General features: G+C 47.2%; 1 protein-coding gene across 4 annotated transcripts; it reads left to right on the top strand.

The window, feature by feature from the left end:
• Positions 1–2,980: 2,980 nt before the first annotated feature.
• Positions 2,981–59,128, top strand: tsc1b (TSC complex subunit 1b). 4 transcript variants are annotated; one of them, XM_070863668.1, is made up of 23 exons: positions 2,981–3,040; positions 11,612–11,784; positions 13,574–13,677; positions 15,831–15,983; positions 18,535–18,679; positions 20,063–20,217; positions 21,455–21,528; positions 23,160–23,338; positions 25,096–25,214; positions 26,401–26,530; positions 27,577–27,689; positions 29,751–29,820; positions 30,471–30,575; positions 33,961–34,558; positions 35,214–35,261; positions 39,399–39,442; positions 44,170–44,336; positions 45,686–45,868; positions 48,197–48,307; positions 49,021–49,143; positions 54,860–55,053; positions 55,894–56,052; positions 57,783–59,128. In XM_070863668.1, the coding sequence occupies exons 2-23, from the start codon at positions 11,679–11,681 to the stop codon at positions 58,252–58,254; spliced, it is 3,552 nt and encodes a 1,183-aa protein (XP_070719769.1). In that variant the 5' UTR covers positions 2,981–3,040; positions 11,612–11,678; the 3' UTR covers positions 58,255–59,128. The 4 variants fall into 4 exon arrangements, with proteins under 4 accessions (XP_070719769.1, XP_070719771.1, XP_070719772.1 ...); XM_070863669.1 differs by lacking the exon at positions 2,981–3,040 and adding an exon at positions 3,603–4,066; XM_070863670.1 differs by lacking the exon at positions 35,214–35,261.
• The last annotated feature ends 12,445 nt before the right edge of the window (positions 59,129–71,573 follow it).

The following is a 71,573-nucleotide window of genomic DNA, read 5'->3' on the forward strand; positions in this document are numbered from 1 at the left end:
CATGAAAAATTCTTGGCAAGTAAAATCAAGGAAAACCCAAAGATGTTTTATAAATATATTAAGAGTAAGAGGATAACTAAAGAAAGGGTAGGGCCTATTAGAAATCTTAAGGGTAATCTGTGTGAGGAGGCAGGAGACATCGGTAGGGATCTTAATGAATACTTTGCATCTGTTTTCACAAAGGAGAGGGGTAAAACAGACATTGCTATCAGGGAGGAGGAGTGTGAAATATTAGATGAAATAAACATAGAGCGATAGGAAGTATTAAGAAGTTTAGCAGCTTTGAAAGTGGATAAATCCCCAGGCTGTTAAGCAAAGCAAAAGAGGAAATAGCAGAGGCTCTGACCATCATTTTCCAATCCTCTCTGGCTGTGGTGCCAGAGGACTAGAGGCCTGCTAATGTTGTACCTTTGTTTAAAAAGGGAGAAAGGGATAGACCGAGTAATTACAGACCAGTCAGCCTAACCTCGGTGGGGGAAAATTATCGGAAAGAATTGTGAAGGACAGCATAAATCTTCATTTAGAAAGACACGGATTAATCAAGGACAGTCAACATGGATTTGTTAAGGAAAGGTCGTGTCTAACAAACTTAATTGAATTTTTTGAGGCAGTAACAAGGAGGATAGATGAGGGTAGTGCATTTGATGTATTATAAATGGATTTTAGCAAGGCTTTTGATAAGGTTCCACATGGCAGACTGGTCACGAGAGTAAAAGCCCATGGGATCCAGGGCAAAGTGGCAAGTTGGATCCAAAATTGACTTAGAGACAGGAAGCAGAGGGTAATGGTTGATGGGTGTTTTTGTGATTGGAAGGCTCTTTCCAGTGGGGTTCCACAGGGCTCAGTACTGGGTCCCTTGCTTTTTGTGGTATACATCAATGACCTAGACTTGAATATAGGGGCTTTGATTAAGAAGTTTGCAGATGACACTAAAATCAACTGCATGGTTGATAATGAAGAAGAAGGCTGTAAACTGCAAGAAGATATCAATAAACTGGGCGGGTGGGCAGAACAGTGGCAAATGGAATTCCATCCGGAGAAGTGTGAGGTAATGCATTTGGGGAGGGCTAACAAGAAAAGGGAAATGGTAGGACATTGAGAAAGAAAAAGGAACAAAGGGACTTTGGCGTGCAGATCCACAGATCCCTGAAGGTAGCAGGCCAGGTAGATAAGGTGGTTAAGAAGGCATAAGGGCTGCTTGCCTTTATTAGCCAAGGCATAGAATACAAAAACAGGGGGGGGGGGGTTATGCTTGAATAGGGGGGCATGCAGTACTCTAACCACAGCTAGAGTACTGCATGCAGTTCTGGTCACCACATTACAGGAAAGATGTGATTGCACTAGAGAGGGTACCGAGGAGATTTATGAGGATGTTTCCGGGAGTAGAGAATTATAGCTATGAGGAAAGATTGGATCGGCTGGGTTTGTTTTCCTTGGAACAGAGGAAGCTGAGGGGAGACCTTATTGAGGTGTATAAAATGATGAGGTGCCTAGATTGGATAGAAAGGACCTATTTTCCTTAGCAGAGGGGTCAACAACCATGAGGCATAGATTTTAAGTAATTGTTAGGAGATTTAGAGGGGATTTGAGGGGAAATCTCTTCACCCAGAGGGTGGTGGGGGTCTGGAACTCACTGCCTGAAAGGGTGGCAGAGGCAGAAACCCTCACCACATTTAAAAAGTACTTGGATGTGCACTTAAAGTGCCGTAACCTACAGGGCTATGGACTAAGAGCTGGAAAGTGGGATTAGGCTGGATAGCTCTTTGTTGGCCAGTACGGACACAATGGGCCAAAATGGCCTCCCTCCGTGCTGTAAATTTCTATGATTCTATCACTCTGCAGTATCTACCTTCTCTCTGTCTATCTATCTGTTTACCTATCTCTTTATTCGATCTCTCTCACTATCTCTATCTATCTCTCTGCCTATCTATCTCTCTTTATCTCTGTCCAAGTATCTGTCTGTCTATCTGTCTATCTATCTAATCTATCTATCTATCTGTGTATCTCTTGGTCTATCTGTCTATCTATCTATCTATCTACAACAAATACAAAAGCAAAATTCTGCGGAGGCTGGAATCTGGAATAAAAACAGAAAATGCTGGAACTCTCAGCAGGTCAGACAGCATCTCTGAAGAGAAAGCAGAGTTAACATTTTGGGTCCATAACCCTTTGCCAGAACTGGAGAGTGTTCGGAAAGAATACTGTCTTATCTGTCTATCTATCTGTCTATCTATCTGTCTATCTATCTATCTCTCTGTCCATCTGTCTGTCTGTCTATCTGTCTGTCTATCTATCTCTCTGTCCATCTGTCTGTCTGTCTATCTATCTATCTATCTATCTATCTATCTATCTATCTATCTGTCTGTCTATCTGTCTGTCTGTCTATCTATCTATCTATCTGTCTCTATCTCTGTCTATATATCTATATCTGTCTATCAATCTGTCCCTCTATCTATCTATCTATCTGTCTATCTATCTGTCTGTCTATCTATCTCTCTGTCCATCTGTATGTCTATCTGTCTAATCTATCCATCTATCTATCCATCAATCTATCTGTCTCTCTATCTGTCTATCCATTCCCAGCCTCCTGTGATTGACAGCCCGCGGGGACACGCCCCCTTGCCCTGCAGTAACCTGTTTACCAGAATGCGGTGACGTCATGCCGAGCCGGGGTCCTTGGCTCCCGGCGCAGGCGTGCGGCGGACACCTGCAGTCACGCGCAGCCGCGTCGCCCCGCGTGATACCCCTCCGCGCACTGGGAAAAGGAGGGACAGAACTACTTTCACACAATATCTTCATTGATCAAAAAAACAATAAAAATAATCAGAGAGAGAGAGGGAGACGCGGGGAATTACATGGTGACGGGGAATTAAAAGTTTGGTGATTTTGTTTTTGCGATGAGGGCTTTGTGAGGGGGGGGGTATATAAGGAAATAGTGCGGGGTTTATTTGTTTTGCTGAGAGGTGGAAGGGCTGAGGGAAGGGGCGGGGGTGAGGCGGTTAAGATGGCGGCGCCCTGCGGAATGTCGGCTCGCTGAGAGGTAAAGGCCCGGGGAAGGGGAGCCCGGCCCGTGGCGGGGGCAGCGGGGAGGGAGAGCCAGGGGCCCGCAGCCCCCCGGCCTGTGAGGGGCGGCGAGCGGCGGACAATCTCCCCCCCCCCCCCCCCTCCCTCACACCTCAGTCCCGGGGGGGGCGAACAGGCCGGAGGGTCGGGTGGAATCCCCTCAGTCCCGGGGTGGCTTCTCCCTGGGGTCCAGCCCGTCCCCCTCCTCCTTCCCCCTCCTTCCCCTTCCCCGCACCGGAGCGGGAACCCGGGCACCGTGAGGGGGGCTCAATGAATGAGCGAGTGGGCTATGTTTGAAGCTCTCCCCTTGTCTCTTTCTTCCCTTTCCCCCCCCCCCCCCCCCTTAAATATGGGGCTTGTTTCCTGCCCCCTCCCCCGGCCCTGCTGCTCCTACACAGCCCGAGGCCCGAGTCACCGCCTCCTCTGCCGGCTCTGGGAGCTGATTTCTGACCAGTTTTTAAAAAGATTGTGAAGTAATCGCTTGCTTGTACAAACAAAAGTTGTTGCCAAATCTGATCTTTTATTGCATTCCCGTCCTTCCCCCCCCCCCCCACAAAGAATGTGTTGCAGGGTTTGTAAGGGATCTGAGACTCTTGCCCTGGAGATTCTTCCAACTGCTCCACTGTGTTAAATGGTTCTGAATTGTGGGGCTCCCTTCAGACTCTTTCTGGGCTCCTGCATTGCCTTCAAATAACTGAGGAATGGAAACCAATGGTAGTGAATGAACTTGTCCTGGATGATGATTAATCATCAGGCATGCTTTTAAGGGATGTGGCAGCAAGCGAGTAGATGGAATTCAGATGCACATCAGCCATGATCGAACTGACTTGAGGGGCTGAAGGGCCTCCTGTTCCTGTGAGCCCTGATGACTGGCTTTGTTCTGCACTGACTCAGTCATGTGCCTTCAGAAATGTCAGCTAGCCATTCAACTTGGTGGTAGTCTCTAATAGGCTACCGTATCTTAAAATATTTGCAAAGTTACGCTGTTCAATGTGCTGGTCAGGTAACGTGACACTTTTATGCTGTCCGCTTGAACTGAATAAATACCTCCTGATACTATGAGTTTTGTGTGCTCACGTTGTTGTTAGAGAGCATCAAGGGTGAACTACTTTTACAGGTCTGTTGCACTAATATTTCCCTGCTTTCTTCACTCTCACCCTGTGAAGCTGCTGCCTCCTATTGAGGTGCAATTTAACAGTCACTGGTTCTTCAACCAAGTGGCCATTCTGTAGTGAGTTCAGTCAGTCTGAGGGCCTGGTCCTGTCCTAGCTGCCTCTCCACATGCTTATGTTCCACCAGGCCTCATGGGGTGAGCAGGAGCCATGGCTGTTTTCCCCATCCTACCATAGGGGGAGCGGAGGCTATTACAGTTACTTTCTTCCTCTACTATTTGGGGCAAGTGTTGTGATGCAGGCAGTAAATACATCAAGTCTATTGTACATTACTGTATTGGTTTAAATGCAATTTTGCTAATTTCATGTTGGTATTGAGACTGAGCCGAGTGACAACACTGCATAGCTCGATTAAATACTAATTCCATGCTTTCTGCTATCTCATTGCAGCATAACAACTTTTATTTATATAGCGCCTTTAACTTGGTGAAATGTCCCAAGGTACATCACAGGAGCATTATGCAATAAAAATTTGCCACCGAGCTGCACAAGTAGAAATTAGGACAGGTGACCAAAAGCTTGGTCAAAGAGGTATGTTTTAAGGAGCGTCTTGAAAGAGGTGTTTAGGCAGGGGGTTCGAGCTTGGGGCATAGGCAACAGGAGGCATAGCCACCAATGGTGGAGCGATTTTATAATCAGAGATGCTCAAGAGGGCAGAATTAGAGGAGTGCAGACATATTGGCTGGGGTTGGAGGAAGTTAGAGATATGGAGAGATTTGAAAATAAGGATGATAATTTTGAAATTATGGCGTTGCTTAACCGGAAGCCAATATAGGTCAGCGAGCACAGGGGTGATGGGTGAGCGGGACTTGGTACGAGTTAGGACACGGGCAGCTGAGTTTTGGATCACCTCAAGCTTACGTAGGGTTGAATGTGGGAGTGTGTTGGAGTAGTCCAGTCTAGAGGTAACACAGGCATGTATGAAGGTTCCAACAGCAGAAGAGCTGGGGCAGAGACGGGCGATGTTACGGAGGTGGAAATAGGCGGTCTTAGTTATACTGTGGCTATGTGGTCAAAAGCTCATTTCAGGGTCAAATATGACATCAAGATTGTGAACAGTCTGGAATTGGGGAGAGGGATGGAGTCAGTGTCTCGGGAATGGAGTTTGTGGCAGGGACTGAAAACAATGCTTTGGTCTTCCCAATATTCAATTGGAGAAAATTTCTGCTCATCCAGAACTGGATGTTGGATGAGCAGTCTGACAATTTCGAGACTGTGTGGAGGGATTGAGAAGTGGTAGAGGTAGAGCTGGGTGTCATCAGCGTACATGTGGAAACTGACGGTGTTTCAGGATGATGTCTCCAAGGGGCAACATGTAGATGAGAAATAGAGGGGGCCACCAGAGGTAACAATGTGGGAGTGGGAAGCGAAGCTGTTGATGATTGTCTGGCTACAATTAGATAAATAAGAATGGTTCCATGCAATAAGATTCTGAGTGGGATTCATGGGGTAGATGCTGAGATTGTTTTTTCCTGGCTGAAGAGTCTAGAACTAGGGTCACAGTCTCAGGATAAGGGGTCGACTATTTAGGACTGAGAAATTTCTTTACTCGAGGCTGGTGAATCTTTGGAATTCTCTGCCCGAGGGATATGGATACTCAGTCATTGAGTATATTCAAGGCCGAGATCGATAGATTTTTGGAGAGTAAGGGAGTCGAGGGATATGGCGATCGGACAGAAAAGTGGAGTTGAGGTTGAAGATCAGCCATGATCATAATTGAATGGCGGAGCAGACTCGAGAGGCCAAATAACCTACTCAATTCTTTTATGTTCTTGAGGAAAGTACTGAATTTGGTAAATATATCAAAGTGGAGCAAAGATGAATTGGGCCAAATGGCCTGTTTCTGTGCTGTACTTTCTATCTAGTAATGGGCTAGTTTGTGTACAGGGACATTCCCTAACTGGAACTTATTTCTCAGTCACATTTGGTTTCTGAGCAGCTGATTGTTTGTTTGAGCTGAGTGTGTGAAAGCACTGGCTTATTGTTACAGGGTGTGTATCCTGAATTGAGATTTGTGCAGTTGTTAAATCAAAACCGTGGTTAGAAGTTTAAATCTCAACCTTGTTTAACTGTCCTTTCCCTGGTGTACTGATGGTTTGAGGGCAGGTAGGCTATGGTTCACTTTGTGCTGTAGAACCCAGTTTGCATCGTGTTACACTCCGAGAAGGTTTCACTCCACTGCCAATTGGGTACGCATGGTATAAACTCCAGGAGTCACTTATGTGCCCTTGGCATTGCTGCTTGCTGAGCCTGGGTTAGAGCAGTCCATCCCCTTTAACTGGGGCATGGGCAGTGCTTGAGGGAGCATTTTATAGGGACATGGAGAAGAGACACGTGGTAGTGTTTCACCTAGTTGAAGGAACAACACCCTGCAATACATAGAACCAGTCCATTCAGCTCAACTGATCTATGTCAGTGATTATACTCCACACAAGCCTACTCTTCCCCTTAATATTACATAGTGCCAGTAAAATCCAAAATACAATGTTAAAATGAGGCCTCAAGTGGATCTAAGTCATTTTTGAAGAGCGAGGAAGTTCTCCCTGGTGTCATACAAACCATTCAGCCCCTTGAGCCTGTTCTGCCATTCAATGAGGTCATCGCTGATCTGCGACCTAACTCCATGGCCATTGCCCCATATTAATACATTTGGTTGACAGATATATCAATCTCTGATTTTAAAATTAACAATTGATCTCGTGTCAACTGCCATTTGCAGAAGGGAGTTCCAAACTTCTACCACCCTTTGTGTAGCAGTGTTTCTTAACTTCACTCCTGGAGGGCCTGGCTCTAATTTTTAGACTATGCATCCTGGTCCTCGACTCCCCAACCAGCGGAAATAGTTTCTCTCTACCCTATCTGTTCCCCCTTAATATCTGAAAGCTTCGATCAAATTACCCCTTAATCTTCTAAATTTGTGAATGTTTATCCCTTAACCAAAATCTCACATTATGGGCTCACTTATCTCATTGCTGTTTGTGGGAGCTTGCTGTGCACAAATTGGCTGCTGTTTCCTATATTACAACAGTGACTTCAAAAAGTATTTTATTGGCTGTGAAGCATTTTGGGACATACCAAGATTGTGGAAGGAGCTGTATAAATGTTTTTTTAGCATGTAACTGAAATAACAATCTCGGTGCTGAAACTACGTGGTTTTTAATGCATCGTGGTTTCTGAGGGCAGGTTATAGTGGAAACAAGTGGCAAGTGCTGAGACTGAGGCCCCTCCCTCGGTAGTTTTCCAAGGAGTCTCTGGATGCAGTTTGCGGTTTGCGAACAATTTGATTTTGAGTCACCAGGAGATATTAGGACATGACTAAAAGCTTGGTCAGAGATGGGTTTTAATTAACATCTTAAAGGCGGAGAGACAGAGGCTTGAAGGGAATTCCAGAGCTTGGGGGGCCCAGCAGCTGAAGGCACGGCCGCCAATGGTGGAGCGATTTAAAATCTGATGCGCAAGAGGCCAGAATTAGGAGTGCATAGACTTCGGAGGGTTGAAGGGCTGGAGGTTGAAGACTTTTTCCCCAAGTTCTCCAGCAAGAAGTTTGACGTGATGACTGTAATCGTGGGAGCAACTGGACAGCACACTAGAAATGGTTAGCTAGTGTCACCATAGCAACAGCAGCCTAAGCAGTCGCCTGCTTTCTCGCAGCTTGGATTGCTCAGTGACTGACCGGTCGGTCTGTACTCTGCTGTTCTGTTTATAGAAGCAGTGCCGGGTGTTAAATTTGTGTGCTTATTGGTGCCTTTTATCCTGTGTCGATCTTTTGAGGATGTCTGTAGTGATGACATAGTGAGTGGAGTGGTGGCAATTGTGGAGATAATGGATAGAAGCAAACCAGCTGGGCTGGTGGTGTGTGGGGCAGTGAGTGTGTTGCGGTGCTGTCACACACTTCCTGTTCATTCCAAGTGTTTCTGGTGAGTGTATATTGCTTGTAAGCGCATTTGTGTCTGGAGTGGCTCGGTGGGCAGCACCCTTGACTGAGTCAGCAGGTTCGTTGCCTACCCCAGAGACTTGAGCACAAAAATCTAGGCTGGCGCTCCCAGTGTAGTGCTGAGGGAGTGGCGCACTGTCGGAGGTGCCGTCTTTTCAGATGAGACGTTAAACTGAGGCCTGTCTGCATTCTCAAGTGGAGGTAAAAGATGCCATGGCACTATATATTGAAGAGCAGGGGAGTTAACCCCAGTCCTGGGGCCAATATTTATCTCAACTGACATCACTAAAACAGATGATCTGGTCATTATCACATTGCTGTTTGTGGGAGCTTGCTGTGTGCAAATTGGCTGCAGTGTTTCCTACATTACAATAGTGATTACACTCCAAAAATACTTCATTGTAAAGCACTTGACTTGAGTGGGGGAAGTAAAGGGGGTGGGGGTTCTCCGCTCTTATACTCTGCACCTGTCTTTGTAGTCTTCCGTAAAGCATATGCTGTGGTGACCTGAAACCTGTATGTCCTTCAAATTCTCAACCACTCCTTTTTAAATTCTTCCATGGTATTGCCCTCCTCCCTATCTCTAACCTCCTCCAGCCCCACAACCCTCTGAGATCTCTCTGCTCCTCCAGTTCTGGTATCTTGTGCACCCCCCCCCCCCCCCCCCCCCCAACTTGTCACCTCACCGTTGGCAGCCGTGCCTTCTGCTGTCTCAGCCTGAAGTTCTGGAATTCTCTCCCTAAACCCCTCTCTCTGTCTCAAGCTTTTGGTCACCTCCTAATGTCTCCTTGCGTGACTTGGTGTCAAATTCTGTTTCATAATCGTTCCTGTGAAATCACCCTTTGGGTGTTTTACTGTGTTAGACGCTTTGTGAAGGCAAGTTGTTGGGAGATGCTGCTTTTGTCTGAGCTCCTGAGCTGTGGGAAAAGTGAAAGCTTTTCTGCAACCAAGTGTGCAAGGTGGGAAGGGAGTGGTTCATGTGTTGTCTTTGTACAACTGCCTAATGTTGGGTTTTGAGATGGTGGAACCTCTGCAAGAAGCCATTCCGCAATCCTGCCTCAGGGGCCCTGGTTTATGTAAACAATCCTGTTTGTTTTGCAGGGTGGGTACAGTCAGATACCGAATGACAAGAACCCAGGGGGTGTGGCTTTGATTCTTGAAGCTGTCCCTTCCCTGGCTGCCAGTCTGTAGAAACGGGCTGAACCATCCAGCCAGCTGGAGACCAGAAAACATTGTCACACCTGGCATTTGGGTCTCTGGGTCTTGTCTCTCTCAGCATTATCGTGATGTCGCTGAAGCCAGTATGAGTGTGGTCAGTGCTTCATCGGCTTCGCTGGGCAGGCGACATAGTTCGAATGCCAGATACGAGACTCCCTAAGCAAATGCTTTATGCGGAGCTCCTTCATGGTAAACGAGCCAAAGGTGGGCAGCGGAAGTGTTACAAGGACACCCTCAAAGCCTCCCTGGTGAAGTGCGACATCGCCACTGACACCTGGGAGACCCTGGCCAAAGACCGCCTGAGGTGGAGAGTGTGCATCCGGGAGGACGTTGAGTTCTTCGAGTCTCAACGCAAAGAGCGTGAAGAGGTCAAGCGCAGACAGCGGAAGGAGAGCGCAGCCAACCAGCCCCTTCCACTTCTTCCCTCGACGAATGTCTGTCCAATCTGTGACGGGGTCTGTGGCTCTCGTGGCTGTTCAGCAACCAGAGAACTCGGAGTGGAAGCAAGCCTTCCTCGATTCTGAGGGACTGCCGATGATGATTGGGGGCAATGGACATTTGCTTCCTCTTCCTTTGTTTCACCATGCAGCTTCGCTGTTGACACCTGTTGGTGCGTCTCGCCAGTGCTGCTGTGACACAGGTGGACAAAGCTCTCCCGAACTTCCACACCACCCAGGGCAACACTCTCCGAGCTGGAAAAAAAGAGCAGTGGAATTAGCGCAGTCTTCCTTGGACAAAGCAAGCACTTGCGTTACTATGGCGCCTTTCAGGATGTCCCAAAGCGCTTTACACCAATGAAATACTTTTTTGGAGTGTAGTCACTGTTGTAATGTGGGAAACGTGGCAGCCAATGTGCACACAGCAAGCTCCCACAAACAGCAATGTGATAAATTGTCACAAGCAGTCTGTGATTTGAGGGACAAATATTGGTCAGGACACCACTCTCTTCCTCCATACCCCCGTAGAATTAGAGACTAATTCTAACACAGCAGCCTCACCGGAGATTAGTTAGCACAGTGTAAATCAGGCATCAAACACAGCACCTTCCTGTGCAGTGTTACTCAGCTACTCAACAACAACTTTCCTTTTAATATTCCAATGTGCTTCACAGGAGTGTTACGTAAAGTGATATTGGTGCAGGTGACCAAAAGCTTGGTCAAAGAGGTAGGTGTTGTCATGAAAGAGGCAGCAAGGTTTAGGGAGGGAGCCAAGTTCCTAGGCAGCTGAAAGTATGGCTGCCACTGGTGGGATGGAGAAAATCCAGAGGCCATAATTGGAGTGCCGAGATGGGAGGTTTGTAGGGCTGGAGATGATCGATTGGAGGGGAGAAGCCATGGAGGGATTTGAACATTGGGATGATTATTTTAAATTCGAGGTATTGCCGTCAGTGAGCAAAGAAAGACTTGCATTTATATAGTGTCTTTCACAACCACTGGCTGTCTCAAAGCACTTTACAGCCAATGAAGTACTTTTGGAGTATAGTCACTGTTGTAATGTGGGAAACGCGGCAGCCAATTTGTGCACAGCAAGCTCCCACAAACAGCAATGTGACAATGACCAGATGATCTGTTTTTTTGTTATGTTTGAGTGATAAATATTGGCCAGGGCACCAGGGATAACTCCTCTGTTCTTCGAAATAGTTCCGTGGGGTATTTTACGTACACTTGAGAGCAGACGGGGCCTTGGTTTAATGTCTCATCTGAAAGGCGGCACCTCTGACAGTGCAGCACTCCCTCCGCACTGCACTGGAGTGTCTGCCTAGATTTATGTGTTCAAGTCTCTGGAGTAGGCAATGAACCCACAACCTGCTGACTCGGGTGAGGGTGCTGCCCACTGAGCCATGCCCGACGGGAGTGATGGGTGAGCCGGGACTTGGTGTGAGTTAGGATATAGGCAGCAGAGATTTGGATGAGCTCAAGTTTACGGAGGGAGGAAAATGGGAGGTTGGCCAGGAGGACTTTGGAATCGTCTAGTCTGAAGGTAACAAAAGCATAGATGAGCATTTCAACAGAAGAGGCAGGTGCAGAGACAACTATTTGCATTTATATAGTGCCCTTTAACATAGTAAACTGGCTATTATGGAATAAATTCACTGAACCATGAAAGGGAGCAATTTCTTCAATCGGTGAATGATCTATTGCAGTGTTAATTTTATACTTTAATTGTGTGTATGGAGATGGTAACGAGTAACAATGACCTCTGGGATCTTGCTTTGTGTTTTCAGTGCTGCCCTGCTGGTTGAGCTGAGGAGGTTTGAGCTGAGGAGACTGTCCACGTGAAGGGAGCACAGCATGACGCAGCCGGTAAACATTAGTGACCTGGTTCCTCTACTGGAATCCACAGACCTGCAGGTCCTCGACGAAGTGAAAGCGATTGTTGTGGACCACCTCCGCTCAGGTGCGATTGTCCAGGAACTTGCTTGTCCTTTTGGTCCTGGGGCCGGATTGCCATTTTGTGTCTTTTTAAAAGCAGCCCTGATAACCTGAAAAAAAAAATCCTACCAGCTTGCCTGGTGGTCCCGGAGGTTGAGACTTGCGGTCCTGGGCCTCGCCACGAAGGCCTGCATAGAGGCCCACGTATCCTAGGGGCGCAAGCGCTTCGAGGATCACATGGGCCAACCTAATCAAAGTTGGGGTATTCCCATTCACACTTGTGGTGAGTTCCATTTGTACGGAATCACCATAAGTACGAATGGGGATGCCCCTAAAAATACACCAACACCTAAAATACATTTTTAAAATTATATTTAAAAAGTAATCATCAAAATGGAATTTAATTAATTATCTAAAACGCATGTAATTAAAAAAAAATTAAATGGTCTAAATAAAATTGCCTTATTTTGCAGATTTTTAAATGTTTAGAAATGTATTTTTCTTATCCTTTTTAAAAGTCTTGCACTGTTGAAAGCAGGCTGTGTGCTTGCTTTTATCAGGTGTAGTAATGTGATGGGCATTGGCTGGGCAAATAGCCCAAATCTCTGCCCGCGGAGGCCCTTTACTTCAGATACGCACGATTTGCCGAGAGGATTCTTGACGCATCAAGTTCCGGGTTTCGGCGCATGCGCAGTGCGTGTCTAAACCCGGTACTTGCGGGGCCCCAATGGACGTGTGCGCACCTCATAAGCGCCCATAGGAGCCGCAGATTCTGCCCCAATATCATTGTTTTGACCATTCTCTAAAGCACCAGTGATTTAATCTGGGTGTCTTCAGGAGTTTTGTTAATGTTCCTCTTCTAGGCTTGTTCATCCAATGTTAAAACTGACTGACTAGTTTCTGTCTTGCAGTTTAAATATTCCTAGTTACTCCATCCCAGGAAATGGGCATCTTAAACTCTATTTTCTTTTAACATCTCCTCACTTTCTAAGCGTTCGAGGGCTCGCTCTCTTAAATTGGTTCCCAAGAGGCACACAAGTGCCCCCAGATTGATTGATCCTGGCCTCTGCTCAGTGGTGAGTCTCCGATCACAGCATCTTGTAGTGCAGGAGGCCATTCGGCCCATCGTGCCTGTGCTGGTCCTTTGGAACAGCGATCCAATTAGTCCTGCTCTTTCTCCACAACCCTGCAAATTTTTCCCTTTCAAGTATTTATCCAATTCCCTTTTGAAAGTTACTATTGAATCTGCTTCCACCGCCCTTTCAGGCAGCGCATTCCAGGTCATCATAATTCTCATTTTTAAAAAATAAATACATAAATAAATTTCCCTCATCTCTCCTGGTTCTTTTACCAATTGTCTTAAATCTGTCCCCTGGTTACCGAGCCTCCTGTCAGTGGAAACAGTTTCTCCTTATTTACTCTAGCAAAAGCACTCCAATTTTGAGCACCTATTAAATCTCCCTTTAACCTTCCCTGCTCTAAGGAGAACAATCCCAGCTTCTCCAGTCTCCATAACTGAAGTCCCTCATTCCTGGAACCATTCTCAAAAATCTCCTGCACATGCTCTCAAGGCCTTGATGTCCTTCCTGAAGTGTGCTGCCCAGAATTGGGACAATGTTCCAGCTAGGGCCCAAACAGTGAATGACAAAAGTTTAGCATAACCTTTTTGATGTGGGGAATCATGGGCAGGATCCCCTTATCCAACCCACCAGTGTCGTGTTTTGAAGCACCGTTGTACAGAGGTTATTGGCACACTTGCTCTCCCAGTAAAAGCTGCTAGTGTGTGTCTACTAACCATTATTGTCTGTCTGCAGACCGTGGCCCCTTGTTGCTGAACTCACTGGTGGATCATTACTTGGAAAACAATTCTCTGCTGGCTGTGCAAATTCTTGCGGCTGTACAGGAGCCCCATGACAAGGTAAGCGGGATTGGCAGCACGGTCTTTCGTACGGTAGTAGCAAATCAAACGTGGATATCCAGGCCAAAGCTTCCGGTGCAACAACGTGGACATCTTGTAGGCTGCCTGCAACTGAGGGCAGTGCTCAATGTGCTCCAGGGTCTGATTTAGGAGCTCCAGTCACATGGTAAGGAAGCTTTAATCTTCCACCTATAGAGAAGGTGTCCAAAATGGCCTTCTAGATTTGAGACGGGTTGGTAGGTTGTTCAAGTCCGCCTAGATTGGAATGTCTTTGCTGGTGTAGCAGTTGTATTCTCTGGAGACTGCATATTCGTGGCATAGATGTGGTGGTGCGATGTTTGCGAGCACATTGTCGATAAAAGCATACTGATAATTCTCAGCACGGTAAACTTCAAGATGTGGTATTTCCTTTTAATACGCAGCCTTTTCCAGGAGACAGCAATCAGATAAATACAGTTCTGACTCACTTAACTCCAGAAAGATCAGCCAGAATGTTGGCTCGTCCACTTCGTATCGCTAAGGATACCAAACATGAGGGTGATTGATCGAACTCAACTGGCTGCTTTTTTTTTAAAAAACAGAAAATGCTGAAAGTATCAGCAGGTCAGGCAGTATCTGTGGCGAGTTAGTTAGTTTCAGGTCTGTGACCCCTCGCCAGAACTGGAAAGGTTCGAGATGTAACAGATTGGCGGTGCAGGGGCAGTGACTGGGAGGGGAGGAAAGAACAAAAGGGAAGATCTGTGATAGGGTGGAAGGCAGAAGAGATTTAAGAGGCAAAAGGATGATGGGCAAAAAGTGAGATAGTAATGGCACAAGTTAGGAAACAAAAGATGAGTCTAGATAGGGTGTGAATGGCAGCATCATCACCGGCTGCCATGGGAAAGGGAGGAAGGAAATATGGGCAGAGGTTATGGTCTGAAATTGTTGAACTCTATGTTGAGTCCAGAAGACTGTAAAGTGCCTAAACGAAAGATGAGGTGCTGTTCCTCGAGCTTGTGTTGAGCTTCATTGGAACAGTGCAGGGAGCCGAGAGTTCAGTGGAGTGGAGAATTAAAATGACCGACGACCGAAAGCTCGGGCTCAAGCTTACGGACAGAATGGAGGTGTTCTGCAAAGTGGCCAACCAATCTGTTTGGTCTCCAGTGTAGAGGAGACCACATTGTGAGCAGCGAATACAGTATATTAAATTGAAAAAATTGCAATAACTTATCTCCGAACCACTTTCCCAGCACGAGAATTCCTGACGTAATATCTTCCAACATCTTTGACCAATTGCTATCTGTATCGAATGGACGCCTACTTCCCATGTTTATTACCTTAAAACTAAACAGTCACCATTCATGGGTGATGTCATCACTAACGCTTATTCCCTTACACAAGCACTTTACATTTCAGAAAACAAGCAATGCCTTCTCCTCCACTGTTTATATCAAAGCCTGACAGTGCATTCCTTTTACGACACTTCCAGAGAAAACCTGTTGCTTTAAGATGGAGAAGTTTCACTGTTTGACTGTTAAGCTTTTAACTCCCCAACATGCATCTCCAGGATGTCGAACAAGGGTCATGTTGCCCCAGCCCTCTGATGGGAAAGACCTGTTGGGCTGGCAGTAACTGACAGCTGCTGACAGGGAACATTGCTCCTGGCTTCTGACTTTAGCACTGGGATCGGCATTTCTGAAACACATTCTGGCTTTGGGCATCACTGAGCAAGGCTGACACTAGTTGAGAAGGTTGTGATACAACTGATTGTTGGGCCACTTCACATGGCATTTGTGTGGGACTGGAGTCATAGATGTTAAGGATGGCAAGTTTCCTTCCCTAAAGGACATTAGTGAATGACAATCTGACAGCTTCGCTGTCACTTTTCCCGATGCCAGCTTTTATCTCCAGATTTGTTTTCTCTAAAACTTAAATACAAATTCTCAAACTGCCATGGGATTTGAACTTGCGTTCTCTGGATTACTGGTCCAGTAAAGTAACCACTTGCTACCATGCACCTATGGCATGGGATGTACCAGTGTCCAGGGCTGGATAAGGTGGGCTTGTGGGTGACACATTGTCCCTGAGTGGGTGATTTCTAGCCTGGAGTTAGGGGGGAGGGACACTCCAAGAATTTATGATTTTTTTTGAAAGTTTGTGTTTGTATTTTTCAGCATCTTTTGGACCGACTAAACGAGTGCATGGGAAAAGCAGTCACCCGACTATCTGCCTTGACCTTACTGGGTCACGTCATCCGACGAGAGCCAACCTGGATTCACAAGCTCTTTCGCTCACCTGTGCTGGTTTCACTACTCAAGTGTCTTAAGGTTTAATACAAAAGACTTCAAATGTTTTATTGCACTTCCCCCCCCCCCCCCCCCGCCCCCTCCAATTGTCTCTGAAACATGCTTTGGGGTGTGGGAATGGATTACTGTGTGAAGTTCAAATTGTCATTGGGTTAGAATAATAGAATGGTTACAACACCGAAGGAGGCCATTTGGCCTGTTGAGCCCATGCTGGCTCTCTGCAAGAGCACTTCAGCTAGTCCCACACCTCCACCCTTTCTGCAAATGTTTTTCCTTCAGGTACTTATCTAATTCCTTTCTGGAAAACCTCAATTGAACCTGTCTCCACCACTTTTTCAGGCAGTGCATTCCAGATCCTGCTGTGTTTATATTTTTTTAAAAGTTTTTCCTTGTGTTGCCTTTGGTTTTTCTGCCAATCGCCTTAAATCTGTCTTCTAGTTCACGACCCTTCTGCCAATAGGAACAGTCTCTCTCTATCTACTCTGCCTGGACCCTCATGATTTTGAACACCTCTATCCAATTGCCTCTTGACCATCTCTGCTCCAAGGAGAACAACTCCAGCTTCTCCAGTCTATCCATGTAACTGAAGTCTCTCATCCCTGGAACCATTCTTGTAAATCTTTTCTGCATCCTCCAAGGCCTTCACATCCTTCCAGAATTGGACACAATACTCGATGCCCCTATTTATGAAGCCCAGGATCCCATATGCTTTTTTAACTGCTTTCTCAACCTGCCCTGCCACCTTCAACGATTTATGCACACATGCCCCCAAGTCTCTGTTCATGCACCCACTTTAGAATTGTACTCTTTAGTTTATATTGTGCCTCTTGTTCTTCCTACAAAAATGTGTATCTTCCACATATCTGCCCATTTCACCAGCCTGACTGACTGTCTTGAAGTCTATCACTAGCCTCCTCACTGTTCACTATACTTCTCAGTTTTGTCATCTGCAATTTTTGAAATTATGCCTTATGTACCCACCTCCCAATCATCTATATATCAAGAAAGGCAGTGGTCCTAGAACCGACCCCTGGGGAACACTGCTGTATATCTTCCTCCAGTCTGAAAAACAACCGTTCACCACTACTGTCACTTAGCTAATTTCATATCCATGCTGCCACTGTCCCTTTTATTCCATGGGCTTCAACTTTGCTGCAAAGCCTATTATGTGCCACTTTGTCACATGCCTTTTCAAAATCCCATATACACCATCAACTGCATTGCCCCCTAACTCTCTGTTACCTCATCAACAAACTCTATCAAGTTGGTTAAACATGATTTGCCTTTAACAAATCAGTGCTGGCTTTCCTTAATTAATCCGCACCTATCCAAGTGACTGTTAATTTTGTCCCTGATTATTGTTATTGGTGGACTTGATGATTGGCTTAAAATTAATTCTGTGCAGTTCCTCTGATTTTTGTTTCTTTAGTCAGGATATAAATATGTTTTAGATTTCTCTTTCTCCCCTCTGCCCTTCCTACCCTCTTAACCCAAACACCCTTTGGACCTCAAATTGTGCTATTTCAAGCAGTAGCCAGATTTAAAAACTTTGCTCCAATGTCTCTAAAAGGTATATGTGTGCAGTCTTGCTAACTTTTCAGCTCTTCTGTCTCCCACCCCTAAAGGTTTAGGCTGGGTTTGAAAGAACAACTTGGAATTATATAGCGCCTTTCATGGCACCTGGATGTTCCAAAGCACTTTACAATGAGAAACTTTAGAAGCGTAGTTGCTGTTATAATATAGGAAATATGGCTGTGTTTGTGCACAGCAAGCTGCCACAGACAGCAGTGAGGTAATTACCAAATTTGTTTGATGTTGGTTGAAGGATAAATATTGGCCAGGGCACCGGGAGTACTCCGTGCTCTTCGAAATAGTGACCGTGGGATCTTTTACACCCACCCGAGAGCAGACCTGGGCCTCAGTTTAACGTCTCATTCGAAAGATGGCACCTCTGACAGTGCAACATTCCCTCAGTACTGCACTGGAGTGTCTGCCTAGATTTGTGTTCAAGTCTCTAGTGGGACTTGAACCCACAACCTTCTGACTCCAGAGAGTGTGAGACCCACTGAGCCACGGCTGATGCAGAGCAGCATTCCTGAATGCTAGGATTGCAGAAAGAAGCCATTCCCTGCTTCAGAAGACCACTCTTTTTTTTTTTCATTTAAAGGTGGGACTCCCCTCTTCAGTTATATTCCCCTCTCCACTGGCACCTTTTTGTAGCTCACTATTGCCATGCAAAGGGTAGTGAAAATCTGGAACTCTTTTCCCAAAAAGCTGTTGAGGATGGGTGGGGGATCAATTACATTTCAAAACTGAGTTTGATTTTTTTTGATAAGGGTATTGGGGGATATGGAGTTGAGATGCAGATCAGCCATGATCTAATTGAATGACAGAACAGGCTTGGGGCTGAATGGCCTCTTCCTGTTCTTATAATGCCTTTAGTGTTGGAATGTACACATGAGGATTTCCCTTCCCTGTGGGCTCCTGCTCACTGCCTGGCTGGGATCGAGAGAAATGGCCATGTTTCAAGGTACGTTCCCTTAAATTGCAACTGTCTATCTTCTCTCTGCAGACGGAGACTGAGGTGGTTGTCCTCACTACTGGAGTTCTCGTCTTAATCATCCTCCTGCCAATGATCCCGCAAGCTGGGAAGCAGTATCTCCTCGATTTCTTCGATATCTTCGGCCGCCTGGCTGCTTGGAACCTCCGCAACCCAGGTATGCCGACGGAGCAGTAAGGGTGATGAGCTAATGCCTGATTTTGCCTGTGGAGGCTGGGTGTATGGGTTGTCAGGTGCTCCCCATCTTTTTTTTTTTGGAGAACTTTGCTATGAATCCTAGGCTCCTGGGAGGAGAATCCCATTCTGCTGTCCAAATGTATTAAATGAAATTGAGTTTTTGTCACTTTCAACTCTGTTCCTAATTGGTGAGTTTCCACCGTGCGAAGCTGGCAATCTCACTCGAGTGTCTAAGGCCAGTTGAGATGTAGTAAGTGCCATGGGCTGTTTGGGGATATGAGGATGGTGTTTTGGGCACAGTTAAAGCTTTATCCTTCATGTGATCATGTTCCTCTAAGCTGTGTAGCTGTCAAAAGTCCCAGTGAGACAACTTTTAAATAGAAAAGTCGCATGTGTTTAATTTTGAATGGCCTGTTGGGACCGAAGAAAATTAGGGACCCTTTGCTATATCTGACAGAATTTGCAACGATGTGCTACCTTTCATAATCTCTGGATGTTCCAAAGTGCTTTAGCCAATGAAGTACTTTTGGAGTGTAGTCACTGTTGTAATGTGGGAAACGCGGCGGCCAATTTGCACACAGCAAGCTCCCACAAACAGAAATGTGATCGTGACCAGATAATCTGTTTTTTTAATGTTGATTGAGGAATAAATATTGGAAAGGACACCGGGGAGAACTCCGCTGCTCTTCAAAATAGTGCCATGCGATCTTTTACATCCACCTGACAGCAGACGGGGCCTCGGTTTAACGTCTCATCCGAAAGACTGCCCCTCCGACAGTGCGGCGCTCCCTCAGTACTGCATGGTTTAGCCTAGATTTTTGTGTTCCAGTCCCTGGAGTGGGATATGAACCCACAACCTTCTGATCCCAAGGCGAGAGTGCTACCCACTGAGCCATGGCTGAGAAACAGCAGACCCCAGCCTGTGTGACTAACCACACTAGCCCACATACTCGAGTGGCTGTTAAGCAAATTGGGCGCAAGTGGATTAGGAAAAGGTGCCTGAAGTGATTTTTATTAACTGAATTATTGGGCAAAATTGACAGTTCAGTCCTGTTTTAATTTGGTGATTTTAAAAATGGATTTTTATACTGTATTTTAAATGTAATGGAGAATATTCACCATCTCTGTTGAATGACATTAAGGACTGTCCTGACCAATGTTCTTGTTGAACTGTGTGGCCGCAGAGGTCTAGAGGCCCTGTGCAGGCTGCAACAGCTTTACAATGGAGATAACCGAGTGTGCGTGATAGATTGTATTTTCCACGCAGCATGTTTAAAGGTGCTGCACAACCAAAAGAAAGTTAGTAGTAACATTGGTCCTCGCCCTTTGGTATCTAATGTTTCCTGTTCTCTATCGCTGACAGGCCATGTGCCGGAAGTGTATCTGATCCACCTACACGCCAGTGTTTATGCATTGTTTCACCGTCTGTACGGGATGTACCCGTGTAACTTTGTATCCTACCTCCGCTCCCACTACAGTATGAAAGAAAACGTGGAGACCTTTGAGGAGGTGGTAAAGGTAAGACCCGTGACGGATTTGTATTTTGGGAAGGGCGGGATATTGTCGCACTGGTTAAATGAAGAGTATGTTTGTCTCGGTCATGGTGAGACTATCCGGGAGTTTTTCCCCAACATGGAAAGGAAAATAAGAACTCCTGTGTGGTTCGGGGGTCAGTTACGCTGCAGGAAAATGAAAGACTTGCATTTCTCTAGCGCCTTTCACCACCTCGGGATGTCCCAAAGCGCTTCACAGCCAATGAAATGCTTTTGTAATGTAGGAAACGGCACTGCCAACCTGTGCACAGCAAGATCCCACAAACGGCAATGAAATAAATAGCAGCCACATCTTGTTGGGTGGTTGAGGAATAAGTGTTGGCCAGGACACCAGGGAGATCTTCCCTGCTCTTCCTTCGAATGGGGCCAGGGGATTTCTTGCGTCCACCTGTGAGCAGGTTTCAAACTCTTCCTCCTTGGTAGGAAAATGGTGGGTTTTTTCTTATTTCCTGTCCCTAGCTGCCCTGAGAAGTTGGTGCTGGGCCATCTACTTGAATGGCTGCAGGCGATGTTCCCTGAAGGTGCACGGGCTGCGCTTCGATCGGGAGGTCCTGCTCACCTGCTGGATTAGATGCCGGCATGCCCTGCCATGCAGCAAATTTAAAGGGACTGCGTGTGCGCAAAAAAGTTTGAGGGCACTTTGGTTGTAGGGCTGGAGGAGTTTAGAGATGAGGGTTGGGACAAGGCTTGGCTGTGGTGTCCTCCCTGGATGAAGGCATCCCTCTAGGCTGTCACATGAGTGACCAGTTGAGGGAGGCATGAGGGCAGCCTGCTCACTCTGGATCTGTGCCCCAGCACTTTCGGGAGAGGACGGAAGGGATTTGAAGCGGGGTGGGGGAAGCTATTTCTGTTGTGTGGACAATGGTTAAGTGCAAATGGCAGAAAATGAAAACTGGAATGGATGTACATGCTAATTAAAAAAAAAAAAGTGACTGTTCCAACTATTGAATGTGTTTGATTTGCCTATTCTTTCCAGCGATGAAAATTGATGTAAATTTGATCAAACCTGGTGGGTGATCAGTAGAGTTGTATATTTTGCACAGGTTTTGCGATTGCCTTGTTGCATGCTAGTCTAGGCTTGGGCCTGGGGGGTGTGTCAGTGACTACTCCGGCTTTGCCTCAGCCCTCTGACCCGCAGGCAGTGGCAGGTTCTCGGTTGCACTGATTCTAAACTCGCTGCGTTGCTAATCACTCTGTTGCAGCCGATGCTGGAACACGTGCGAATCCACCCCGAGCTGGTGACTGGAACCAAGGACCACGAACTGGATCCCATCAAGTAAGTGACGCTTTGGCTGAACGTTTCGTATCCTTGTGTAAGCATCTTTCTCCCAAATGCAAGTCTGGACAAGAGCATTTAATCTAATCTGGGATTGTACAATAGCTTTAAATGTGTTGCAATTTAACCTGGCGTTGCGTATCCTTTTCCTGCTGTTTGATATATTTTGTGTGATGTCAGCCAGGTTTTGACTGTCTTTGCAGAGATTGAATGCTATGTACAAGTCTCCCAGTTATAATCAATCCTAGCATTGCTCTGTTATCGAGGGCCTGCAGTGTGTAGAGCTCAAACAGCTTTTTTCCCTCTTTTCTACCTACATGTGTTTAAAAGAAAACTTGCATTTCTATAGCGCCTTTCATAACCTCTGGTGTCCCGAAGTGCTTTATAGCCAATTAAGTACTTTTTGCAAGGTAGTCACTGTTGTAATGTTGGAAACATGTCAGCCAGTTTGCACATAACAACTCCCACAAACAGCAATGTGGTAATGACCCAGATAATCTGTTTCAATGATGTTGGTCGAGGGTTAACTCCCCTACTCTTTCAATATTGTCGTAGGATTTTTTTACATCCAACTGAGGGGACAGAAGGGGCCTCGGTTTAATGTCTAATCTGAAAGATGGCACCTCCGACAGTGCAGCGCTCCCTCAGTACTCATCATAGGCAGTCGCTCAATCAAGGAAGACTTTCTTCCACTCAGTGAGTTCTTGGGTGACTGGACAGTCCAATATAGGAATTTATCTGAAAGATGGCACCTCCGACAGTGCAGTGCTCCCTCAGTACGGCACTGGTGGCGTCAGCCTAAATTGTGCTCAAGTCTCTGGCATGATGGGATTCAGCTGAGATCTCATCTCTGATGAAGGGAAAGTGTCTTGTCCAGAAAATATAAAAGGGGGCGTAAATGTAAGGTAACCACTAACTGATCAAAAATAATTTAGCAGGAATTTCTTTGCAAAGTGGCAAGAATGTGGACCTTGCTGGTTGGTTGAAGCTGATGGCATTGATGCATTTAAAGGGAATCTTGATGCATGCATGAGGGAGAAAAGAATAGGAGGTGGGAAGAGGCTTGTATTGAGTATAAACACTGGCATTGACCAGTTAGGCCGAATGACCTGTTCCTGTGCTGTAGTTTCTACATAATATAAATATCTGGCTAGTTGTTTGTGATACAAATCTGAAATCTGCCATTAAGGGAATTATCCCTGGTGTCCTGGCCAATATTGATCCCTAAATCAACAAACAAAAACATGATCTGGTCATTATCACATTGCTGTTTGTGGGAGCTTGCTGTGTGCAAGTTGGCTGTCGCATTTCCCACATTACAACAGTGACTACACTTCAAAGGTACTTAATTGGCTGTAAAGTGCTTTTGAGATGTCTGGTGGTTGTGAACGGCGCTATATTAATGCACATATCTTTTATAATCCAATGATTACTTTTCTAAGATTTGCAGCTGAGCAGATGTGTGTTTTGCCTTGGGCATTGGCGATAATAGTTTAAGCTTGGTTCCTACAATGGCTGCCTGGGTTAGACCTACCCTTGGCAATATTCCCTGACCCCCCCTCCCAGTGTTACTGAATCAAATGAGGTGATTGCCGATGGCTAATGGTTCTGTTTCCTGTTCTGGTGCTCAGATGGAAGCGATTTGAAACTCATGACATTGTCATAGAATGTGCCAAAGTTTCCCTGGACCTGAAGGAGGCCTCATGTGAAGAGGGCTACACGGTCATGCCTAAACACTTCTCTACACATACCCAGCCCAAGCACACTGACCACAGCTCCAGCCCCTTCTCTGATTCTCAGAGCAGCTTTGGTAAGAAAGGAAACCCAATCTTCAATTACATCAATTGTACAGAAGTTACAAACTGGCAGTTCAACCCATCCACTCCTTGTTGGTGTTTATCCTTCACATGAGCAGTATCGTAATCGCATGGGCTGGATTTTAGGCGCTTATGTTTTTGGGGTGATAATGGCAGCATTGTGGGAAAGTTAGCAGCCGGGAATAGTTTGCGATTTAGTTAAGTTTGGCATCTGAGCCCTGCATCATGGGGCACAGCGCTAAGGGAGGTGTTGTACACCTCTCTTGGCGCAAGGATGGGAAACTCCTGAGCTAAAGAGCTGGGCTGGGGGTGCTCCAAGTGGCCTGGTGGGGGTTGCCTACGCCACCACAACACAAATCATTGAAAAAAAAAACCAATCACGCTTGCCTTAGGTGTCCGTTACTCACCTCCTCGCCGACTGGTTGGACCACACGGATTTTCCAGGCGGTCAGTGCAAGGCGCACTGGGGCAGATGGGTCAGGCAGGAGTTCATACTCACGCCGGTGTCTTAACCAGGGACGTTGCACACCGGCGCGGTGCTCCTCCGCGCCGCGGCAATACAGGACCCGAGGATCGCTGCAGGGCGCAAATGACCTCGATGCTCCAGGGCAAGAAACGGAACGCAGAAGACCTTACAATCCTGCCCCATATCCCTTTATTCCCCTTCATCTAGTTACCTAACCTGTAAAGGCTGATGCTGTTTCTGGTTCAGTCACGAACTCTGATAACAACAACAGCTTGTATTTATATAGCATAGTGAAACGTCCCAAGGTGCTTCACAGGCGCATTGAGATTAAAAATTTGACACCGAGCCGCATAAGTAGAAATTAGCGCTGGTGACCCAAAGCTTGGACAAAGTTGTCGGTTTTAAGGAGTGTCCTGAAGGAGGAAAGAGGCGACGAGATTTCGGCAGAGTTTGTGTTTGGGGCCTTGGCAACAGAAGGCACGGCCACCAATGGCTGAGCGATTTTATAATTGGGGATGCTTGAGGGCAGAATTAGTTGCGGGGATTGTACGGCTGGAGGAGATTAGAGATGGGGAGGGGCGAGGCCCTGAAGGGATTTGTAAATGAGGATGAGAATTTTGAAATCAAGGCATTGCTTAACTGGGAGCAAATGTAGGTGGGTGAGCGGGACTTGGTGCGAGTTAGGACATGGGCTGCCAAATTTAGGATCACCTCTACTTTGCGTAGGGTAGAACGTGGGAGGCCAGCCAGGAGTGTTGGAATAGTCAAGTCTAGAGATAAAAAAAGGCATAGATGAGGGCTTCAGCAGCAGATGAGCTGAGGCAGAGGTGGAAATAGGCACGAAATGTTGCCTCATTTTTTTGGCTGCATGCTTCATTTCTCTCGTGTTTTTTCAGTTTGTAAAGCTGATGAGCAGCCTGTGGGACCTGCAGGCTGTGCAGCTTAACAGGAGCTTTGCTCACAACCCTCTGTGTATAATAACGTTTTTCCTCAGTCTTGAATCGCTTCCCTTCAATCATGTGACCTCCTCATTCAGGACCCCTCAATCACTGGGAACAAACTGTCCGTCATAATTTTAAACCCCCCCCCTCAATGGTGTGGATCAAGAAAAATGTCACTGTTTTGTTGACCTTAATTTCTAAAGTTTTAGTCTCTATTGGATGGGCTGGTGGAAGAGGGCTGGAATCTGTTTTTGTTCGTGGACATTTTACTGCTGCTTTGAACTGATTGTATTTCTGTATGCAAAGCTTTTCAGTGAGTTTAACTCTCTCTCTTCACTCGCAGGTAGTGCATCATCATCTTCAACTTACACCCCCAGAGCCACATTCAGCAGTCTCTCAGCATCCCAGTCTCTGTATAAGACGCCGCCAGTCTCTCAACACCTCCCTGCAGATGGGCTCCAGGTAAAGCCAAGTCCACACTAAGCAGGAAAGATGCAAAACAGAAAGACTTGCATTTCTACAGTGCTTTTTCACAACCTCATGACTTCCTAAACCCCTCTCCAGCCAATGTAGTACTATTTTTTTTTAAAAGTGCATCACTGTTTTAATGTAGGAAACCAATTGTGCACAGCAAGCTCCCACAAACAGCAATGTGATAATGACCAGATTTTGAGTGATCCTCGATCCCTCTGTCCTTCCAACCTCCCTATGCTTCAAGTCCTTGAACGTGTTGTCACCTCCCAAATCCAATTCCATCTTCCTGCTCATCCATGCCTTTTGTTATATCTCGACTTGACTATCCAACGCACTCCTGGCTGGCCTCGCTCATTCTACCCTATGTAAACTAGAGGTGATCCAAAACTCGGCAGCCCGTGTCCTAACTCGCACCAAGTCCCTCTCACCAGTCACCCCCTGTGCTCGCTTACCTACATTGGCTCCCAGTTAAGCAATGCGTCTTTCAAAATTCTCATCCTTTTCAAATCCTTCCATAGCCTTGCCCCCTCCCTATCTCTGTAATCTCCTCCAACCCCCCCCCCCCCCCACCCCCCTGAGATGTCTGCGATTCTCTAATTCTGCTCTCTTGAGCATCCCTGATTATAATCACTCAACCATTGGTGGCCGTGCCTTCTGTTGCCTAGGCCCCAAGCTCTGGAACTCCCTGCCTAAACCTCTCTCTACCCCTCCTCCTTCAGGACTCTCCTTAAAACCTACCTCTTTGACCAAGCTTTTGGTCACCTGTACTAATTTCTCCTTATGTGACTGTCAAATTTTTCTCCTAATACTCCTGTAAAGTGCCTTGGGACATTTCACTATGCTTAAAGACGCTATATAAATACATTGATTGATGGATAAATATTGGCCAGGGCATTGGAGATAACTCCCCAACTCTTTGATATAGTGGCCATGGGACCTTTTGCATCCTCCCAACAGCAGACAGGGCTTCAGTTTAACATTGTATCCAAAAGGCGGCATCTCCAACAGTGCAGCACTCCCTCAGTACTGCACTGGGAGTGTCGGCGTGGATTTTGTGCTCCAGTCCCTGGAGTGGGATTTGAACGCACAACCTTTTGCATCGGGTGAGAGTGCTCCCCACTGAGCCGTGGCTGACAGCAGTTCAAATGATTTTGCATTTGTGTATCCTCTTTAGAGCCTGCTCTGGAGCCCATCTTCAGCCTGTGGGCTGTCTACGCCTCCTTCTTCCAGAGGACTTTCTCCAACGAGCCTGTTTGAAACTTCCCAGAATGCCTCTTCCCTACATAGGGTTTACAGTACACCCGGTATGTACACCACGACCGGCTTCATGGGGCATCTGTAAGGATGGTTGCTCAGCTACCTGGGCTATGCCTGTGTAATATACAGTGCAAAATCCTCTGGTGAACTGTTCCATATAACTTGGCATAAATCAGTGTTGTCGCTAACTTTCAGTGAAGTGTAATGGTGTGTTTGATATTTTCAAACTGTCTGCATTGATCTGTGGAAGAATACCCGGTACAGCAATTACAGGTTAATCATCCCCACCATTGGGGTTGTATTGAACTAGTGTGCGGCAATGTTCCCGCTAAGGTGCCTGCCCGCAGCTGCACAGTAATCTGATCGATCCCTCGCAGGCCGCTCACCGGATTTTACATTTTAAACACTGCGCATGCGCAGAAATGTAAAGGGACTGCACATTAAAAGAAACCAGCCATGCAGAACAAAACACAGCTTACAAGGAGCATTGGTGTGCAGTAGTGTTGGTGAGTGTCACTAGAGGTTGCGATGGGAGCAATTTGAGATGATGTATTAAGACCACCCCATTCGAATGCATTGGCTTCACGTGACCAATACAATGAGTCTGGTGACCACACTGCAACAGTGTAACTCTGCTATCTAAATATAAACAGATAAAAATGATCTGGATGTGTGTTGATGCCTCAATCGTGGCTTGGCAATTGTTTACATTGGGACCCTGGGTGTATGCTGTATGCCCCTCCCACTCAGCTGCAAGCAGCCAATGGTTGTGGTCATTGGGGAGGCCAATCCTTGCCACCCCAGGGCATCGCTGCAGGAGTTGCTCGGGGCAGTGTCTTTGGCCCAACTGTAAAGAAATTGCAAATACTGTGAAATAAAATGGGACAATGCTGCAAATGCACAACAAGTATGTCTGTGAAGGGAAAACCGGTTGTGATGTTTTTGATGTGAGCACATTGAGCCTCTGGCCTGCAGTTGTTCACTTCCAGAAGTTGGGGAGAGTTCAGAACCGATTCTGCATTTTGTTGGTGGGGAGCCTCGGTGTGTTGGAAGAGCTATTCGTTAATTCTGTCTCTTGTATATATTTAAACAGTAGGTGGGAAAGGATCATCTACAGAAGCGCCTGCACTCTCCCCTCCCCTGCCGTGTCCCGCAGAGGAGTTTATGCACAGTTCAACCTCGACAGCAGCAGCACTGTCAAGGAAGGTAAAACGGGCTCGATGGGTACTCGTGTAAATTTATAGATCGTGCAATAATGGTCATTACTACTGGTGTGGATGTTATGTATAAGTGACACATTGCGTCAGAGAAGTGGGTCAGAGCTGTTCTCGAGGAAAGCCCATAGAATGTTGAGGTGTTTTCATTGCAAGTCTGTTTGCCTGCATCTTTTTTTTCTTTCCCCCCCCCCCCCCACCCTCCCTGGCTGTGCCATTTCTCTCCACTCCCTTCTTTATAGCCACATCTACTAGCCTGGGTTACTGTTTTATATGGGAAGGCTAGTTTGGCCAACTGTTCGATGTCCTGTTGAAATGCCGAGTGGAGAAATGAGCTGCCTTCTGCCACAGATCTGTGGGCAGCTAATGTGACGCGTTCCATGGCCACAGTCGCACTTCGAGTCGCCCCTCACTGTCCGCGTGTGGAGCAGATGGTCAGCGCCCGTGCGGATTGGGTCAAGCGCTGCCCACTGTCTCCGAGGGAGGCCGAAGCCGGGGACCTCTTGTTGGGGCAGCAATGAGGTGTTGGCTCTTGACGTTGCATGCATCCCACGATTCCATCCATCTGGATAGTGGGCCAATACTAGATGCATGAATATTGGTTGCTGTGGCCCAGAATGGGCTACTGAGAATCTGCAGGGACACTCTGGATTGGGTGAGTGGGTTCGCAGGAAACCCTTCCAATCTTATTTCAGTTGCTTTGAGGTGCTGGGTTTACTGACTCGGACACAGCGAGCACGAGCACGGACTCGTGCTGCGTTGAGGGGCTTTCCAAGAGTCCCGGTGCCAGAATCAGTAGGCTACCCCACTCTGCTCTTGGACTAGCGACTTATCGCAGGTTCAACTCCCACCAGGGGCACGGTCTGAGACTGAATTCAATAAATCTGCCAATGTGTGTGTACTGGCAAGAGGCCACAAAAGCTGCTGGATTGTTGTAAAAATCCAGCTGGGTCACTAATGTTCTCTTTTGGAGGGGCCTCCCACTCTTACCTAGTCTAGTCTACATGTGACTACTACAACAACTTGTATTTTTATATATAAGTTGAACCTCCCTTATCCAGAACCCTCAGGACCTGGCCTGTTCTGGATTAAGGATTTTTACGGACAAGGGGTGGTCACGCTAAATTGGATGGTACAGGTACTGAACAAGGGGATATCGGGGCTGGAAGTGCAGCAGAGAGATCATGTGGGTGGGGGGGGGGCAGAAAGAGGAGAGAGGAGAGAGGTCGATTGCGGGAGTCAGCAGCGAGGAAGGACTTTAATTTGTGCATATCGGAGTTCTGCGCCTGCGCCACCCGGTGGCTGGGAATGGTTCTGGATGAGGGAGGCTTCTGGATACAGGGGGGTTCAACTTGTAATGCCTTTAATGTAGTGAAACATCCCAAGGTGCTTCACTGGAGTATTGAGATTTTTAAAAATTGGCATGAGCCACATAAGTAGAAATTAGCGCAGGTGACCAAAAGGGGTAGGATTTAAGGAGGATAGAGATGCGGAGAGGTTTAGGCAGGGAGTTCCAGAGCTTTGGGGCCTAGGCAACAGAAAACACGGCCACCAATAGTTGAGTGATTTATGATCAGGAATGCTCAGGAGGGCAGAATTAGAGGAGCGTAGACATCTCTGGGTGGGTGGGGGCCCGTTGTGGGCTGAAGAAGATTAGATGGGGAGGGGTGAGGCCATGGAGGGTTATGAAAATTTTGAAATCTAGGCCCCACATTATGTAGTTGCCTCATCAGGGCAACTAAATATGGACAATAAAGGCTGCCTTGTCATTGTTCACTTTCCAAGTGAACACCAGTCATGGGCTATGCTTGTTATCTCGTGTCCTCTTGATTTGTGTTGCTTTTCCTCTGTAATCTTCAACGTCATGCCTTTTAACTGAAGGGTTCAATTGCTTTGCAGTTCTTGCTCTCCAGTCATGTTGCATGCATTAAATCCTAACTGTCGCAGACTCCGGTGTTCTTAATTGACCCCTGACACTTCTAAGATCTATTGGTATAAAGTTCTTCAAAGCCACAACTCTAATACTAATGCTGTCTTTTTATTGCTGTTCCAGGATGGGAAGCTGGAGAATGAGAAGCCACTAATCAGACAGCACCATGTCAGCAGTGTTGATCAGGGCGCAGGTGAGTGGAATGCCTGCGTTATCTATCTTCTATCGAAGTGCTCGGCCCCGCTAGATGTACATTCCAAAATGTCGATGCATCTATTCACTAGGTAGACGGGGGGAAAAATTTGCTTGCGGAACTCTTTCATAGAATTTACAGCACTGAAGCAGGCCGGTGTTTATGCTCCCCACCTGTCTCCAGCTCACCCCATCAACATATCCTTCCATTCCTTTCTCCCACTTGTGTTTATCCAGCTTCCCCTTAAATGCATCGATACTATTTGTCTTTTGGGTAAAGAAGTTTCTCCTAAATTCCTCATTGGATTTATTAGTGACTATCTTGTATTTATGGCCCCCTAGTTCCGGTCTCTCCCACAAGTGGAAACATCCTGTCTCTGTCTACCCCATCAAACCCTGCGACCTGTCGGGTCACACCTCGACCTTTTCTTTTCTAGAGCCCCAGCCTGTTCAAACTTTCCTTGTAGCTACTCCACCGTCGCCCCTCCATGGGCTGGAATTGCTGGCCTTTTTGATTGTACAAATCCTAATATTTAATTAACCAACAGTGTTAGAATTGGTACTTTGGCTTCTGCCCAATCAGACTTGGTATTTTTTTTCCATGTGGCATGATGAATATTTCTTTACTTTTTCTACATCCTGTGTATTCAGGGTTGGAGATTGAGAATGTCAAATCAGTATCTTTGAGAGAGCTGCCAGAGGTTATAAAGGGGTTCAATCTACAAGAGGATGGAACAGAAAAGGAGAATGAAGAAGGTATGACCTGTACACCAACTGTAGTAAACGGTATATAAAAACAGGACATGCTGGAAATCTCAGCAGGTCAGGCAGCATCGAGTGAGTACGTTTCAGGTCGCATACCTTTTGTCAGAATGGTAAGCAAGGGCATTGAAATCTGTCAATGCAGATCATGAAGGAGCAAGATCTCCTTTTTGCCCCATCAGCTGTGGGAAGGTTGTGGGTTTGAGTCTCACTCCAGACACTGAGCACACAAATCTAGGCTGGCACTTGCAGTGCAGTACTGGGGGAGCACTGCACTGTTGGAGGTGTAATCTTTCAGATGAGGTGTTAAACCCAGGCCCTGTCTGCTGTCTCGGATGGACATAAGATCCCACAGCCACTAAGAGGATAAGGGGAAATTCGCCCTGGTGTCCTAGCTAATATTTATCACTTAAAAATAAAATAAATGATCTGGTCATCACATTGCTGTTTGCGGGAGCTTGCTGTGTGAAAATTGGCTGCCGTGTTTCCTACGTTACAATAGTGACCACACTTAAATTACTTCATTGGCTGTAAAGTGCTTTGGGATGACTGGTCATAAAAGGTGCTATATAAATGCAAGTCTATCGTTTCATTCCGTTCCCTTAATTATTCCCACCCTGGCCTCTGTCCCTTCCGGAGGATATATTATCTCCATGCAGGATGTTGTAGTGTCTTTTTTTTTTTAGATGTTCACTCCGTAGGTTATTGTGTAATGGCAGACAAATGTCTTGTCAAGATTCTAGATGGTTAATGCTGATGGGTCCTTCATCAGGACCCATCCTATCGATGGACTTCAGTCTCATTCTTCTTACCGCAACTTTTAGTTTTTTGAGAACTTGGGACCAATATCTGCAGTGCAGAATGCCAACAAAATTGTAAAAAGGATCAAATACTCAATCAAGGTGAAGTGATTACAGGATGGGAGAGAGTAGGTAATGGAGTGATTCTCAATTGAACATGGTGAGGATACAGAGTAGACATGTGATGGATCTGTTCAGGAGCAGGAGCAATGTCCTTCAGAGATGAACAGGGTGGCAATACTAGAAGTTTATGTTTGGCTCCGTTGCACTCCAGCCCCTGAGTCAGTAGGTCATGGGTTCAGGCCCCACTCCAGACGCGAGCTGTAACGCAGGCTGCATTGTCGGCAAAATGACTCTTGAATTCATGGTTTATTTGTCAAAAAGAAAATGCATTGATTTTAAGACCATAAGAGCAGTTGTAGGCCGTTCAGCCCCTTAAGCCTGCACCGCCATTCAATATCATGACTGATCAACCTCAACTCCACTTTTCCCCACCTAATCACCATATTCCTTGATTCCCTTAGACTCCAAAAATATTACCTATCTTGAATATACTCTGATTCAGTATCCACAGCCCTCCAGGGCAGAGAATTCCAAAGATTCTCAACCCTCGAGTGAAGAAATTCCTCCTCCTCTGCTGACCCCTTATCCTGAGACTATGCCTCCTGGTTCTAGCCAGGGGAAACAACCTCTCAGCATCTTCCCTGTCAATCCTTCAGAATCTTGTTTCTCTTTTTGATTTCTGTTGAATATCCTGAGGGATCATTCACAAACTTCCAAAAAAAAAAATTTGTATTCCATTGCTTAATTAAAATTTCACAATGTTGCAGTTCATCTGGGCTAACATGTAATGTGCAGTCGTCGTCATAGGCAGTCCCTCAATCGAGGAAGACTTGCTTCCATTCTGAGTTCAGGTGGCTGTACAGTCCAATACAGGAATTACTGTCCCTGTCACAGGTGGGACAGACTAGTTGAGGGGAAGGGTGGGTGGGACTAGTTTGTCGCACGCTCCTTCCGCTGCCTGCGCTTGTTTTCTGCATGCTGTTGGCGACGAGACTCGAGGTGCTCAGTGCCCTCCTGGATGCTCTTCCTCCACTTAGGGCGGTCTTTGGCCAGGGACTCCCAGGTGTCGGTGAGGATATTGTATTTTATCAAGGAAGCTTTGAACGTAGTAAGATAAAGGTGTTTTTTCTCATTTGGGGGAGACATGCCCTCCATGGGAGAGTCTCTGCTAATCTATCCCCACCTCCTTTTTGAAGGTATGGGGTTCAGTAAACTTCTATATTGTCTTCTATCCCTGATTTTCATTATCACCATTTTCATTCGTCCCACCATTGGTGGTCGTGTGACTTGAGCTGTCTTTGCATCTCCATGCCTCTGAGCCATACAGGAGGGCAGGTATTACTGCAGCCCTGTGGACCATGTGCTTGGTGGTAGATTTGAGGGCCTGGTCTTCGAACACTCTTTTCCTCAGGCGGCCGAAGGCTGCACTGGCGCACTGGAGGCAGTGTTGAATCTCCGCATCAATGTCTGCTCTTAAGAGGCTCTCGAGGTATGGGAAATGGTCCACGTTGTCGAGGGCCGCGCCGTGGATCTTGATGACTGGGGGGCAGTGCTGTGCGGCGAGGACAGACTGGTGGAGGACCTTTGTCTTACGGATGTTTAAGGCCCCAGAAGACATCAAGTCGCTGGAGATCTATCACCAACGATGTCTCCCAAGATCCTGCAAAACCCCTGGGAGGACAGGCGCACCAACATCTGTGTCCTCATCCAGGCTAACATCCCCCAGTATTGAAGCACTGACCACACTCTATCAGCTTCGCTGGGCAGGTCACACAGTTCGCATGCCAGACATGAGACTCCCTAAGCAAGTGCTCTGTGTGTAGCTCTTTCATGGCAAACAAGCCAAAGGTGGGCAGTGGAAATGTTACAAGGACCCCCTCAAAGCCTCCCTGAAAGTGTGACATCACCACTGACACCTGGGAGTTCCTGGCCAAAGACCGCCCTAAGTGGGGAAAGTGCATCCGGGAGGGCATTGAGCACTTCGAGTCCCAACGCCGAGAGCGTGAAGTGGTCAAGCACAGGCAGCGAAAGGAGCATGTGGCAAACCAGTCCCACCCGCCCCTCCCTCAGCGACTGTCACAAGTGGGGCAGACAGTCTGTGGCTCTGATGGCTGAACAGTCCAATACAAGAACTCACTTCAGGAGTGGAAGCAAGTCTTCCTTGATTCTGAGGGACTGCCTATAATGATGGGTGGTCGTTCCTTCAGCTGCCTGGGCCCTAATCTCTCGAATTCTCTCCCTAAATCGCTCCATGCCCCTCTCCTCCAAGACCCTCCTTCAAACCTACCTCTTTGACCAAGGATTTGGCCAACTTTTGTCCACTGCCATTGAAGTGCTTTGGGACACTTTAGTACATTAATGGCACTGTATACATGCAAGTTATCACTTGACTCAATGATGTGGGGACCTAGTGTAGACGTGTTCATCTATGTAGGGAGGGAAAGGGATGGTATAATTACCAGTGCCGTGGGTTTACTGTGTGTAAATATATAAAGGATGTATTTTTGCCTTGACAGCTGCTATTGCTGATGAACTTTCTGAGATTACACCCATTGATCTGCGGTCCCTAGTTACCCGAGGAGGATTCGACTCTCCTTTTCAACACACGACTGAAACACTCACCGGCCCTCAGATGAAACGTGAGCAGGAATTGTACTCTGCTGCCACTGAGCAAGGACTGTGCCCCGAGCCCCAGCAAGCCCCATCTACAACTGGTAGAGCCCCAGACCCTCGCAGGCACGAGCAGTGTGCCGTCAAACAGGGGTTCATGCCCATCGAGAAGCCAAGTGAGAACTGTTCTAGAAGCCCGATTAAGCAGCAGGCGGTCAAAACAGGGTCGACGTCTTTGGAACTTTTTACACCCAGCCCTCCGTTGAAGGTCCAAGCACTGAGGCACCCTCCGCTCAGTAGCGGGCACCCCCTCCCGTACGAACACCTCTTTGAATTGGCCTTGCCCAAGACAGCGAGTCTCTTCATCAAACAGAAGACCTCCGAGCTTCAGAAAGCCACATGTGAGCAATCTGAGGGTCTGTCGTGTTCGTTGGTCTCACCGCTCGATGTGCTGGACAAGCTGATTCAGCAAGGAGGAGATGCACATGTGAAGGAGCTCAGCAGGTAAGCTGGAAGGGTGGGAATCCCAATGCAGTGCTGAGGGAGTGCTGCACTGTCGCAGGTGCCGTCTTTCCAATGAGATGTTGAACCCAGACCATAAGGTCCCACAACACTATTTTGAAGAGTAGGGGGTTCTCCCTGATGTCCTGAGCCAATATTTATCACTCCACCAACACCACGAAAGCTCTGTCATCCTGAGATAATGAAAGGCACTCCAGAAATGCAAGCTTTTAAAGAAGGTTCAGGACATTCTGATTTTGAAAGCAAAATTTTCTGTATTGCAAATGAAGCCAAAAGTATTTCTCAATTGTCCTTTGTCTTCATCCAATCAAATTCCAATTGGCATCGATCATGAGTGTTAAGTGCAGTGTTTTTGGTGCATTGTATAGCAGGAGGTTTGTTTCTGTTTATGCACCTCTGCCAAATGTGTGTTTTAATGCACAGATTGCTGCTATTGACCCAGCCCCTACTCACTGCCAACTTTCCCAACTCTGGTGTTGGTCAGCCCTCACTCCAGCCCACGATCATCTGTGGCAGGGCACAGTTTGTGCCAAGGGACGACTGGTACATTTTGTACCAGAAGCTGTTTTGGTTGTCTTATATTTAAAAAAAAAAACAAGGATGGGAAAGGTAACTGCATCCGCCATGTTTGTTTTAGACATTGCCCTGTGCAGCCCGAGCCCCAGAGTCAAAGAAAAATGGTCAGGTAAGTGTGGAATTTGCCGTCGTGCTGTTATAATCACCAATTAAACTTCGATAATTAATTGAGTCCATGAAATGTTTCTAACACTCACGGTGCTTGCTTGGGTTAATTTATCTGATTAATGGGGAGCCTCTATTTCCTGAGTGATTTCTTGGATTTCTCTTTTTTAATAGAATCTTGCAGCATTAAAACAAGATTGTTCTCCATTTTCTTTAGTTAGTTGAAATATTGGAGATGGGGATGGAGGAAATGGGTTGTTGGACTGGTTGAGATGGTTGGAGGTTGTGATGAAACCTCAAAGAATTGGCAACTCTTCCCAAGTGTGAACTTTTGGTGCTAGCAGGTCTGTTTGACTGGATGGGGATGCACATCACATCCAAATGTTCTGTGATTGCTCACTTAATGGAGAAGGCAGCTGATTTTTTTTCTCCTTCCCTAGCAATGTGACTGTGCTCCTACCTGCAATCCTTGCCTCTCTGCAATTAATGTTGGAGCATCTCTGGGTTTCTGCTGCAAGGGCAGTGGGTCTCAAATTTTGTGTGGGGACCCCCTTCCAATGCTGACTCACTGGGGACCATCCTCTCCTAGTCCTTGCTTCCAAAATTTGGTGAGACCACACCAAGTGCTGCGTACAGTTTTGGTCTCATTTTAAGGAAGATATACTTTCATTGGAGGCAGTTCAGAGAAGGTTCACGCGGTTGATTCCTGAGATGAAGAGATTGTCTTAAGAAAAGTTGGGCCTATACTCATTGGTGTTTAGAAGAATGAGGTGATCTTATTGAAATGTATAAGATTGAGGGGTCTTGACAGGGTAGATGCAGAGAGGATATTTTCCCCTTGTGGAGGAATCTAAAACTAAGAGGCATAGTTTCAGAATAAGGGGTCGCTCATTTTAAAACTGAGATGAGGAGAATTCCTTCTGAGGGTTGTGAATCTTTGGAATTCTCTATCCCCAGAGAGCTGTGGAGGCTGGGTCATTGAATATATTTAAGGTGGAGATAGACACGATTTTTGAATGATAAGGGAGTGAAGGGTTATGGGAAGTGGTTCAGCCATGATCTTATTGAATGGTGGAGCAGGCTTGAGGGGCCAAATGGCTGACGACTCCTATTTCGATTTTATATACATCAGAAACAGACCATTAGTCCCAACCAGTCTGTGCCAGTGTTTATGCTCCACACCAGCCTCCTCTCATCCTTCCTCAGCTAACCATCAGCATATCTTTCTATTCCTTTCTCCAGTGTTTATCTAGCTTCCCTTTAAATGCATCTATTTTATTTGCCTCAAACTACTCCATGTGGTAATGAGCTCCACATTCTCACCACTCTCCTGGGTAAAGAAATTTCTCCTGAATTCCTGATTGGATTTTGTGATTATCTTGTAATGCTGGCCTCTATGCTCTTCCCCATAAGTGTAAACACTTGATGTCTACTCCATCTAAACCTTCCATAATTTTAAAGACACCTTAACCGGACAAAGTAGTGTTGCCTGGTGCAGCAAGTGCTTTATTTTTTTAATTGGTGAATGAACATCAACAAAAATGGCACACCAGCAAGTTAATAATGATAGGAATCTGGTGACCTTGGCCATCCTCTGATGGACCCATTGGGTTTGGGACCAGCTGCCATTCCAGGCTAGTCCTGGTTCTATATGCTGCTGTGCACCTTTCTTGGCATGAATTATGGGATGGAAACTTGTGCTTTTTGTAATATGTATTCTCTCCCCTGCCCCCTAACCCAGAGTGTTCATGCTGGTTGCGAGTGTCCCTACTGGGGACACGAGGGAAATTTGCTTGTTCTGCAACGTACGACAGATCTGGTATTGCAGCATTCAAATACGTGGGTGGGGGAGGGAGGGAGGAGAGGAGGAATTTGTAAAGTCCAGTCCAGCTGCGGGCTGACCTGTTGTAACTTTCCACTTTCCTGACCAGTTTCTGAATGTTGACTGTTGATTAAACACCATATTGGTGTGTGGGCGAATCCAACCTTTCCATTAAGTCTTGTACACGACAGAAGAAAGGAACACTAATTAATGAATTTCCAATTCGTGTGCACAATGTGATCATGCCCCAGTGATTACGTAGAATGTATGGCACAGAAATGGGCCATTCAGCCCAACTGGTCTTGCGTTTATGCTCCACGAGCCCATCCCTCTTCTAACACGTTACTTGCTGTGTGATTGCAGCGGTACTTTAATAGTTAATCCTATGTCAAGCCAATGATTGGTTTAAACAGCCCCCCCCCCCCCTCCAAAATGGATGCTCAAAATAGAAGCTGTATCGATGCAGTCTGATTTTTGTATCATTTCATTTGCAATTTCTGATCTGATTGAAGAATCACTTAGGGGAGGGCTTAATCTTTAAATTTTCTGACTGTTTAAGCTCTCTTTCCTAACTGTGCAACTGGTGTTTTCTGTAAATGGAAATGCCACTCTGATGCAGTAGGGAGGACCTCTTATGTTTGGGGAGGTGCATCAATGCATAATCCTCAGATAGAAGGGAATTTTACCCTGCATCTTGGCTGTGCCACACCAGACCTGAGGGAAGACTGCTGCTTCCATTTTGGGCATCCTGTGTTCTCCCAGCACGTGCATCCCTTGTGTCGAGCACAGACTTTAACCAAAATCTAAACTCTTGTATCTCACCTGGATCTCTAGATTGTGGTGTTTAATTTTATCTCGCCCGTAACCTCCCCCCTCCAGCTACCTACTGGTGTACAAGTCACTGCTTCTCATTCAGCTTTGAAAGGCTGAACCAACTTGAAATGTGGAGCACCTAAATACTGTGCTATATCTACTTAATTGTTGAAGTATCGTCTGTTATAGGCACACTTGGCAGCTAATTTGTGCACAAGAACCCACAACAAATGAGATGAATAGAAGTGGGAATCGGCCATTCGAGCATGCTCCACCATTAATACGATCACTTGATTCCCCCATCTCCCTTGGTTCTCCTAGAGTCCAATCTGTTTGTGTTTGAGGATAATGGCAAACATTCTGCTCTTTGTGGAATTTTGTGCCTCTTTTTTTTAAATCTGAAAAACTGCACCTCTGACACAGCAGCCCACCCTCGATACTGTGCTGAAGTGGAGGCCTACAGTATGTGCCCCAGCCCTAGAGGGGGAGTTTGATTCACAACCACCTTACTCCGAGGGAGAGTGCTACCTGCTGGCCAAGCTGGCACTTGCTTCCACCGTGTCCTGTAAATCCATGTGACATATTTTCTGGGGTTTTTTTTCCCCCAGTTCTCTTTTTTTTTTCCCGCCCCGAACTACTGACTCTGGCTGTGATTTGTTTCTACTGCTGTAGTATCCCTCTTTGTGTCAGCCGTGGCTCAGTGGGTAGCACACTCGCCTGAGTCAAAATTCAGTGGGTTCAAGTCCCACTCCAGGGACTTGAGCGCACAAATCTGAAGCTGACACTCCAGTGCAGTGCTGAGGGAGCGCTGCACTGTCTGATGAGACGTCTACACCCTGGGTGGATGTAAAAGAACCCACAGCACTATTTCAAAGAAGAGCAGAGGAGTTCTCCCTGGTATCCTGGCCAATATTTATCCTTCAATCAACATAAAACAGATTATCTGGTCATTATCACATTGTTGTTTGTGGGAGCTTGCTGTGCGCAAGTTGGCTGCTATGTTTCCCACATTACACCAGTGACTACACTCAGTGCTTCATTGGCTGTAAAGCGCTTTTAAGACGTCTGGTGGTAGTGAGGCACTCTAAATGTGTCTTTTAATACTTCACCGAAGTAACCATTTTTCACATTGAGCCTTGACGTAGTGTCGACAGGCTCTTCAACCATAAGGGGGCTTATCCTGCTTGCGCCCAGTCCTATTTTCACACCTGATGCCCAGCAATGCATTTTCTGGTGCGAGCTGTAGGAAGGAACCTTGGGGAAGGGAGGGTGGTGAGGTTCTTGCCACAATTATTAATCAAAGCTGCAACATTGCCTTGTTGACTTGTGCACCAGAGGTTACAGCTCAGATGGACACGTGTGGTCTCTGATCGGTTGCACTTCACTAACTATCGTACTAATGGTGAACTTGCATAAATGGAAAGCAATCCTTGTTGGTAAAATGATTAATTATTCATGACTTGCATCAGTTTCTCTCTCTTTTCTGTTTTCATGTGCTAATTTTAGATTACCTTTGCCCAGCAAATCTGCAGACTGGACCCACTTTGGAGGTATGTTGTGCATCTTCTTGTGATTGCTCTCTGGGTCACAGTACTTTACCAGTGAATGAACCTGGCACTGACCCACAAATGATGCAGCTACTGATCTATGAGCAATGGTTTGAGGAAAGCGGTTCTATTGAAAAGACTCATCATAAATGGGCCAGAACCTTCAACATTGTGTCGAGCAATTCTTGCTGCCCTGTGCTTTTTTAATGCTCTAAACGAAGAGGGAATCTGGACCATTTTGTGCAGATTGCCTGCTCCTATGAAGTGCCAACTCCCCACAGCTCTCACTGTAAATGAGGCAGTGGATTCTGAGCTGTTTCCATAGAAACATAGACATTTACAGCACAGAAGGAGGCCATTTGGCCATGTCCATGCCGGCTGACAGAGCTATCCAGTTCTTGGTCCGTAACCCTGTAGGTTACAGCACTTTAAGTACTTTGTAATTGTGATGAGGGTTTCTGCCTCTACTGCCCTTTCAGGCAGTGAGTTCCAGACCCCCACCCCACACTAGTGAAAACATTTCCCCTCAACCCCTTTAAACCTCCTACCAATTACTTTAAATCTATACCCCCTGGTTGTTGACTCCTCTGCTAAGGGAAATGGGCCTTCCTATCCACTCTATCTTGGCCCCCTAAATTTTATACACCCTAATTAAATCTCCCCTCAGCCTCCTCTGTTCCATGTGTGATGTTGCTGGGTTGGAACCTTGGAACATCATGGGCAGGCTGATCCTCTCGACAGTCTAAAGCATTAGAGGGGATTGAGGCATTGCTGAGTGAGCAGGTATCTCCCTTCACAGCACTCCAGCTTACTGAGCAAATCGTAGACATTTATAGCACAGAAGGAGGCCATTCAGCCCATTGTCTGCCAGCTGATCAAGAGCTATCCAGCCTAATCCCACTTTCCAGATCCATGAAGCAAGTGTTGAGAGCTGCCTTTTCCAAACCTGCAGGGCAAACCAGCGAGCAGGAAATCCAAGCATAAATAGAACCGAGTTGCCTGAACTTCAAAGGGCCAGATATGTGTGTTTGGAGGGGGCAGGGTCAGGGGTCACAGGTTAGAGGGCTCTGACCATACACACCTGACTATTGCTTCTGAGGTCCTTTCCCTCACTAGTGGCAATATAAATGAAGTGTACATGTATGTATGTTTGCATGAAATGGTTCCTTTGCACATTTATAAGACCAATATGGGAATCAGATTCTGAAACTCTTGGAGTCTTGTGAAACTGAATCAGCAGTGTAAAATACTTAGTATGGGAGCAAGCTGCCAGAAGGAGCATGTTATATGTAATAGCAATTAATACCCGAGGGCTGTGGCTGCTCTCATTTCAAGACTGATCTACCAGATTTTTTAAATATCCAGGGTTGGTGGAGTTGAGTCAGAAGATCAGCCATGATATTGCATGGTGGAGCAGGCTTGAGGGGCCAAATGGCCTACTTTTTGCTCCTATTTCTTGCACTCAATTAATTGTATCGGTCCAGACCTTTTTTAAGGCAAATGAGATTCTGCATTGATTGCAGAGCTACAGACCAAGTGGTCTTGTCACCATGTAAGGAGTTGTGTGGAGCAGTGTGTTGGGCCAGTTATCAAACCACAGCTAGTAATGTCAAGTAACAATTTTAAGTGCAGCACTCCAATTTTTTTTGAACTGCAAAATATCGCACATCAGAGTACAAATGTGTGGTTCGGGAGCAGGAAATTGCCCCAGTGCCTCCGCCCATCTGCTGCTGAAACCCTTTTGCGAGGTTTCAGAAACTAGCAGTGAAGATTAGTGCAGGTATTCGAAAGTTAGCTTCAGAGTAAAGGTTGGAGAAGTTGTTTTGTTTTACAGGGATTAACAAATGATCAGTGTGAAGATAGCAAATACCAGGTTATACAAGCTTAAAAATGCAGAAATAGGACATCTTATTTCAACACTACCTTATTTCACCTGCTCTGCCTCTTTTTTTCTTTTCAAAAGTGCTTTTTAAAATCCCCCCCCCCCTTGATTCTTGTTCCACGTGCATACGCATGCACACTTCTCGTCCCCATTTAGTGCCCTAAAAAGTCACCACCATGCGGCTCTGTACGAATGGTTGAGGTTTAGATTACAATTTCAGGGGAGGTTGGTAGCGGGCACTGAGTTTGAGGCAGCTAGGTGTGTTTCTGGGAAGTGGGAGAGAATGAATTGAGGGGGACCAAGTGTCATTTTTGCTCCATTCCTGGATTCCAATCTATTTTTGAGGTAGCTTCTGTAGAATAAGGTCAGATCCAATGTTCCCTCTAATTTTTTATTTTGTGTGCAGTCCCTTTAAATTTGCTGCACGGTATATTTTCTCGAGGCAGTTGTTGGTGTATGACCTGTGCAGGACCTCCCAATCGATGCATGGCTGAGAGCTTGTATGGGGTGGGAATGTTGGTCTGGTCACTCTGGGGCAGTGTTACGAGCTATTTAAGAGCTACTCTCTGGAAGGTTGCACCACAGTGACATACAGGGTGATTTCTCCATACACTGAGCTCCTGATTGCTATCCTACCACTGTTGGCAATTCCCAAGCACAAATGGTTCACTTTCTGTGCTTCTACTAAATTTGATATTGGGTCTGTTTTTATCTGTTAGAAACATAGAAACATAGAAAATAGGTGCAGGAGCAGGCCATTCAGCCCTTCTAGCCTGCACCGCCATTCAACGAGTTCATGGCTGAACATGAAACTTCAGTACCCACTTCCTGCTTTCACGCCATACCCCTTGATCCCCCGAGTACTAAGGACTTCATCTAACTCCCTTTTGAATATATTTAGTGAATTGGCCTCAACTACTTCCTGTGGTAGAGAATTCCACAGGTTCACCACTCTCTGGGTGAAGAAGTTTCTCCTTATCTCGGTCCTAAATGGCTTACCCCTTATCCTTAGACTGTGACCCCTGCTTCTGGACTTCCCCAACATTGGGAACATTCTTCCTGCATCCAACCTGTCCAAACCCGTCAGAATTTTAAACGTTTCTATGAGGTCCCCTCTCACTCTTCTGAACTCCAGTGAATACAAGCCCAGTTGATTCAGTCTTTCTTGATAGGTCAGTCCCACCATCCCGGGAATCAGTCTGGTGAATCTTCGCTGCACTCCCTCAACAGCAAGTATGTCCTTCCTCAAGTTAGGAGACCAAAACTGTACACAATACTCCAGGTGTGGCCTCACCAAAGCCCTGTACAACTGTAGCAACACCTCCCTGCCCCTGTACTCAAATCCCCTCGCTATGAAGGCCAACATGCCATTTGCTTTCTTAACCGCCTGCTGTACCTGCATGCCAACCTTCAATGACTGATGTACCATGACACCCAGGTCTCGTTGCACCTTCCCTTTTCCTAATCTGTCACCATTCAGATAATAGTCTGTCTCTCTGTTTTTACCACCAAAGTGGATAACCTCACATTTATCCACATTATACTTCATCTGCCACGCATTTGCCCACTCACCTAACCTATCCAAGTCACTCTGTAGCCTCATAGCATCCTCCTCGCAGCTCACACTGCCACCCAACTTAGTGTCATCCGCAAATTTGGAGATACTACATTTAATCCCTTCGTCTAAATCATTAATGTATAATGTAAACAGCTGGGGCCCCAGCACAGAACCCTGCGGTACCCCACTAGTCACTGCCTGCCATTCCGAAAAGTACCCATTTACTCCTACTCTTTGCTTCCTGTCTGACAACCAGTTCTCAATCCACGTCAGCACACTACCCCCAATCCCATGTGCTTTAACTTTGTACATTAATCTCCTGTGTGGGACCTTGTCGAAAGCCTTCTGAAAGTCCAAATACACCACATCAACTGGTACTCCTTTGTCCACTTTATTGGAAACATCCTCAAAAAATTCCAGAAGATTTGTTGCACCTGTCCTAGCCCTGCTGCTATTGTGCAGCAGCGACCCTCTTGGTCACTGGCCTTCAACCAGAAATGTCAAGTAACAATTTTAAGTGAAGCACTCCAATTTTTTTTCAACTGCAAAACATCGCACATCCGAGTACAAATGTGTGGTTCAGGAGCAGGAAATTGTCCCAGTGCCTCAGCCCATCTGCTGCTGAAACCCTCAACCATGAATTTTTCTCCAGACTCGCCTATTCCAGTGCTCACTTGGCCAGCCTCCCACCTTTCACCCTCTAAAGTTCATCCAAAACTCTGCTGCCTGTATCCGAACTTGCACCAAGTCCATTCGCCCAACACTCGCTGCTCGCTGACCTACATTGACTCCTGATCTGGCAACATGTCATATTTTTTTCAGATCTCATCCTTGTGTTCAAATTCCTCGTCCCTCCTCCAGCTCTGCACGCCTCCAATATTAACCTCTTGCACATCCCTGATTTTCATTGCCGTAATATTGGCAGTCGTGTCTTCAGCTGACTAGGCCTTGAACTGTAGAATTCCCTTCCTTTATCTCTTTGCTTCTCTCTCTTTCACACCACCCCCTCCCCCTCTGCCAGACTCTCCTTAAAACCTACCTCTTGACTGACCTGTTCTTTATAATCCCCTTAAGTGGCTCATTCAAATTTTGTCTGATGCTTGTGAACAGCCTTGGTGTTTCACTGCATGAAAGGTGCTGTATAAATGACTAGCCAGTGTACAGCCAACATCTGGGTCTTTGGATTTAGGGGTTGCTTGAAATTAGGACCAGTTGCTGCTCTCGCTGTCTGTCTTTTGAAGCTAATTCCAGCTTTTCCGTTGTGGTCTAACGCTGTTCTGTTGATCCCAGGTTCTGCCCCCATGGATGAACTACACACACTTCGGAATCAACTAGTTTTACTGCACAACCAGCTGCTGTATGAACGCTACAAGCGAGAGCAGCATGCCGTACGGAACAGGCGTCTGCTGCGCAAAATTCTCAAGGCAACTGCACTGGAGGAACAAAATTTAGCTATGGTGAGGCTTTAATAAGACATTGCCTTGGACACCCAGGTTTCTCCTGAAATGGTGCCAGAACATAACATTAGAAATAGGAGCAGGAGTAGGCCATTTGGCCCCTTGAGCCTTCTCTGCCATTTTAAAAAGATCATGGCTGATCTGATATCTCAACTCCACTTCCCTGCCTGCTCCCCATAACCCTTGACTCTCTTTATTATTCAAAAATATCTCTCTCCACCTCTCTGGGGCAGAGAATTTCAAAGATTCATGACCCTCTGAGATAAGAAATTCTTCCTCATCTTTGTTTTAAATGGGTGACCCCTAATTCTGAAACTATGCTTCACTCTTGTGTGACCAGATGTTTACAAGAAGGTCCTGTTGTGACTTGGGCTCTGTCTTTTTTTGCTTCCCCTTCACAGGTTGATTGGAAGGGTTTTCTGTCTCAAGTGGCTCGGTGGGTAGCACCCTTGCCTCGGAGTCGAAAGGTTGTGGGTACAAGTCCCCACTCCAGGGACTTGAGCACAAAAAAAAACTTATGTTCAAGTGTGACTTGAACCCACAACCTTCTGATTCTGAGGCAAGTGTTATCCACTGAGCCTGGGCTGACACTTCAGTAACTTCTATTGAAGACATTAAGATATAATGTTGCCCTCCCTTCCCCTGAGGTACTCGGGTAGGCTGCCAATGTTCCTTGTCAGAAATTTTTTCCAATTAAATATCGGCCGACCTAAGCCATTGTCTTTGGTCCTTGCCACAAATTGAGTTCCCTAGCATGTGTCTGAGGCTCAACCAGACAGTTTGCAACCTCGATGTCATATCTGATCATGAAATGAGCTTTCGGCCACATCTGCGGCATAACTAAAACTGCCTATTTCCACCCCCGTAACATCGCCTGACTCCGCCCCTGTCTCAGCTCATCTGCTACTGAAACCCTCATCTGTGTCTTTGTGACAGCTAGACTTGATGAACTCCTGGCTGGCCCCTCTCATTCAAAACTTTGCTGTCTGTGTCCTAACTCTAAGTCTCTCGCCCATCACCCTTGTGCTTGCTGAACTATATTTGCTCCTGGTTAAGCAACGCCTCGATTTTAAAATTTCTCATCCTTGTTTACAACTCCCTCCATGGCATTCAGCCTCACAACCCCCTGAGATGTCTGCTCTCCTCGAATTCTGCCCACTTGAGCATCCCTGATTATAACTGCTCAACCATTGGTGACCATGCCTTCAGCTGCCTGGGCCCTAAGCTATGTGGGGGGCGGGGGGGGGAAGGGAGAAACCGTCACTTCGGTTTCCTTGTTTGTGGGTGACATGAGCTTTGTTTCCTCACCATGAGCTGCTGTCCCTCTTGTTGCTAACCCCTCTGTGCAGAAGGACCAGCTGAAGCTCCAGGAATTGGACATCGGATCTCTCAAGCACAGTTTATTCATCGAGCAGAGCCAGTATCGGCAGCTGCGCGAAGAGAAGGAATCCATTGTCCAGCATCTCAACAAGCAGATCGCCGAGCTCCAGAAAGAGCGAGGTGACTACCGTGCCAGCTGCCAGGAGCTTCAGGTAAAGTATGCCTGATGGAACCCCTCTTCCCCCATTGGGTCAATTTGCAGACTTTGGAGCGGAAGGAGTCGGAGATGGATAAAGGTGTATAGTATGTGCCTGTTTATTTTCTATGACCACAGATCTCTGAAGATAGCAGGCCAGGTAGATAAGGTGGTTAAGAAGGCATACGGAATACTTGCCTTTTATTAGACGAGGCATTGAATACAAGATCGGGGGTTGTGCTTGAACTGTATAAAACATTAGTTAGGCCACAGCTAGAATACTGTGTGCAGTTCTGGTCACCACATTACAGGAAAGATGTGATTGCACGAGAGAGGGTACAGAGGAGATTTACAAAAATGTTGCCTGGACTGGAAAATTTTGACTGGGGAAAGATTGAATAGTCTGGGGTTGTTTTCTTTGGAACAGAGGAGGCTGAGGGAAGACCTTTTTGAGGTGTATAAAATTATGACTGGCCTAGATAGTGTATTTCCCTTAGCAGAGGGATCAACAACCGGAGGCATAGATTTAAAGTAACTGGTAGGAGGTTTGCAGAGGATTTGAGGGAGACTTTTTGCACTGAGGGTGGTGGGGGTCTGGAACTCACTGCCTGAAAGGGTGGTACAGGCAGAAACCCTCACCACATTTTTTTAAAAGTACTTGTTGGCTATGGACCAAGAGCTGGAAAGTGGGATTAGGCTGGAACTGTACCCCAGAAACTGAGGAGAGGTGTGGCGAGTTTATTGAAGGCTTGGGGAGAGGGGGGGGCAAAGTCACTCTGGTTTCCTTGTTGGTTGTGGCTGAAATGGCCTCCTTCCGTGCTGTAAATTTCTATGATTCTTGCATGTGTGGGAGCACTAGCTTCAGTATTGATACATAGTTCACCCATTGCTTTTTGTATGTCATCCACCTAATTTAGTAAATCAGTCTGAGTATTGACTGACTCAAAATTCCACCGACTCCTGTATTTACAGAGCAGATGTATTCCAGTGAGATTTTACTCCATGGTTTCATGTAAGAATTTTGTTAATTCTTTGGATGAGAGTGTCGCTGGCAAGGCTGGCATTTATTGGCCATCCCTAGTTGCCCTCGAAGGCGGTGGTGAGCTGCCTTGAACTGCTGCAGTCTGACGTGAAGGTGCTCCCACTGCTGTTGGGTAGGAAGCAACATTTCCTGTAAGTTGCACAGCTGTGCGGTGTTCCAGGGAACCCACGCAGCAGGGTTTTTAATATAAAAACAGCGTGTGTGCGGTATTTTAAAAGGCCCACACAGTGCCAAAAAAAAGGGATAATTGATCGGGAGTTCCAGGATTTTGACCTAGCGACTATAAAGGAACGATTGATATGCCTAAGTCAGGATGGTGTGTGAACCTATTTATAGTGGCCCTGTAAGTAGGTTTTGTTGTATGTAAACCTGTAAATACCATGTTTAACCACCAGAGGGCTCATCCCCTGGAGTCCCAAGGGATCCCACAATCCTTTGGGAGCACCTGTACATAAGGAGGCCTCACAGGCTGGAGAGGCACTCTGAGACCTGTAATGAAGGACTACGGTCGCACCTTACTTTGAGCTTGCAGTATCTGGTCTGACTCTTATACATTTAAAAACTATATGCAGTGAATGTTTGCTTCTTGACAACTTACGTGGTATTTCTTATGAGGTGCTTAACTCTTTGCTCAAAGACTCCCCTCGCAAGGTAGAGGATGTGTGGAGTAGGCTCCCAGCAAAAGCATTTGAGGCTGAATCGTGTCACTTATTTAAAACCAAACGAGATGAATATTTGAGCATAGGGTTGATGGTTGTATTTCAAAATTATGGAGGGTTTTTATAAAGTAAACAGTTTCCACTGACAGGAGGGTCAGTAACCAGAGGACACAGATAATTGGCAAAAGATGATAAAGAAAAATTACACAACGTTGTGATCTGGAACGCGCTGCCTGAAAGGGCGGTGAAAGCAGATTCAATAGTAACTTTCAATGGTGAATCGGATAAATACTGGAAGAGGAAAAATGTGCAGTGGGACTAATTGGATAGCTTTCATGGAGCAGGGATAATGGTTTGAATGGCCTCCTGTTCTGTAATATTCTACGCTTGTGATAGATTTAGACTAAGATTGTCAAATGCTCTCTGGGACATGTGATTCCTCCTGTGCCAGGGGAGGAGGCTGGTTCGGGAAGATGTCTATGTAGCCTTGCTGGTAACGCCTGGACATCGGGAAGATTAATAGGTGGTAGTGGCCACGATTTGGGTACATTGCACAAGTCTATGCAAGGAGCAGGCTTGATGGGCGCCATGGACCTTTTCCGATATCCTCCGAGCTCACTGGGTATTGTCCTTTTCCTTTTAGAATAAACTGCAGGATTGTCAGAAGATGATTGGGGAATTGAAGCTGGAACTACAGAAGGCCAATAACAAAGCGTGTAACACAGCGTACCTGCTGAACCAGATGACGGAGAAGGTGAGGAATGTAGCAATCTGCTAAACAAAACTTAACTGGTTCGAATAAAATAGCAATTGGCATGGACCTCCTTTTAGAATGTTGTGCAGGAGAGTTTCGCTTGTTCTCTTACTCTGCCCCATGAGACTTGTGCTAATTGTTGCACACCCAGCACTTTGTGCCTTTCTACACAGTTAGCCCACACCAATAACCGTAAAGTGTCTTATTGCCAGGGCTGTAAGGTTTCCCATCAAGCAATCCCAGGGCAGGTACAGCACTGGGTTAGCTACAGAGTAAAGCTCCCTCTACACTGTCCCCATCATGGGCAGTCCCTCAATCAAGACTTGCTTCCACTCAGTGAGTTCTCTGGTGACTACAGTCCAATGCAGGAATTAGTCTCTGTCACAGGTGGGACAGAATTGTTGGAGGAAAGAATGGGTGGGGGGGGAGACTGGCTTGCCACACGCTCCTTTCGCTGCCTGCGTTTGTTTTCTGCATGCTCGGCGGCGAGACTTGAGGTGCTCAGCGCCCTCCTGGATGCTCTTCCACTTAGGGGCTTAGATACAGAGTAAAGCTCCCTCTACACTGTCCCATCAAGCACTCCCAGGGCAGGTACAGCGCGGGGTTAGATACAGAATAAAGCTGTAGGGAGCCCAGGGGAAACTAAAAGCTGACCTTTCAACCTCTCTGCTCCTTCTTCCTGGGGGGGCACTATTGACTCTTGTTGTTTCTAGTTCACCAGCACCCAGTCAGTGCAACAGCAGATGGAATGGCTTAACAAGCAGCTGCTGCTCCTGAGCGAAGTGAATGAGTTGTACATGGAGAAACTACAACACTCACAGATGGGCTCTGTCAAGGTAAGCTTTATTGGCAGAGCATTGCTCGTGTGTGTGTGTGTTAGAGCATTGCAAATACTGGAGTTCTGTTTGAAAATCACTGGGAAATGAGTCACATCTGCAAGAATAGTACTTGGTTTCCAGATCATTGTAACTTTTTTTAGATTTTGCAATGCGATCCCTTGTAGCATTGTACCTGGGGAATCCAGACCAGGTGAAGCATGGTTAAGGGGTGGAGATGCCTTTTTTAAAAAAAAAAAACAATTCTCATCCTCCAAGTCACTCCATGGCCTCGCCCCTCAGCCGTGGCTCAGTGGGTAGCGCACACTCCTGAGTTAGAAGGTTGTGGGTTCAAGTCCCACTCTCAGAACTTGAGCACATCAATCCAGGCTGACACTCCAGTGCAGTGCTGCACTGTCAGAGGTGCTGTCTTTTGGATGAGACATTAAACCGAGACCCTGTCCGGTGTCTCAAGTGGATGTAAAAGATCCCACGGCATTATTTCGAAGAGCAGGGAAGTTATCCCCGGTGTCCTGGGGGCCAATATTTATCCTTCAATCAACATAACAGATTATCTGGTCATTATCACAATGCTATTTGTGGGAGTTTGCTGTGTGCAAATTGGCTGCTGTTACCCACATTGCAACAGTGACTACATTCCAAGTACTTAATTGGCTGTAAAGTGCTTTGGAGATGTCTGGTGGTTGTGTAAGGCACTATATAAATGCAGCTACAGCGGGAGAGAAAGCAAAATAGAAGTAGAAAGTAATCAAAAAGTGACGTCACAGCCAATGTGGTAAGTGATTGGCTGGTGATTGGTGAGTAGCTTTTCTTTTCTTTTTATTATTACCAATTTAAGGGTATCTAAGGTTAAGACATGGCAGGAGAGCTCGGCCATGTGATATGCTCTTCCTGTACTATGTGGGAACTCGGGGACACTTCCGGTGTCCCTGGGCGCTACGTGTGTGGGAAGTGTATCCGCCTCGAGCTCTTGACGGTCCGCGTTGCGGAATTGGAGCTGAGGGTGGATTCATTCTGGAGCATCCACGATGCTGAGAATGACGTGAGTATCACGTGTAGTGAGTTGGTCTTACCGCAGGAGAAGGGTCCACAGCCAGATAGGGAATGGAAGACCAGCAGGAAGAGCAGTGCAAGAAAGATAGTGCAGGGGTCCCCTGTGGTCATCCCCCTGCAAAACAGATACACTGCTTTGAGTACTGTTGGGGAGGATGACTCATCAGGGGAGGGCAGCAGCAGCCAAGTTCATGGCACCGTAGGTGGCTTTGCTGCAAAGGAGGGCAGGAAAAAGAGTGGGAGCGCGATAGTGATAGGGGATTCGATGGTGAGGGGAATAGATAGGCGTTTCTGCGGATGCAACCGAGACTCCAGGATGGTATGTTGCCTCCCTGGTGCAAGGGTCAAGGATGTCTCGGAGCGGGTGCAGGACATTCTGAAATGGGAGGGAGAACAGCCAGTTGTCGTGGTGCACATTGGTACCAACGACATAGGTAAAAAAAGGGATGAGGTCCTACGAAAAGAATTTTAGGAGCTAAATTAAAAAGTAGGACCTCAAAAGTAGTAATCTCGGGATTGCTACCAGTGCCACGTGCTAGTCAGAGTAGGAATCGCAGGATAGCGCAGATGAATACATGGCTTGAGCAGTGGTGCAGCAGGGAGGGATTCAAATTCTTGGGGCATTGGAACCGGTTCTGGGGGAGGTGGGACCAGTACAAACCGGACGGTCTGCACCTGGGCAGGTCCGGAACCAATGTCCTAGGGGGAGTGTTTGCTAGTGCTGTTGGGGAGGAGTTAAACTAATATTGCAGGGGGATGGGAACCTATACAGGGAGACAGAGGGAGACAAAAATGAGGCAAAAGCAAAAGACAAAGGAGATGAGGAAAAGTGGAGGGCAGAGAAACCCAAGGCAAAGAACAAAAAGGGCCACTGTACAGCAAAATTCTAGAAGGACAAAGGGTGTTAAAAAAGCAAGCCTGAAGGCTTTGTGTCTTAATGCAAGGAGTATCCGCAATAAGGTGGATGAATTAACTGTGCAAATAGATGTTAACAAATATGATGTGATTGGGATTACGGAGACGTGGCTCCAGGATGATCAGGGCTGGGAACTCAACATCCAGGGGTATTCAACATTCAGGAAGGATAGAATAAAAGGAAAAGGAGGTGGGGTAGCATTGCTGGTTAAAGAGGAGATTAATGCAATAGTTAGGAAAGACATTAGCTTGGATGATGTGGAATCTATATGGGTAGAGCTGCAGAACACTAAAGGGCAAAAATCATTAGTGGGAGTTGTGTACAGACCTCCAAACAGTAGTAGTGATGTTGGGGAGGGCATCAAACTGGAAATTAGGAGTGCATGCAATAAAGGTGCAGCAGTTATAATGGGTGACTTTAATATGCACATAGATTGGGCTAGCCAAACTGGAAGCAATATGGTGGAGGAGGATTTCCTGGAATGCATAAGGGATGGTTTTCTAGACCAATATGTCGAGGAACCAACTAGGGGGGAGGCCATCTTAGACTGTGTGTTGTGTAATGAGAGAGGATTAATTAGCAATCTCATTGTGGGAGGCCCCTTGGGGAAGAGTGACCATAATATGGTGGAATTCTGCATTAGGATGGAGAATGAAACAGTTAATTCAGAGACCATGGTCCAGAACTTAAAGAAGGGTAACTTTGAAGGTATGAGGCATGAATTGGCTAAGATAGATTGGCTAATGATACTTAAGGGGTTGACTGTGGATGGGCAATGGCAGACATTTAGAGACCGCATGGATGAATTACAACAATTGTACATTCCTGTCTGGCGTAAAAATAAAAAAGGGAAGGTGGCTCAACCGTGGCTATCAAGGGAAATCAGGGATAGTATTAAAGCCAAGGAAATGGCATACAAATTGGCCAGAAATAGCAGCGAACCTGGGGACTGGGAGAAATTTAGAACTCAGCAGAGGAGGACAAAGGGTTTGATTAGGGCAGGGAAAATGGAGTACGAGAAGAAGCTTGCAGGGAACATTAAGGCGGATTGCAAAAGTTTCTATAGGTATGTAAAGAGAAAAAGGTTAGTAAAGACAAACTTAGGTCCCCTGCAGTCAGAATCAGGGGAAGTCATAACGGGGAACAAAGAAATGGCAGACCAATTGAACAAGTACTTTGGTTCAGTATTCACTAAGGAGGACACAAACAACCTTCCGGATATAAGTGGTCAGAGGGTCTATTAAGGAGGAGGAACTGAGGGAAATCTTTATTAGTCGGGAAATTGTGTTGGGGAAATTGATGGGATTGAAGGCCGATAAATCCCCAGGGCCTGATGGACTGCATCCCAGAGTACTTAAGGAGGTGGCCTTGGAAATAGCAGATGCATTGACAGTCATTTTCCAACATTCCATTGACTCTGGATCAGTTCCTATCGAGTGGAGGGTAGCCAATGTAACCCCACTTTTTAAAAAAGGAGGGAGAGAGAAAGCAGGGAATTATAGACCGGTCAGCCTGACCTCAGTAGTGGGTAAAATGATGGAATCAATTATTAAGGATGTCATAGCAGCGCATTTGGAAAGAGGTGACATGATAGGTCCAAGTCAGCATGGATTTGTGAAAGGGAGATCATGCTTGACAAATCTTCTGGAATTTTTTGAGGATGTTTCCAATAAAGTGGACAAAGGAGTACCAGTTGATGTGGTATATTTGGACTTTCAGAAGGCTTTCGACAAGGTCCCACACAGGAGATTAATGTGCAAAGTTAAAGCACATGGGATTGGGGATAGTGTGCTGACGTGGATTGAGAACTGGTTGTCAGACAGGAAGCAAAGAGTAGGAGTAAATGGGTACTTTTCGGAATGGCAGGCAGTGACTAGTTGGGTACCGCAGGGTTCTGTGCTGGGGCCCCAGCTGTTTACATTGTACATTAATGATTTAGACGAGGGGATTAAATGTAGTATCTCCAAATTTGCGGATGACACTAAGTTGGGTGGCAGTGTGAGCTGCGAGGAGGATGCTATGAGGCTACAGAGTGACTTGGATAGGTTAGGTGAGTGGGCAAATGCGTGGCAGATGAAGTATAATGTGGATAAATGTGAGGTTATCCACTTTGGTGGTAAAAACAGAGAGACAGACTATTATCTGAATGGTGACATTAGGAAAAGGGAAGGTGCAACGAGACCTGGGTGTCATGGTACATCAGTCATTGAAGGTTGGCATGAAGTACAGCAGGCGGTTAAGAAAGCAAATGGCATGTTGGCCTTCATAGCGAGGGGATTTGAGTACAGGGGCAGGGAGGTGTTGCTACAGTTGTACAGGGCCTTGGTGAGGCCACACCTGGAGTATTGTGTACAGTTTTGGTCTCCTAACTTGAGGAAGGACATTCTTACTATTGAGGGAGTGCAGCGAAGATTCACCAGACTGATTCCCGGGATGGTGGGACTGACCCATCAAGAAAGACTGGATCAACTGGGCTTGTATTCACGAGTTCAGAAGAGTGAGAGGGGACCTCAGAAACGTTTAAAATTCTGACGGGTTTGGACAGGTTGGATGCAGGAAGAATGTTCCCAATGTTGGGGAAGTCCAGAACCAGGGGTCACAGTCTAAGGATAAGGGGTAAGCCATTTAGGACTGAGATGAGGAGAAACTTCTTCACCCAGAGAGTGGTGAACCTGTGGAATTCTCTACCACAGGAAGTAGTTGAGGCCAATTCACTAAATATATTCAAAAGGGAGTTAGATGAAGTCCTTACTACTCGGGGGATCAAGGGGTATGGCGTGAAAGCAGGAAGTGGGTACTGAAGTTTCATGTTCAGCCATGAACTCATTGAATGGCGGTGCAGGCTAGAAGGGCTGAATGGCCTGCTCCTGCACCTATTTTCTATGTTTCTAAGTCTTTTTCCCTATCTCCATAGCCTCCGCCAGCCCTACAACCCTCAGATCTCTGTGCTCCTCCAATTAAGGCCTCTTGCACATCCCCAATTTCCTTTGCCCCTCTATTGGTGGCTGTCCTTCAGCTGCCCCTCTCTAGCTCTGGAATTGCTTCCCTAAACCTGTCTTACTACTTTCCTCCTTTTAGATGCTCCTTAACCTACCTCGTCCCCTGTCCTAATATCTCCTTGTGTGGTGCTCAGATTTTCTGATTATGCTCCTGTGAAGCACCTTGGGATATTTGTTATGTTAAAGCCACTGTATAAATGCAAGTTAATAATTGGACCAGGGCGCACAAACTTACTTCGATTCCTATTTTGAAGTCATATTACATTCTGTCCTTGCGTAGTGTTTACAGTACAGAAACGGGCCATTTGGCCCAACTTGTCTCTGCCAGTGTTTATGCTCCACATGAGCCTTCCCATAGCCAACTTCATCTAACCTATCGACGTGCCCATTTGTATTCCTGTTGGATTTCCATTGCATGGATACAGGAATTTCTATGTGAACTTGTCACTTTGTAATTACAGCCTCCTGCACTGCCTTCACTGACAGGAGGGTGTAAGTAGTGTGACATCTTTACAGACAGATTCCAGTCTGAACATAGACAATTGTTGGGGGGGAGGGGCGGGTGGACGTACCATCCATCAGATGAGATGTTAAACTGTTCAGGTGGGTGTAAAGTCCGATGCTAATTTGTATTTAGTGTTTGTATTAATGCCTTTCTCTTTTTTTTTTTCTTTCCAGTATAAACATAAATTGGTCACCTGCCATGTGTTGTATTCAATTTCCCCCTTCCCATCCCCCTTGTGTTCAGGCGGCGGAGACGGAGATGTTGCAGGTTTCTTTAGTTCGAGAGCGGGAGAAGATGCGACACCGCATCCAGCAACAGGTGCAGAGGATGGAGGCCTCTCAACACCGCATCATGGAACTGGAAAGCCAGCTAACCAAGAAAGAGCACCTTTTCCTGGAGCAAAAGAAATATCTGGAGAATGTCAAAAACATGGCTAGGTGGGTGGGGCCCTTGGGGCGGTGGTGTGTGGGGCCCTTGGGGCGGTGGTGGGTGGGGCCCTTGGGGCGGTGGTGGGTGGGGCCCTTGGGGCGGTGGTGGGTGGGGCCCTTGGGGCGGTGGTGGGTGGGGCCCTTGGGGCGGTGGTGGGTGGGGCCCTTGGGGCGGTGGTGGGTGGGTGGGGCCCTTGGGGCGGTGGTGGGTGGGTGGGGCCCTTGGGGCGGTGGTGGGTGGGTGGGGCCCTTGGGGCGGTGGTGGGTGGGTGGGGCCCTTGGGGCGGTGGTGGTGCTGGGTGGGGCCCTTGGGGCGGTGGTGGTGCTGGGTGGGGCCCTTGGGGCGGTGGTGGTGCTGGGTGGGGCCCTTGGGGCGGTGGTGGTGCTGGGTGGGGCCCTTGGGGCGGTGGTGGTGCTGGGTGGGGCCCTTGGGGCGGTGGTGGTGGTGGGTGGGGCCCTGGGGCGGTGGTGGGGGTGGGGATCTTGGGGCGGTGGTGGGGGTGGGGATCTTGGGGCAACGGTGGGTGGAGCCTTTGGGGTGGCGGCAATGCATTTATACTTGAGCCATAAGGCGAACTTGACTTTTCTCTGTATTGGAGCCAATGTTCCGTCTAATTCCATCCCTTTAAAGTTGCTGCATGTGCACAATGTCTTCTGGCAGCAATGGCTTGAGCGGCCTGCGCAGGACCTCCCATTGGTGCGTGCCCACACACCTTGTGGGGCAAACTCGATCGGCGCCCTGGAGGATCTGAAATGTTTGGCAGGGCAACGTTGCTGATGGATCGGGAGATGGACCCTGAACACCCCCCTCTCGCTGTCGCTGTCTTACTGAATCTATGTTTCTTTCAGTGGCGAGTTGCAGGCAGCAGAAAGCCGCTACGAAGCCCAGAAACGGATAACGCAAACCCTACAGTCTGAAATCCTGGAACTCTACAGCAAGTTGGAGCGGGCGGGCCTTCCAGAAAAACCAGCTGAAGCGGAGAGAGCGGTGCGGCCTGCAGAGGACAGGTAAGGAGAGGGAGGCGTTTGTTCTGTGTTGGCTTCTGCGTGTGCCTTAGCGGGAACATGTGTTGTCATGGTGTCCTTTCACCCCTGTGACCTGGATTGTTGACACGGCTCAGACTGGCAGGGAGGGAGGGTGTCATCTCGCTGCCAGCTGTAAGGATTATAATCGAAATGAGTTTGAGCAACCTGCCTTTGGTGGGTGCAGATCTCTTTGGTACCTCACCACAAGACGTGGTTCTTCGAGTGAGCAGGTGATTCACAACCAACCTTGTGCGCCCCCCCCGCAAACCATTGTCCAAACATAGTTAAAGCGAGAGTCTCTGAATACATGATTGTGTACCTTCTACTTGTCTAATTTGGCACTGATGGCCGTTCTAGTGCTCCGAACGCTACAGACATGTGACTGACCATGAGACCCACCTAGTCTCGAGTACAAAGTTGGGCATAATTTTAAGAACGCTAGGACATAAGAATTAAGATCAGGAGTTGATCATTCGGCCCCTCGATCCTGCTCCGCCATTTAATAAGATCATGGCTGATCTGATCATGGACTCAGCTCTACTTCCCTGCCCGCTCCCCATAACCCTTCACTCCCTTATTCAAAAATCTGTCTATCTCCGCCTTAAATATATTCAATGACCCAGCCTCCACTGCTCTCTGGGGCAGAGAATTCCACAGATTCACAACCCTCAGAAGAAATTCTTCCTCATTTCCATTCAAAATAGTCAACCCCTTATTCTGAGACTGCCCCCTAGTTCTAATTCCCCCCACGAGAGGAAGCATCCTCTCTGCATCTATCCTGTCAAGCCCCCTCATAATCTATCTTGTTTTAATAAGATCACCTCTCATTCTTCTAAATTCCAATAAGTATTGGCTCCACCTGCTCAATCTTATGACAACCCCGTCATCTCAGGAATCAACCTCGTGAACCTTCTCTGAACTGCCTCCAATGTAAGTATATCCCTCCCTTAAATGAGATCAATGCTGTACACAGTGTGCCAGGTGTGGTCTTATCAACACCCTGTACAGTTGTAGCAGGACTTCTCTGCTTTTATACACTCCCCTGTTGCAATAAAGGCCATCATTCTATTTGCCTTACTAATTGCTTGCTGTACCTGCATGCTAACTGTGTTTCATGCACAAGGACTCCGATCCCCCTCTACCTTGTCTCCTTATGTGACTGTGTTAAATTTTGTTCCATGAAGCACCATGGGACATTTTACTATGTTAAAGGCGTATAACTTCTAGTTGCTGTTGTACTTGAGGCAAATAAGGGATCCATTGAAGGGGAAGTAGGAGAAACATGAGGGACTGATGAGGAATTTATTTTGAGGGTTGTAAATCTGTGGAATTCACTGCCTCAGAGCTGTGGAAACTGGGTCATTGAATAAATTTAAGACTCAGATAGACAGTTTCTTAACCGAGAAGCGAATAGGGATTATGGGGTATGGGCAGGGAAGTGGACCTGAGCCAATGATGGGATCAGCCATGATCGTATTAAATGGCGGAGCAGGCTTGAGGGGTCGTATGCCCTACTCCTGTTCCTATTATCTTGCGTTATGACACAGGAGTAGCAGAATGTGCTGATGGGGTGAACGGATGAAGACTAGTGTGGAGTATAAACCAGTTGTGCTGAATGGCACTGTACTCTACAAAATCTGAGCTGGAGTAAAATCTATATCCATTAATCTATTTTTGCTGCTATATTCTCAGTATGTAATTTTTTCCAATAGGTCTGAGAACATTTCTGACTCGCCCGATAAGACCCCAGATGATGCGGAGAGCAAAATCCGACAAGCCAAGCCCCCTGTGGCCCCCAGCACCTCGACCGAGCGGTCTCCCAGCAGGAAGCTGCAGCTGACACCCCCTCCCGCCGAGCCGGCAGTCCGGAGCCCGGGGATCCCGAGCCCAAGCCTGCTGGAGCAGCCGCCCGCCCCAGTCACCGTCGGCTCCTACCCCAGCTCCAAGAGTTTTCTCGGGATGCGGGCCCGCGAGCTGTTCAGGAACAAGAGCGAGAGCCAGTGCGACAGCGAGCGGCCCAAAATGGACGGCCTCTCGGACTCCCTGAAAACCGAGTGTGACGTGGAGCTGGGCGGCTCCCTGGGGCCCTTGAAACTGCAAGTGCCCGAGCGGGCCCCCAGTCCCGACGGCGTCCGGCAGCTCAGCATCATGGACTACGACGGAATGCATCACAACCAGAATTAATCGAGGGTGGGGGGAGGAGGCTGGGAGTGGGGACGGAAGGAAAGAAACGAGTCAGTATTCTAAGCAGTTAATGCCTGCTTTGCTTTGTAAGCATGTCGTAAGTTTAAAACAAGGTACAATCCAGTTTAAGGGCCGTGGGCTCCCTTCAGTGGAATGTTTATATATTTAAGAGAAAAAAAAACAAAAAAAAACTTGATATCAAATCCCTGTGTAACTGTGAACAAATAAGTCTGTCTTTCATGTTTTGCACTACATTATGTTGTACGTATGGTATGTCTGAGACAAAGGCCACCCAGGTATGACGGAACATCTGATTGGAACCTTTTTATACTCCCTCCCTCTTCGATTGCTTGCTGCTGACCCAATCGGACTGCTCCTCCTTCAGTTGGGATGGAAGCATGACCTTGAAGACGTTCGTCGTACAAGCGGACAAGCTATCTTGCGGTGTTCAAAAGAAGAAACGGCTGGACCAACTCCCCGCAGGACCTTTGTATCAGACTGTGTACTTTAAATAATGAAACACTGCTGTGATTTAACCCCCCCCCCTTACTTTTACCCCAACACTGCAGTCGCTGTTTTCCCCCAAGCTGCGATGATTCTGAATCTTTGAACTTCCTCGCCAATTGAAATCTAGCTGGAGACCAGGGGCAGAACTACTCGTGAATCTGAGCAAGTGCCCCAACTCGCCATTTGAAAGTGCGGTGGTCTTGTCCAGCAATATTTTGCCAAGATTTGTCTTTTGCGGGGGGGGGGAGAGAAAGGCGGCAGCTGGGGAGAGGGTTTGTCTGACTGCTCAGATACAGTATTTTTTGGGGGTTCAAAATTGATTTGAGGATGAATATTGCACAGTGATTTAATAAAGGGCTACCCTCCACACTTGCAATTCTCTTTCGTTTGAGTTTATTTGCGTCTCCTGGTCGTTCTCATCGCATTTCAGGTTTGTTCCAGGCACTTTTACCGTGTGTTTCTACAGGTGAGCCCACACACCTGTGATCGAAGATTGTGGGTTGCAGGGTGGACATTTGTATCAGGCGAGGTATATATGGATATAGAATAATTGCTTATTGTCTTTCATCCTGGGGGTCTCCAACTGATGCACTAAAGACTGTGTATATCTGGCTAAAATTATTGAAGTAAAGTTAAACAAGCTAGAGCAAACAGCAGATTTCACAATGACAGTAAATTCTGAAGTTTCAAAATGAATGTTTGAGATGTTGCACTGCCTACTATCTGACTGGTAAAATACATGGCAGTAGAAATGCACTAATCAAGACTATCTATAAGAAATAGGAACAGGAGTAGGCCATTTGGTCCTCGAGCCTGCTCCGTCATTCAATATTGTCTGTTTTTAAATGGGCGACCTTTTATTTTAAAACTATGCCCCCTAGTTTATAGATTTTCCCCACGACAGGAAACATCCTCTCCATCAACCCTGTCCAACCCCCTCAGAATATTCTATATTTCAATAAGATTACACCTCATTCATCTAAACTCCCTGTAGGCCCACCATGCTCAATCTTTCTTCAGACAACCCATTCACCTCGAGTCAACCTCGTGAACCTTCTCTGAACAGCCTCCAATGCAAGTATATCCTTCCTTTTTAAATGAGACCAAAACTATACGCAGTACTCCAGGTGTGGTCTCTCCAATGCCCTGTACAGTTGTAGCAGGACTTCCCTACTTTTATACTCCATCCCCCTTGCAATAAAGGCCAACATTCCATTTGTTTTCCTAATTGCATACTAACTTTGTTTAATGTTCAAGGACCCCAGATCCCTCTACCACAGCATTTTGTAATCTCTTCCCCCCCCCCTCCCCCATTTAAAAAATAATTTGCTTTTTTATTCCTACCAAAGTGGATAACCCCACATTTTCCCATATTATACTCTGACCAATTCTTGCCCACTTAATTAGCCTATCTATAAATCTTTTTAGATTATTTGCATCCTCCTCACAACTTGCTTTCCTACATATCTTTATCAGCAAATGTGGCTACATTAGTCACTTTATCCAAGTCATTAATTTAGATTGTAAAAAGTTGAGGCCCCAGCACTGATCACTGTGGCACCCCACTAGAGATTGAGATTGAACCACCCTTAGCCAGAACACCCTTATCTGGAACCACCCCTCATCCAGAACCATTCCCAATCACTGGCCTGACCCCCCCCCCACAATGATCTCTCTGCTCACTCTCTGCCCCAAGCCAGGCAGCCCTGATATCCCCTCCCCTTGCTCAGTACCTGTACCATCCAATTATTCCGTTTAAAAAATCCTTTATCCAGAACAAGCCAGGTTCTGGATAAGGGAGGTTAAACCTGTAGTTAGTTTGCCAACCTGAAAATGATCTATTTATCCTCACTCTGTTTTCTGTTAGTTAGCCAATCTTCTATCCATGCTAATATGTTTCCCCAACCCTGTGAGCTCTTGTGCAGTAACCTTTTATATGGCACCTTATCAAATGCCTTCTGGAAATCCAAATACACTTTCTACTGGTTTCTCTTTATCCACCCTGCTTGTTACATCCTCAGATTTTTCAAACATGATTTCCCTTTGATAAAATCCTGCTGAACTGCATTATGGTTTTCTAAATGTCCTGCTACTACTTCCTTTAATAATGGACTCCAGCATTTTCCAAATGACACATGTTAGGCTAACTGGTCTATAGTTTCCTGCTTTCTGTCTGCCTCCTGTTTTACATTGGATAACCACATCTATAACACTCAGCTGGGACCTCCAGAATCCAGGGAATTTTGGTAGTTTGCAACCAATACATCCTCTTATCTCTACAGCCACTTTGTAAGACCCTAGGATGTAGGCCATCGGGTCCAGAGGACTTGTCCATCTTTAGTCCCATTGGTTTGCCTAGTTTTCCTGTAGTGATTGTTTTAAGTCGGCCCTGTCCCCAGTGTCTCTTTTCCCCCCCCCCCCCCCCCCCAGCAGTAGTTCCTAGTTTTATCCATTTTCTCGGTGTCTTCTACCGTGAAGACCGATACAAAATATTTGTTCAGCATCTCTGCTATTTCCGTGTTTCCCATTGATTCCCTAGTCTCATCCTCCCTAAGGGACCAACATTTAATTTAGCTATATACCTGTTGAAGCTCTTGCTGTCTGTTTTTATATTTCTCTTGCTAGTGTTTACTCATGCTATCTTCTTATTAGTTGGCCTTTGCTGGTTTCTAAAAATTTCCCAATCCTCTGCCCTTCTACTATTCAAAACATTGTATGCCTTTGTTTTCAATTTGATACCATCCTTTACTTCAGTGGGATGTGGGTGTCATTAGTGAGGCCCACATTTATTACTTGTGCCTAATTGCCCATGAGAAGATGGTGGTGAGCCATATACTTAAATTTGTGGGGGTGAAGGTACTCCTATAGTGCTGTTGGGGAGGGAGTTCTAGGATTTTGATCTAGCGACGAAGGGACAGTGACATATTTCCAAGTCTGGATGGTGGGGAACTTGGAGGGGAACTTGCAGGTGATGGTGTTCTCATCCACCTGCTGCCCTTGTCCTGCTAGGTGATAGAGATTGCAAGTTTGGGAGGTGCTGCCAAAGAAGCCTTGGTGAGTTGCTGCAGTGCATCTTGTAGATGGTACACACTGCAGCCACGGTGCGCTGGTGGTGGAGGGAGTGAATGTTGAAGGTGGTGGATGGGGGGCTGATCAAGTGGGCTGCTTTGTCCTGGATGGTGTCGAGCTTCTTGAGTGTTGTTGGAGCTGCACTCATCCAGGCAAGTGGAGAGTATTCCATCACCCTCCTGACTTGTGCCTTTTGTAGAGGGTGGAAAGGCTTGTGGGAGTCAGGAGGTGAGACACTTGCCATAGAATACCCAGCCTCTGATCTGTTGCCATAGTATTTCTGGCTGGTCATGTTAAGTTTCTGGTTAATGGTGACCCCAGGATGTTGATTTGGGGGAGGGGGGGGGGGAATTCAGCAATGGTAATGCCATTGAATGTCAAGGGCCAGTGGTTAGGCTTGCTTGCTGGAGATAGTCATTGGCTGGCACTTGTATGGCATGAATGTTATTTGCCACTTATTGGCCCAAGCCTGAATGTTGTCCAGGTCTTAATTATTTGAGGACTTGTGAATGGCACTGAACACTGCAGTCATCAGCGAACATTCCCACCTCTGACCTTATGATGGAGGGAAGGTCATTGATGAAGTAGCTGAAGATGATTGAGCCTAGGACTCTGCCCTGAGGAACTCCTGCAGCAATGTCCTGGGGCTGAGCTGATTGACCAACAACTGCAACCATCTTCCTTTGTGCTTGGTATGATTCCAGCCAGTGGAGTGTCCACACAGGTGTACCTTCTCACCTGCCAGTAACTGTCTAGAATAGCCCAAATTTCCTCGGCGGCTCAAACTGTTTCCTTTCTTTTTCTCCTGAGCTGATAAGTGCTAGGGTGCACTCATTCCCAAGTAGCTCAAATATCCTAGTAACTTGTATTTATATAGCACCTTTAACATAGTAAAACATTTCAAGGCACTTCAGAGTGGTGTGAGGCTGAAGGAGATTAATGAGATGGGGAGCGGCAAAGCCATGGAGAGATTTTAAAATCGAGGCGTTGCTAAATCGAGAGCCAATGTAGGTCAGCGAGCACAGGGGTGATGGGTGAGTGGGATTTGGTGCGAGTTAGGGCACAGGCAGCCGAGTTTTGGATCACAAGCTTATGTAGGGTAGTGTGTTGGAGTAGGCAGGTCGAGAGGTAACAAAGGCATGGATGAAGGTTCCAACAGCAGAAGAGCTGAAACAGGGACGGTGACAGGCAATGTTACGGAGGTGGAAATAGGCGGTTTTCGATGTGGGGCCAGAAGCTCATTTCAGGGTCAAATATGATACCTAAGTAGCAACTAATAATAAACGGATATTGAAACTGTCTCTGAAGACAATAAAGCCAGTCATTTCCTCCTGCTTTCTTCGAACCCTGATGATCTGGCTTCTCCCCTCGCCAAGAAGCTGGAGGTTTAAAGAGGCTTGACCATATAAGTCAGGCTGCCCCTCCTGCCAGTATTGAGGGAGCACTACACAGTTAGAGGTGCCGTCTTTCTGATGAGACGTTGATGCGAGACCCCATTTGTTATATGTGCAGTCTATAGGTATACTCTCTGTGTCGTCACTGTATAGTTGAATAAGATGGAGACTTGTTACCTGATGTATTATCAATAAGGTTTACACTGTGTATATACATGCTGGCACCACTAGAGGGTGCAACTGGTGGAGACTGGGGTTTCCTGCCCTGGTGCCAGGGGCTGTATAAAAGGGGAGCCACCATGCGGCTGCCTCACTCTGGAATTACGAATAAAGGACCAAGCTCACTACAGTTTGAGTACAACACATTGCCTCGTGGAGTCATTCATAGCTACACTACAGACATAATACCATCTCTCTGGTGGCTGTAAAAGATCCCACGGCCGCTATTTCGAAGAAGAGCAGAGGAGTTCTCCCAGGTGTCCTGGGTCCAATATTTATCACTCAATCAACATCACTAAAAACAGGCGATCTGGTTATCACATTTGTTTGCGGGTGCTCGTTGTGCACAAATTGGCTGCTGCGTTTCCTACAATATAACAGTTGAACACTTCAAAAATACTTAATTGGTTGTGAAGAGCTTTGGAATATCCCATGGTTGTGAAAGGTGCTATATAAATGGAAGTAGAGGTCCAGACATCTCCCCAGTGGCATCCAGGCATTCAGGCCCCCTTCGGAGACGACTGGGCCTCTACTTCCCCGCAGTGCTCCAGATGTGGTCTAGCAAGGGCTTTGTGCAGCTGCAGAGGGCTGGCAGTGCCCACGGAACAGTACCAAGGGAGGTAGCTTACTACTGACTTTCATTTTAAACTTGTAATCAACTTGGGAAACTTTAAAAACTTTGGGAGAAACTTTTAAACAACTTGGAGAAACTTTTAAAACCTCAGGAGAAACTTCTAAATAACTTGGGAAAACTTTTTTAAAACTCCGGGAGAAACTTTTAAAACTTCTGAAGAAACTTTTAAACAACGTGGAGGAACTTTCAAGAATTATTTTCTTTTAAAAATGTTTTATTAAGGAATTGAATATTGTATCCCAATCTAACTAGAAAATAGTTTGGTGTGTTTTATTAGCATCATTTTCAGTCACTTGAAACCGGGTTATTCACGATGATGCCCGATGAGCAGGTGTGCCTCCGACCAGGCGACCGGGACATCACTCCCCCACTTCACGATGGGCCTACATCCCTCCAGCGGTGGGCCAACACCCCTCTCCTCATCGACGGCTGGACCTCTCCTTCCCCACTGGTGACCTGGCCTCTTCTACTGATGAGCATCACGGCTATGACTCATCCATCCTTCCACTCCTTGCTGACCTCCCACTCGGAACTCCAGCAGACAACTTCCTAATGCCTGCCCCCAACCAAGCCTCAAGCCACCTACCATCAAGGGTGCTACTCGACACCGAGCCTGCAGCCAACATCTCACCGTAGGCAATTAGGCTCATACAGCAGTGCCTGGTCTCCAGTCGTCTTGGACCCCCTTGCCACTGGACCAAGACCTTGCTCAGCTAAGCTTGTGTGGTGGCCAGTGTGCAACGACCACCCCACGTTAAAAGAACTCATGCACAGGCATCTTCTACTCCGTTAACATGAAGTTCGGGACCTGGAATGTCAGGACCTTCATGGACAACTCCAACAACGACAGGCCGGAATGCCGCACCACCATAGTTGCCTGGGAACTTAGATACTTTGACATCGACATCGCCGCCCTAAGTGAGACTCAGCGGGCAGAGGAAGGCCAGCTCAAGGAACAAGGTGGAGGTTACACCTTTTTCTGAAAAGGAAAACCAGAGGAAGAACGCCGCCTTCACGGAGTCGGCTTTGCCATCAAAAATGAGCCGGTCGACCGCCTCAAAGACTCCCCCTGTGGGGTTAACGGACACGTCATGACTCTTCGACTCACCCTATCCTGGAACCAATGCGCACAGTCATCGGTGCATATGGCCCAACACTTGATGCAACGGATGAGACCAAAGAGGGCTTTTATTCCAACCTCGAAACATCGCTGTCCCGCGTCCCCACGGGTGACAAACTGATCCTCCTTGGTGACTTCAACGCCAGGGTCGGCAAAGACACAGCCCTCTGGGGAGGCATGATTGGCAGAGAGGAGGTAGGGAAAGCCAACTCCAGCAGTACCCTACTCCTGACAAAATGTCTAGAACATGAACTTCTCATCGCCAACATCCTGTTCCGGCAGAGGGACAAATATAAAGCATCGTGGCAACACCCTCGCTCCAAACACTGGCACCTGCTCAATTATGTCATCGTCCGAGCCAGGAATCGCAAGGATGTGCACATCACCCGCGCCATGACAGGAGCTGACGACTGCTGGATGGATCACCACCTAATCCGATCCATCATCGACATCAACATTGCCCCAAAGCAGAGGGGACAGCAGAAGCAGTGCCGCAAAAAAGTTAATGCCGGGGCACTTAAAGACCCAGCTAAGAGAGCCCTATACAGCCAGCGCCTCACAACTAACCTGGCGTGCCTTGATGACCCCGAGATGCTGAATGCCCACAGCGCTTGGTCTACCCTCCAGGCCTCCATAACCAGTGCCTGTGAAGAGACACTTGGTCACTCAACCAGAAAACACCAGGACTGATTTGATGAGAATGATCAGGAGATTCAAGAACGAATAGATCGCAAGCGCAGAGCATTTCTGAGCCTCAAGCAACAACCCAACTCGGGAGCAGCAAAGCAGCATTACAGGCGGCTCAAGGCTGAGGTCCAACAAAAAACCCTGATATGTCCTTACTATACAGAATAAATGCACACGAGGCCCATACTTGAGAGAAGGTCACTCTGTGACCAGTTACCTTTATTACCAAGACCTCAAGTGATGAAGGTGGGTGGAGCTTCCCTTTATACCTGAAAGTCCAGGTTAGGAGTGTCTCTCACAAGTTCACCCCTTGTGGTCAATGTTCTCAAGGTGTACAACTTAGGTCAGCTTATACATAGGTTACAATGATAGTTGAATATGTCATGTATGTAACCTTCATGTAACTGTAACCTTCATGTAACAACACTGCATACTGTATACACCTAAGAAATGCACACCTTGACCACAGGGAGACACTCCTCACCTGGTCATCCAGGTATATAAAGGGAGGTCCCACGCAGGGTCATCACTTCTTGGTCCTGTGAATAAAGGTTCAGGTCACAGAGTGACCTTGTCTGCAGAATGTGCCTCGTGTGAATTTATAGTAGTGTGTAAGGACATTACATTTGGCGACGAGAAACGGGAATCAACGACTCACGAGAATGGCCACCGGTAGCACAGAGGAACGGTACTGTGTTGGTAAGGACTGAGACGATTTCGTTGATAGGCTCCAGCAGAGCTTTGTCACGAAGGACTGGCTGGGAGATGCAGCGGCTGACAAGCGAAGGGCTCATCTACGGACCAGCTGTGGACCTAAGACGTACGCGCTGATGAAAGACCTGCTCGCACCCGAGAAGCCGGTGGACAAAACCTTTGAAGAGCTCAGCAAACTGATCGGTGAGCACCTCAAACAGGCGAGCAGTGTACACATGGCCCAACACCGATTCTACAAACACCGACGTCGGGAAGGGCAGAGCATACCGGACTTCGATGCGGACCTTCGCCGCTTGGCCAGCCTCTGTAAGTTCACAGACGCCTGCAGGGGGGAGATGTCACGGGACTTCTTTATTGAGGACATTGGTCATGCCGGGATTTTCAGGAAGTTAATTGAGACCAAGGACTTGACCTTGGAAGCGGCGGTGTTGATGGCTCAGACCTTCATGGTGGGGGAGGAGGAAACCAAGATAATATACGCACGCAACTCTGCTCCTAACGTGGCAATGGATCAGGGAGTTAACATGGTAAACGCGACTCAGAACCCCGCAGGCAGGCAAGGGCAATTCGACACCACCCAGGCAGTAACAGACTCTAGAGTGGGTCCTCAACAGAGACAATGGCAGGTTGAACGGACAGTTACGCCATCACGATGGACAATGCGTCCCGGGATGGGGCCATTGACACCCACTAACAGAGTGCCCAAGCGTAATCAAAGAGACAATCAGAGAGGAATGCCTGGTAACAGCTCTTTTGTTCACAACAATCTCAGCTCATGCTGGAGGTGAGGGGGCAGACATGCTGCAAAAACCTGCAGGTTTCAACAATTTATCTGTAGAAATTGTAACTTCAGTGGACATTTAGCCAGAATGTGCAGGAAGCCTGCAGCGAGGCTAATTTACGAGGCAGATGAACCAGAAGAGGGGTCTGCAAGGCAGGTTGATGCTTGGGACAAAGCAATGGATGCTGAAGTTCAGCGGGTTCATGTGGCAAACATCCACAGCTCATATACCAAAACGCCACCTATGATGATTAAAGTCCTATTAAACGGCATCCCGGTACGCATGGAGCTGGACACAGAGGCCAGCCAGTCACTTATGAGTGTCCAACAATTCGAGAAACTATGGCCACTCAGAGCTAGCAGACCCAAACTAGAACACATTGACACGCAATTACGGACATACACCAAAGAGATCATCCCAGTGCGAGGCAGTGCAATGTTGGTGGTCACACATAATAGATCAGAGAACCGGCTGCCACTCTGGATTGTCCCGGGAAATGGTCCCGCGCTTTTGGGGAGGAGCTGGCTAGCCGAGATGAACTGGAAATGGGGGGATATGCACGCCATTTCAACTATGGAACGAAGTTCATGCTCACAGATCCTACAAAAGTTTGAGTCACTATTTCAACCTGGTGTCGGGACTTTCAAAGGTACCAAAGTAGTGATACGCATCACCCCGAACGCCACACCAGTGCACCACAAAGCCAGAGCTGTGCCGTATGTGATGCGGGAGAAAATTGAGAGTGAGTTGGACAGGTTGCTAAGAGAGGGCATAATTTCGCCCGTTGAATTCAGCGACTGGGCAAGCCCCATCGTCCCTGTCCTTAAAGCGGATGGCTTGGTCAGGATCTGTGGCGACTACAAGGCCACTGTCAACCGAGTGTCACTACAAGACCAATACCCGCTTCCGAGAGCGGAGGATCTTTTTGCCACGTTGACAGGCGGCAAGCTGTTCACCAAGTTGGACCTCACTTCAGCCGACATGACCCAGGAACTGGCTGAAGTATCCAAGCTACTGACCACCATCACCACGCACAAGGTGCCTACAACAGGTGTCCGTTTGGCATTCGATCAGCGGCCGCCATCATTCAAAGGAACATGGAAAGCCTGCTCAAATCCATCCCTGGAACAATCGTATTTCAGGACGACATCCTCATCACGGGTCGAGACACCGAGGAACACCTCCACAACCTGGAGGAGGTGCTACGCCGACTGGACCGGGTAGGCCTGCGACTAAAGAAGTCCAAGTGTGTGTTTTTGGCCCCAGAGGTCGAGTTTTTGGGCAGGAGGGTTGCCGCAGACAGGATCCGGCCTACCGAATCCAAAACGGAAGCGATCCGTCGTGCGCCCAGGCCCGGCAACACATCGGAGTTGCGTTCATTTCTGGGACTATTGAACTATTTCGGGAACATTCTGCTGAACATTGTTGGAACCGCTACACGTGCTCCTGTGTAAGGGCTGCGATTGGTTTTGGGGGTACTGTCAGGAACGGGCTTTCAATTGGGCGTGGAACCTGCTTTGTTCTAATAAGCTGTTGGCCCTGTACAACCCCTGTAAGAAATTGGTTTTGACATGTGATGCATCGTCCTATGGGGTTGGGTGCGTGTTGCAGCAGAGTAATGATGAGGGCCAACTCCAACCTGTGGCTTATGCCTCCAGGTCGCTCTCCCAGGCAGAACGGGGATATGGGATGGTTGAAAAGGAAGCACTCGCATGTGTCTACGGAGTGAAAAAGATGCACCTGTACCTTTTTGGCAGAAGGTTCGAGTTAGAAACGGACCACGAGCCGTTAACATCCCTATCATTCAAAGGAACATGGAAAGCCTGCTCAAATCCATCCCTGGAACAATCGTATTTCAGGACGACATCCTCATCACGGGTCGAGACACCGAGGAACACCTCCACAACCTGGAGGAGGCGAAACGCCGACTGGACCGGGTGGGCCTGCGACTAAAGAAGTCCAAGTGTGTCCGAGAGCAAAGCTGTCAATTCCAACGCGTCAGCTCGCATACAGCGATGGGCTCTCACGCTGGCTGCGTATGATTACACCATATGGCACCAGCCAGGCACCGAAAATTGCGCTAACGCGCTCAGCAGGCTTCCACTGGCCACCACTGAGGGGGCAGCAGAGCAAAGCGCTGAGATGGTCATGGCTGTCGATGCCTTTGACAGTGCAGGCTCCCCCATCACAGCCCGCCAGATCAAAATCTGGACCAACAGAGATCCCCTCCTATCCCTGATTAAGAAATGTGTCCTGACTGGGGATTGGGCGCCCGCACACGGAGCATGTCCCGAGGAGGTCAGACCGTTCCACAGGCAGATGGATGAGCTCTCCATCCAAGCCGACTGTCTACTATGGGGCAGCCGGGTAGCCATGCCCCAGAAGGGAAGGGAAGCATTCATCAGGGAACTCCACAGCGAGCACCCGGGCATCGTGCTAATTAAGGCCATTGCCCGGTCACATGTATGGTGGCCGGGAATTGACTCAGGTCTGGTACACTGTGTTCGCAGGTGCCCGACGTGTGCCCAGCTGGGCAATGCCCCCAGGGAGACCCCGCTCAGCCCATAGCCCTGGCCCACCAGGCCATGGTCATGTATTCGCGTAGACTACGCGGGCCTGTTCATGGGAAAAATGTTCCTCATTGTTGTTGATGCATACTCGAAATGGATCGGGTGCATCATATTGAATTCGTGCACAACATCCACCAGTGTGAAGAATCTGCGTGCGGTCTTTGCGACCCACGGCTTGCCGGACATCCTGGTTAGCGACAACGGCCCGTGTTTCACGAGCTATGAATTCCGGGAGTTCATGTCGGGTAATGACATCAAACACGTTCAAGCCGGCCTCCAATGGCCAGGCGGAACGTGCGGTCCAAATCATAAAACAGGGCATGCTCCGGATTCAAGGGCCCTCCCTACAATGCCGCCTATCGCACCTCCTGCTGGCCTATAGGTTCCGCCCGCATTCGCTCACGGGAGTCCCACCCGCTGAGCTACTTATGAAACGTACATTTAAAACTCAGTTGTCCCTCATTCACCCAGTCCTGATCGACATAGTTGAGAGCAAGCGCCAGTCCCAAAACGAGTACCATGACCGAAAGGGGGAGATGTGTAGAAATAAATGACCCCGTATTTGTCCTCAATCACGCCTTGGGGCCCAAATGGCTTGAGGGCACTGTAATAGACAAAGAGGGGAACAGGGTGATTGTGGTTAAACTTAACAATGGGCAGATATGCCGTAAGCATCTTGACCAAGTAAAAAAAAAGGTTCAGCATGGACACCGAGGAACCCGAGGAAAATCATGAGCTGGTGTACACCGTGAGAACACTGACCACGAGGTGGTGAACTTGTGGGAGACACTCCTAACCTGGACTTTCAGGTATAAAAGGGGAAGCTCCACCCACCTTCATCACTTCAGTGCTGGCTAATAAAGGTCACTGGTCACAGAGTGACCTTGTCTCTAGTATGGGCCTCGTGTGCATTTATACTGTATAGTAAGGACATATTATTGGCGACGAGAAACTGGGATTTAAACCACGCGAGCATGGCCACTAGCAGCACAGACGAGAGGTACTGTGTTGGTGATGATTGGGGTGATTTTATTGAGAGACTACAGGAAAGTTTTGTCACTAAGGAATGGTTGGGGCAGGATTCGGCCGACAAACGCAGGGCTCATCTCCTGACGGTTTGTGGATCCAGGACGTACTCCCTGATGAAGGACCTTCTAGCGCCAGAGAAACCGGCGGACAAGACTTTTGAAGAGCTCAGTAAGTTGATCGGGGAACACCTTAAACCGGCGAGCAGCATGCACATGGCGAGACACCGGTTTTACACGCACCGGCGGCGAGAAGGGCAAAGCGTTCCTGACTTCGTGGCAGATCTCCGGTGACTGGCGAGCCTATGTAAGTTCTCAGATGCATGCAGAGCGGAGATGCTGCGAGACTTTTTTATTGAGGGCATCAGGCACGCTGGGGTTTTCAGGAAACTGATTGAGACCAAAGACTTGACCTTGGAAACGGCAGCTTTGATGGTCCAGACATTTATCTCAGGGGAGGAAGAGACCAGAATGATGTTTGACAAAAATCTTGGTTTAAATGCAACAAATGGACAGAGAGTCAATATTGTTAACGCGGCACACAGTTCTCTAGGCAGACAAGGGCAATCGGACATGCCACAGCATGTAGTCGATCCAA

The sequence above is a fragment of the Pristiophorus japonicus genome, chromosome 20 (genome assembly GCF_044704955.1).
Source record: "Pristiophorus japonicus isolate sPriJap1 chromosome 20, sPriJap1.hap1, whole genome shotgun sequence".
NCBI lineage: Eukaryota > Metazoa > Chordata > Chondrichthyes > Pristiophoridae > Pristiophorus > Pristiophorus japonicus.

What these genes read in the sequence shown, in the direction of transcription:
- tsc1b (XM_070863668.1), top strand. Translation starts at nt 11,679, where the DNA reads ATGACGCAGCCGGTAAACATTAGTGACCTGGTTCCTCTACTGGAATCC. An exon ending in TAGGGTTTACAGTACACCCG is followed by an intron (nt 26,531 to 27,576) that starts GTATGTACACCA and finishes ATATTTAAACAG; the next exon opens with TAGGTGGGAAAGGATCATCT. An exon ending in CAGCAGCACTGTCAAGGAAG is followed by an intron (nt 27,690 to 29,750) that starts GTAAAACGGGCT and finishes TTGCTGTTCCAG; the next exon opens with GATGGGAAGCTGGAGAATGA.